The 72,089-nt window shown below is 34.8% G+C and overlaps 1 non-coding gene across 1 annotated transcript in view; it reads right to left on the bottom strand.

The window, feature by feature from the left end:
- Positions 1 to 86, bottom strand: part of LOC144226889 (U6 spliceosomal RNA) — a 107-nt gene extending 21 nt beyond the window's left edge. Inside the window, exon 1 of the small nuclear RNA XR_013333770.1 lies at positions 1 to 86. This exon is cut by the window's left edge and continues 21 nt beyond it. This is a non-coding gene — a small nuclear RNA (U6 spliceosomal RNA).
- Positions 87 to 72,089: the final 72,003 nt, after the last annotated feature.

Raw genomic sequence — 72,089 nt, forward strand, 5'->3', positions numbered from 1 at the left:
AATTTGCATGTCATCCTTGCATAGGAGCAATGCTAATCTTCTCTGTATCATTCTAAACTTAGTATACGTGCTGCTAAAGTGAACACAGTATTTCTTTTTTTAATATAAATCTTTCTTTTTCTATATACAATTGTATTGTGGAAATATTCAAAAATACTTGTAGAAAATTTTTGATATGTGTTTTAATATTCTTTTTTTAAATTTTTAAAATTTTATTTTATTTATTACTGAGAGAGAGAGCGTGCGCACACAAGTGGGGGAGGGGCAGAGAAAGAGGGAGACTGCATCTGAAGCAGGCTCCAGGCTCCAAGCCGCTTGAACTCATGCACTATGACATACTGACCTGAGCTGAAGTTCAACGCTTAACTGACCGAGCCATCCAGTCACCCCTATATTTTAGTATTCTTAAGTAATTTTTATTTTGATCATGTTAGCAGATAGAAAAAGTTGACCACCAAATGAGTTGAGCTTTATGTATCAGACTAGAAATTCATTCTCAAAGTAAAGTCTTCACGGTAACTCTGATAATTTTTAAAATCTTTTTTAAGTTTTTTTATTTTGAAAGACAGCATGAGCAGGGAAGGAGCAGGCCATGAGGGAGAAGGCAGGACAGACACAGAGAACGAGAGAGAGAAAGAGAGAGAATCCCAAGCAGGCTCCATGCTGTCAGCAAAGAGCCCAACGCAGGGATTGAACTCATGAACCATGATATCATGACCTGATCCAAAATCAAGAGTCAGACACTTAACCAACTGAGCTAACAGGTGCCCCAGTTTGATATACTTTTTAAAGACCAAAGACTGCTGTATAGAAGTATAGGACATAAACCTTTGATATATAATAAGCTAAGGTATGTCAGCAAAAACAGACTACTTATTATTAATAACTAATGTACCTATTAGTTATTAGATGATTTGAGCAGCTAAATCAAGCTACTTATTAAGTAGGTTAAAAAGAATAGTTTTTTTGATTTTCAAAAATATAGGTGTATTGTACAGAAGGTCTACTTAACAGAGCAAATATAAAAATATTCAAGTTATATTACTAAATGTATTACTATAAGCACCTTGATATTAAGTTGTTGTCCAAGGTAAGAAAATAAAAGTTATTATTCAAATTGATAACAGTGCTAAAAATTTAGAAGGATAGGGGCGCCTGGGTAGCTTAGCCGGTTAAGCGTTAGGTCATGATCTCGCGGTTAGTGGGTTCAGGCCCCGCGTCGGGCTCTGTGCTGACTGCCAGCTCAGAGCCTGGAGCCTGTTTCAGAGTCTATGACTCCCTCTCTCTCTGACCCTCCCCTGCTCACGCTGTCTCTCTCTCTCTCCTAGAAATAAAAAAAAAAAAAAAAACACTAAAAAAATTTAGGATATAAAACTTACTAATGCTTCACTGTTCTAATAAGTATATATCTCATGTACTTTGCTCTATAAAGATTTCCTAATGAATACAGAGATACCAAGGCTTTACTCTGTAGGAATCTTTAATAATTCTTAAAATTAGACTTCCAACTCATTTTTGAGCTTGCAAATGACAGGTATGTTTGGTTTAAAAAAAAAGTGTGGGAATTGGGTGAAGCTGATACTGAAAAAGAAGGCTTACTTGGAACATCTGTATTATTTTAAATACTATTTAGTATGAATGAACAGTTCTTATTTCTGAATAGTATACATCTCTTCCACAAGCTAGAAAATAAACTCGGTATCATGCTTGACACAACAAACTTGTTCTTCAAATCCATATACCTCAATCCATTATGAAAACCTCTTAATTATACCAATAAATCCCTGTCCTAAATCGGTTTCTTTCTCCAATTCTACCACCACAAATCTAATTCAAGTGACTTAATTTGTCTCATCTGGACCACCTAATGACTTCATAAATGATGCCCACTAATCTACTTTTTCCTCTTCATCACTATCAATAAATTAAAAACTATTTAAAAAGTCAACATTCTTAGACTAAAAACTACTATTCTTTATATCATCTATAAGGCCTACGTTCTATATCATACTTATGTTTGTGAAAGGATCATCATACATACTATTTTGATGTGGGATTTTGTCTGTTGTTTCACTACCCTTTTCCAGGAGCCTAAGAAGTATCAAGCATATGCCAAAACTCAATAAAAGTTTTCTGAAAGAATAAACATTGGGTTAACTTAGAGCAGAAATCAATGAAATTTAACACAGGAAATCAATAGACCAACAACAAACCCAAAAGAAGGTTCTTAGAAAAAGATCAATAAACTCTGTAAGCCTCTAGCCAGGGTAACCAGGGAGGAAAAAAAAAAAAAAGACACAAATTACTACTACCAGTAATGAAAGTAGAGACATTACTACAGATCTCGTGGACATTAAAAGGATAATAAAGAAATACTGTGAAATACTCTAATGCCCCTAATTTAATAACTTAGATGGAATGGACCACTTCCGTGAAGACACAATTAGCCAAAATTCATACAAGAAGAAACAGGGGCGCCTGGGTGGCTTAGTCGGTTAAGCGTCCGAGTTTCGCTTAGGTCATGATCTCGCGGTTCGTGGGTTCGGGCCCCGCGTCGGGCTCTGTGCTGACTGCCAGCTCAGAGCCTGGAGCCTATTTCAGAATCTGTATCTCCCTCTCTCTCTGACCCTCTCCTGCTCACACTGTCTCTCTCTCTCCTAGAAATAAATAAAAATATTAAAAAAAAAAAAGAAGAAACAGACAATTTGAATAGGTCCGAACAAATCTCTTTTACAACCTCTTTCTAACCTATTAAACAAATTGAACAAATGGTAAGTAAACTTATAAAGCAGAAAGCAGTAGGCCCAGATGAGTTCACTGGTGAATTCTACCAAACATTTAGGGAAGAAATTATATCAATTGTCTACAAATTATTCCAGAACATAGAAGTAAATGAACATTTCCTAACTCATTATGAGACCAGAATTATCATAACAAAATCAGATAATTTAAGAAAATTAGACTAGTATGTCTCATGAACACAGATACAAATTTCTCAACAAAGTATTAGCAAATGTAATCCAACATGTATGAAGAATTATACACCATGACCAAATAGGATTTAAGTGAATCTAGACATAGATCTTATACTCATCACAAAAACTCAAAATAGATCACTCACCTAAATGTAACATGTGAAACTAACATCATATATACTAATATAAACATCATATAAACTAATATAAACATAGCATTATACATCTTATAATTTTAAAAGAAAAATTACGCAATTGAAAAATTAGCTTAAGACCTTTATAGACACATCAAAGAAAATATATAGGTGGCAAATAAGTGCAGGAAGAGATATTCTTTATCATGTCATCTGGGTAATACAAATTAAAACAAAGATACCACCATACACCTATTAATGACAAAAATCCAATACACCACCACCACCAAACATTGGTGAGCATATGGGGCAACAGGAATTCTCTTACATTGCCCGTGGGAATGAAAAACTGGTAAAAAAACAAAAACAAAAATAAAAAAAAAACACCACCTGGAAGGCAATTTGTCTGTTTCTAGTAAACTTACCCTTTTCCTAGGATTTAACAGTTGGATTTCTTGTATTTACCAAAAGAGTTGGCAACTTATGTCCCCACAAAAACTTCACATGTATGTTTACAGCAGTCTTATTCATAGATGCCAAAGTGTGGAACCAACCAAAATGCCCATTAGTAGGTCTATCAATAAATAAACTCTGGTAATCTGGAATGGAATATTATTTAGTCCTGAAAAATGAGTTATCAATCCATTGAAAGACATGGAGAAAGCTTAAAACGTGTATTATTCACCAAATGAAGCTGATCAGAAAAGCCTAAATAATGTATGATTCCAACTATATGACATTCTGGAAAAGACAAAACTATACAGACAGTAAAAAGATCAGTACTTGACAGAGATTAGGACGGAAGAAGGGATGAATTAGTGGAGCAGAGGATTTTTAAAGCATTGAAAATACTCTGTATAATACTATAATTGTGGATAGTTGTTATATGTGTCCAAACCCATTGGATGTACAACACCAAGAGCAAACCCTAATATGAATTACAGTCTGTGTGATAATGTGTCAACACATCAATTATAACAAATGTATCACTCAGATGGGCAATGTTGACAATGGGGGAGACTATGCAAGAGTGGGAGGCAGGGGTCTTATGAGAAATCTCTGTACCTTCCACTTAATTTTGTTTCGAACCTAAAACTGTTCTAAAAAATAGTCTATTAAAAATGAACATTAATATCCTTTCTTATTCTAAGATTAGATAACCGTTGGAGGAATGCAATTGTTCTTTACTTTCTAGATTAAAGAAAACATATGCACAATACTGCACTGCTAGCAGCACCCCACAGTAGTCAGTTTGTAACAAGTGACAGGTAGAGGGAGGAAGACACGGAGTGGGGGAGAAGGGGACAACAGGTTCAGAAATAGAAGACAGAGAAATTAAATTAAAGCAATTTATAAACCTAAATACAAGGTCTGACCAATTCAGAAATAGGCATTATCCTAAATTTCTCCCCAAGAAAAGAAACACTATTGTTGAACTTCAATTGAAAAACTTCTGGTAATGAGTAACTTGCAACTTGCTGCAACACAAGATAGAATTAAAACAATTTTTTTAATGGAACTCATTCTTACAATTAGCTTCCCTCTAACCTCCATTCACCAGGCTTCATTTCACACTTTAAAGCTAAACAAAAATCAATCTAATTCTACTCCTACATAATAGTAGCTTATCCCAATGGTAACCATTATACCTCTACTATGTCTTCTATTTTTCTATTTATTTACAATTAGTTTCTACTAATGTTTCCTTTCCATTTTGTATTTCTACTCTTCCACAGTTTGTCAATTAGCTCAATTCCCATAATTTAGTGACTTCCTTTCTTCATAAATAATGTATTTTTTAAATACCCCTGGTTACCCTTGTTTATGTGGTAGCTTTGCCATGTGACTAAGTTGTTTTATGTATCTATTGTATCTATTTCATATTAATAGAACAATAAAATTGGGAATAAGGTAGGAGAAAGATATAACCTCTCGGAGTCATGATAGGACAATGTTTAACAAGCTGGTCTGAGAACTATTCAATCGTAGAAGACAATTTACCCTGTGCTTTGCTTAGTTATTTATTGTATAATTTTAACCCAAAACCTGTGAAATTACACATTAATTTAGATTTTTGTTAGCTAAGAATAAGGCCAAAGTTTGTAGTATGATTGACTTGTAAACATTAACCTGATCTGTATTTATCAATCTTGTCTCAATATTTTAATGTCTATAATTACTCACTTTTTCACATTCTTCTTGGAACCAGGTTTACCACTATTTCCTCACTGATACAATAAATACAGCTTCAGCATATGTTAACTTGATAATTACATGAGTCCTTTTCCAACTCTTTGAAAATCATATTTTGAAACCTATGGTAGTTCCTTCAGAGTGCCTAAGGGAAACTGATTGTAGGGGCCAATAAACTGTGTTGCCTGAAAAGTGAATTTTACAAAGTATTTAAGTTCANTCCCTCTCTTGTCAATCTTTCTCTCTTTGATGCTTCTGGTTCTTGGTTAAGTTCATTTTAGTTTAGAATTATGTTTGATAAATAAGTTATTCCCCACTGGTGGCAGCAATGATTGTGAATTGTGTTTTATTTAATGATCATTTGTTGGCTTATGCAAACCTATTTTCTGTCAAAAAACAATAAGACAAATGTTAGATTTTGGGGAGGGGGGTTGGTTTATTTTCTATATGATCTCCTTAAAAAGTATTTCTGGACTCAGGAAGATAGCCCTTTGAGACCTGAATTATGAGTTTTTCCTGTTTCTTTTGTCTTGACACACTGCTGAGATTTAAGAATTAAAAGAGCAATTACTGGGGATATGGGTGGCTTAACCGGTTAAGCATCTGACTTTGGCTCAGGTCATGATCTCACAGTTTGAGTTTGAGCTCCACATTGGCTCTCTGCTGTCAGCACATAGCCCACTTCAGGTCCTCTGTCCCCCTCTCTCTCCTCCTCCCTAACTCATGCTTTCTCTCTCTCAAAAATTAACAAACATTTTTTGAAAAATGAAAAGCATTCACCATTTTTTGTGAAATTTTTCCTATCTTTGAAGGATATAAACAAATAAGATTATAAAACCTCTTAAACAGCTCTACTATGATTGGTTTAGAAAGATTAGCACATGTTTATAAGTTCAAAGTAAGTATAATATTCACCCTAATTGTCAGGGATAAATTTTTTAATTCAACTTCTAATAATGTAAATGTGCTAGGCTTTGAAAAACCATTCTTACAGAAACTGCTACTTTAACAACATTTTTATATAAAAAGGCAAATCCAGTCAATCAAGATGAATCCTTAGACCAATCAAATGGTTTGAAATTTTCATTTAGAAATAAACCAATTTAGTAGGTTTTCTCTGATTTTAATCAGTTTTCAATATAATAGAAGTATTTAATGTTTTTGTTTGTTTTTTAACAGGAGAACTAGGTATTCCAAAATTCCTAAACTTCTTACACAGGTTACAATCAAATGAACAAATGTAATTCCTACACCATGCCAAAGATTAAAAAAAAGCATGAAACCCGATTTCTGAAAATACTTGTAATAATTTTGCTTAGTAGTATGTTAACTTCAAAATATTTCAGGGTCCTTAATTTTAAAAAGCATTGGATAATACTGAGTTCATTAGTAAGTAATATTTGTATATCGAGTAGTGCCTAAGATAGACTACTGAAACATAGTTTTAGAATATAGAAAGGTGGGTTTCTTACTTTTATATGTTCATAAGTGCTTATACCTGGTCAAAAAGTGATGTGGGTAGATTAAGGTGGACATGAGGTAGGAACATGAGCTTTGCTACTTTGCTAAAATGCTTGTTGCATACCAGAGAATTTTCAATTACACTGTTTAATGTTTCAACTCCCAATGTTCTCTATGAAATAGTAGCTAATTCAGTTCAGTGATAGTCAATATGGGTGATTGAATACTACTGAAAATAATGGCAAAGAGATACAACTGTGGGCACAAAATAATGAGATATCTTTTTTTTTTTTTTTCCAAGGAAAAAAGTAGTTTTGTTCTAATGAAAAGCTGTTTGGGTAATAATTACTTGTATTCTCTTTACTTTTCATATTTTTCTTCACATAAGTACAAGAAAACTTAAGCCTCCTCTATACTAAGATATAATTGATCAAATTGATTCTATAATAATCAAGAGCACACCTGGAGTGTCATGTTTGGTAACAAGTCAATAACAAGCCTCCCATTAATTGAAGGGATTGTACTTTATATGTGGAACCAACACCTTCAAATCTTTTCAAGGAAACAGGATGGTCAAAGAGTTTCCAGTGACCCAGCTTCCCAGGTGGTAAGCAAGGTGACTCCCTTGCTAGGAATTTTAAAATATCTTGTACTCTCTAGATATTGCTGGAGGAATCTGAAGAAAATTTCTTTCACTTGGCTTTTTGAGCCTCCAGACAGAATAAATTGTAGAGGCTTTTAAGTGATTTGTAAATGAATACTTTTTTAAAAAATATTTTTAGGGGCACCTGGGTGGCTCAGTCGGTTAAGCGTCCGACTTCGGCTCAGGTCATGATCTCGCGGTTCGAGGGTTCGAGCCCCGCGTCGGGTTCTGTGCTTACTGCCAGCTCAGAGCCTGGAGCCTATTTCAGAGTCTGTGTCTCCCTCTTTCTCTGACCCTCCCCTGCTCGCGCTGTCTCTCTCTCTCCTAGAAATAAAAATATTTTTTTTTAAATTATTTTTTTTTTTGAGAGAGAGAGAGAGAGAGAGAGAGACAGACTCTGAAATAGGCTCCAGGCTCTGAGCTGGCAGTAAGCACAGAAGCCGACGCGGGGCTCGAACCCTCGAACCGCGAGATCATGACCTGAGCTGAAGTCGGACGCTTAACCGACTGAGCCACCCAGGAGCCCCAGTAAATGAAAACTTTTTAGAAGAATTTACTTATCTGGCCTCCATAGTTATTTTAACACTATATAGATAAAGAGGCTTATATAATCAATTAGCAACTCTATATATTAGCACAGCTAAATCTATGCTAATAAGCAGAAATATACATAAAAAGAACAACTTTTTTGTCATCAAGAGTGTTTAGTAATTTATTACCAAATTGAGAGTACTGTTAGTAAAAGTGATTTAACTATCTATGGCAAGGAGAAGCTAACTTTTTCTTAGAGTCTTTTAGGCTTTGCAGACCATACAGTCTATATCACAACTACTCAACTCAGCCACAAACTGGCATAAATTAATCGATGTGGCTATGTTCCATTAAAACTTTATGAAAACGGGAAACTGGGCAGCAGGCATAATTTGTTGGCCTTCGATCAAGGGAAATATGCTTGTGTTTCTCTTTGTTCTTTTCTATAAAGCAAAAACGTAGGTTCTGCGAGTTTACATGTTAATTTGCACATTTCTGTTCAGCATCAAGGAAATATCCAAAGGTTATGGTTATATTGCCTTGTAGGATATTAACCATTTGTGTATCTAACCTAGCAATCTCCATCATTTAATGCTTTTGGGGATAAGACTATATCATCCTTATTTCACTAATTTTCTTTTGGGCCAGATTTACCGTTTTGCTGGTTCCTTCAATAATGAGTTGTATCATTTCAACATTTTATTCTGTATCTCTAAAAGAATGATTTAAATTTTCAAAAACGATACATGGATAATAAAAACTATGTTGGTGCTTTTTGAGTCCTAGTTCTACCATATTAAATATTTTAGATTCTAAGTATCAACTTTCTCTCAGATTTTGGTCATCTTTAGTGGCAAGACCTGAGGATTTCCAAACAGTGCAGCCTCTCATCATTGGAGGAAATTAAAAACTGATTAGTTAAGCGTGACAAAACCATAATGTTTGAGACAAAGAGCCAATTATATGGCTTCACAGTACCTTTATCTTCTATTAAATGTAATGCTCAGCATATTTTTTTTTCTTACATTTAGTCCTCTGTCTTCAAGAAGGATTTTCTTTTCAATGATATAAATAATTCTAAATCCTAAATTGCCATGGTTTTTCAGGCCACTTAGGGCAGTAAACAGAGATCAGGCCTATGCTTAGAGAAGTCTAAATAGGCCTTGTAGACAATGGTTACAAAGAGAGAAACTTCCTTAATTACTTTCCCTCATGACAGAGAATTTGAGCTTTTGATCTTTCCAATACCATTTCTCTTAAATCATTAAGGACACCAAGTCAGGATGCACTCACAATTAAATTGCTGCATTTAACTGTGAGCACAGGATTTCTGAATGACAGGCATGCCTCTTGGTCTTCAGTAGACCGAGTTCTTTATGGTTCAGAAACCTAAAGACTGTAAGTATAAAGCTTCATGGACTGATAACCACAATTAGAGATTTAGTCCAGTCGTAATTCTAGAATCTAGAGCATTGACTGGGATCCCTTCCTTTATACAAGAAGCTGTTGTGATCTGCCCTCTCCCTTGCACTAGGTATAATGGCTTCCATCTTGGCCACTGTTGTCCAACAATGGAACTAATACAGTTCTTGCTTCAAAGGCTGTTTTCCAAAGGATTGTACTCTACAGTGGGAGTAATTTTTACACTTGTCAGTCAGAAATTGAAAAACTTAGCTACATGCGGAAGACAGTGTTTTCTTCAGGGTTTTAATATGCTCTTTTGCTTCTTACTCCCTTTGCTACATTTTCTACCATGAACTCTAGCTTGGGGCAGGGTATTAAGATTTACAGTCCTGTCAAACCGAGGAATGTCAGATTCTCGGCCACCCAGTGTCATTAGCCACAGGCACAAAGAGCTTTTCTTCAATAGGTTGTATTTATTTCTTCCATTTTCAGAGAGGCTGTTTAGAAGAAGCTAGTCTCCTTCGTGGAGGAACTTACTGAAAGCCACACACACACACACACAGTTGACACATTCTACAATACTGCCATTTCTCTACAGGATTTCCAAAAGCCCTAGCATCAGAGAACTAAAAATCTGAGAACCAAGTGACTTCGCATGAACATGGCAGTTTAATTTTTCTACTTTACAAGTATCACTAATTTCTCAAGTAACGTTTGGGAGAAGCCTCAGTCTGTATTCTTTAGCAAATAAACAACCCACAGTTTAAAAGTGTTCCAATTGTAATACTCCACTTCCAGGGACCAATGTCAGGATTAAAACTTTTAGCTCCAATGAACTCAGTGACAGAAGCAAAAAGTGTTTTATTTTCCTTAAAATTTCAAATCAGCAAAGATTGTTGCTAGAGCTCTGCCTCTCTGTCTAGAAATTATCTTTTGTTGGTGATATTTGTAAGTTTCCCTCATGATTCAAAATGGCCACTAAAAAACACAAACCCTATTCCTCTAGTTTAGCAGTGCTAGAGGAAGGGGCTTTCCTTTTTGCAAATAGTTCCAGAAACATCCCAGGCTTCCGCTTATTGTCTGGCTGATTCAATCAGCTTGCCTGAGAGATGGAATTTTCTGACTGGAAGTCTAGCCTGGGCATTACCAACACCATGAACCAAGAGTAGAGTAGGAATGGTTCCATCTAAAAAAATAAGGGTTCTTTCACAAGAAATGGAAAAAATATATATAGTAGAAAGAAATACTCATAAGCTGTTGAGCCACGTCGAATATTTTAATAAATTTGATTTCTACTGAAATTTTTGATAGGCTAATGGTGACTTTTAGTAAGCACCAGTTTCTTTTACAAAGGTTTATAAACCATCTACTGAATAATCTCAGAGTTTTATTAGGTTTATCATTAATAGCTTATAGAATGTTATTTTCTTTCTGATGATATACACACACACATATATATACATAGATATATATGATTTTTTATTCTTCATAGTTTTCAACAATAAGCTGCTGTGCAAGCAGATCTTGAAGTTCTTTCAATAATTGGGAAAAGAACTGAACTCTTTAAAATAGCTATGTATTTTATGTCTCTCATTTTGTATCCGGGGTGTCGTTCTTTCTTAAGTCTATTTTTTTTCTTAAACACATTTAGACTAGAGTTTAAGTTTCTGTTTAATGGTGTTTTTCCATTTGTTATTTTGTTAATATTAGATCTTCAAGTGACAGTTCTCTGTATCTCTGTCTTCTTACACTTCACATAGTTAAAACACATACATCTTTTTTAAAAATCATTTTCACAGGCTTTTGGCACAGTCTATCATTTAGTATTCCTGACACTATAAATGTCACTTCGACATCTATATTCTATCTAGGCCATTTGTTCCAAGAGTGATGCAATCTCGTTAAATCTGTGCTCCTTTAAAATCCTCACATGTTAAGTGCTCGCTTCAGCAGCACATATACTAAAATCCTCACGTTTGATTTATTTAGTTGATCTCTTACATTTCACTTCTTTATTTGGTAATAACTAAAGTATTTCCCAGTTTTAAAAATCCTCATTCTCAAAAAAAAATTGTTTTCAAAAGTCTAAAACTATGCCATTTTGAGTGTAGTTCCTTAGCCCTAAATTATGAAGCTTATGCCTGCCTATTTCTAACAGCCTATCCTTTAAGTATTATAAACTTAAGGATTACATGATTCCATTTTCTCATGGTGGTTGTCTGCTCTCAACATTACCCCAGGGAGGTATTATAATGCAAGATAAAGACCACAACATTAATGATTTCTATTCCCCTTAATGGAATGATTAGTAACTTAAATATTACCTTTATTTGAGGCCTTCATGTTATTCTCCATAAAATAATTGTAATATTCTATGCATCTTTGAGGTGTTGTGATGATTAAAGATAATAGCCTGAATAGAGCACTTGGTATGATACAATAGCAGTGCTTAATAAGTGGTTGTCTTTGTATTGTTACTGTTATAGTTTGTTAGCTTTCTTTTCCTTAAAATTACCCATGATAAAGGCGTTAATAGTTACAAATAGGCTAATGTTGGGAAGAAATGTCTCTTGAGTTTAATTTCTTCCAGTAGCTATCTTCCGTGCACAGAGAACTACCAATTCATACTACTTTTGTCTTCCTTCTAAATTCTTTGCATCTTTTCTTATCTGGAAATTGTTTTTTTTTTTTTTTAGAGGATAAAACATGCAACTATTTTTTTTTAAAGATAGGAGTCTCTTCTATATCCTCCCTGTTTGAAAACCAATAGAACCAATGCAAAAATTCTACAACAACGTTTGCTTGTTTTCCTTTTCTTTTTTTCCATTCACCCATTTCTCGATACTGGCTCAAATCTTTGTTTCCTTATATATTTTTCTTTTTGTTTTCACCACTCAAGTCATTTTTCCAAACAAGGAAGGAACACTTCATCCTCTAACATTTCAGAATCAGAAAGACATTTTACGCACATTTAAAAATTTCCATCAATGTCATGGATTGGTACCTGTCATTTTGAGTAATGTCTCTAGCCTGGATCACTATAATTGTCCCCTGTTATGTCCAATTATCTTGACTTTTTCTTATTTTTCACCCACCCAGAAGTGTTATTTTTAAAGGACTAGTACGATTATGAAACTTAAAGTTTTTAAAAATTAGAACTTCCCAATTGCGTACAGATCAAAGGTCAAGCTTAGTGGCCTAATACTCTACTGTCAAATACCAAATGCATGTATACCTGCCATACTGAAATGATTACTAACCTATATAGGTACCCCGTAGACTTGATTAGTGAATGTTTGTTTATAGACTTGACAATAGAATGGGTCATATCCAACTTGAAAAGATGGCCTGACCCAAGCCTATTTCTCTGACAGCTTAAAATTTGTACCTTGAGGAATAAATATAATAATCCATGGAGAACTCCATTAAAAAGTCATGTAAGGTGAGGCTAGAAAGCCATTACCTCTATGTGTATAGAGACAGTAAGAGTGTAGGAAGTCCATCATAAGAAACCAACAGAAAGAGGTGCAGGCTTAGAAGTTTAGTCATTGAGGACACCCAGACAGAGGCAGACAGAGAAATATGGACAGGCTGCCTTGATTCATGACACTTCCTGAATGCTATTTCACTGAGATTTTTGTGCTTTTTTAAAAATAAACTTTCCCTTATTTTTTGAGCTAGCTTTAGTAGGCTTTTGCTCTTTTCCACCAAAAAAGTCTTGACATGAACAGAACAGATGAGCTATTCTTGGTCATCTTGTATTTTTTTTCCCCTCTGGCAAATTTTTCTCCACTTGTAAAATTCCTACTTTTATGTCAAAGCTTAGTCAAACATTGCCAACTCTATGATTTTCTACCTTCTTAGGCCAAATTGATTTCTGTCCCCAGCATGACTGAAGAATACTATTTATTTTCTTATACTATATATACTCTATCACATTTTAATTGCTTAGCACTGAAGTCACCTGGCCATGCTTCAATTTGTACATCTGTAAAAAGTAAACACTAATAGTATCTCTTGCCAGAGATTTGTAGTTGCAATTAAGTTTTTTGGCATATGTAAAACACTTACAAATCAGCTATTATAGTAGTAGTGACTTTCCTATCTAGACAGTATTACTTCTGTTAGCACTGGTTTCTGGTATAACTTTCTTGATCAATAATAAAGTTAAAACTGTTAAATATTTTAAATTGTATCTGTTTCTGTGTAATTTGTACAGCTGAATAGATAGGTATAAAATGATCAATACCTATGGCTCAGTATAAAGTTACAGCTAAAATTGATTTGGGTGGAAAATAAGGACTATCTCTAAGACTTTATCCCAAAGTTTAGGATAAATTTACATTCTAAAATGACTAGCAAGAACTGTGTGGTTAAAACCTGCTTAATACATCACATAGCTTGGTTTCCACAAACCAGAACCAAGGACAATGGAGAGTTGGACATCTATCTTTTAATATGTAAATGTAGAAGCACTTAGAGATATTTAATGTTGAAAAGTACTTCAGTCATTTATTTGAAAATTCAGTTTTTATAAAGTACTGAGCCAGTTTGTCAGAAGCCTAAGTGTAACAATGCCCAGAATGACATTGTATAACAAATAGGGGGGAAAAAGTGCTTGACCCTTGACAACTGAGTGCATTCCCACTGTGCTTTAGCATTTTGCTTGTATTATTAGTGAACTCTGCTAATAATTTGGAAATAAACATGTAATACTTCAATAAAAAATTAAAAGAAATAGATTAAACTGATAAACCTGCTTCTCTGACCTTGATCAGTTGGGTTGGCTGTATTCTATTTGAAATGTCCTTGGAATAGTAAAATTAACACCGTTTCCCAAACCTTATCTAGCTTGTAAAAACTGGCAGGAAACTATTTTATTTAAAGTTCAAACAGCATTCATGTCAAAGAATTGTAGATATCAAAGCCAGAGGAATTCTGCATCTTCTATGCCATAAACCTGTAGCTGTGCTGTGCATTAATTGCTGCGTTCGTTAGGAATAGCTGGACTCTTAGTAGATGAAGCTAGGAACTGATTAAAACATCACTTTGCAAGTGGCTTTAAAATTAGGGCTTTTATTTAAATATTCCTCAGAAAACAAATAGAAATCTGCCAGTAGGCATAAAAAGAAGAAGAAGAAAAAAAAAACAGCCCAGGAAAAAAAATAGACCTCCGTTAAGATTCAGAATAGTTTTTGGAAACCTATGCCAGATAAAGTAATATTTATTCTTCAGTGAAAACTCATTTCTTTAAAACTTTACAGTGACAATTTTGCTGTTTAAATTAAAAGGCCATAATAAAGGACCACCAGGTAAGCCGCTTCAGCAAAAGAAATTTTCATTCTCAGTTTTGGAGGCTGGAAATTCAAAATTAGTGTAAGCAGGGCTGGCTCCTTCTGAAGGCTGTGACAGAGGGGCCTCTTCGAGGTCTCTCCTCTTGGCTTGTAGACAGCCATTTTTCCGTATCTATTTGTGTCCTCTTCCCTCCATGCCTATCTGTGTGCCCAAATCCCCCTTTTATAAGCAGACCAAGCATATTGGATAAGAGGTACAACCCGACTCCAGTAGGTCTTTCTTTTAATTATATCTGCAATGACCCTGTGTCCAAACAAGGTCTTGCCCTAAGCTGTGGGGACAGGGTAGAGTTGGGGTTTGGGTGGCTGAGGTAGGGTTTCAATATCTGAATTCTGCTGGGACACATTTCAACCCATAACACCTTTTGCCACAAACAGTCATTTCTTTGGCAATAGCCTTTCTCCATGTAGCTACATGTGCCCTTTACCCATGAGTGATTCAAACACATTCTTTAAATTTCCGTCTTTAGTAACACAATTTGGTCAGAGTAAAGGTAACAAAACTTGCCTCCCAGTTAACCATCGCTTAATAACCTCTCTAATGACAAGGAGCTAGCCTTCACATTTTTGGCACTACCTTTCTGTGTTTTTCTAATGTATGTTGCAAAGAGAAACCCCAAAACTGACCCTTAAACATTTACTTTAAATGTAGTTTCACTAACAAATGCTATGTAAATCCACATTTTCCTTCCCATTCAATACCAAACCCAACTTCTACATCTTTCAGCTTCACTTTTCAGCCTTTACTCACATCTACATCCTAGTTAATCTCTTTCCAAGTACCTTTCAATTCTGTCCTTTCAGTGAACACCAACTGCCAACTTGCCCACTTGTTATTTGGCAATTCCTTTTTGTTCTGTCTCTATTTTCTTTTGGAAATTTTCCATGAGATCAGTTTTCTTCTGAATTCAATAGTTTTGAAGGTGCTCTTATAGTTTTCAACATTTAAAAGAAGTTTAAATTGTATAGGTAGAGACACAGAAAGTTAATGCCTTTTATGAATTCCACTGGTAATTCAAGTAGCTACTCTTTAGAAAGCACAAAAAAAATGCGTGTGTGTATATATACATATATGGTAGAGACACAGAAAGTTAATGCCTTTTATGAATTCCACTGGTAATTCAAGTAGCTACTCTTTAGAAAGCACAAAAAAAATGCGTGTGTGTATATATACATATATATGTAACTTTTAAAAATCAGCCATTTGGTTATCTTTCAAGGAATGAACATGGACTCTCATTTTCTTCTATGACAGACAGTTCATAGGTATGACATATTCTCACTACTTATCTCCTAACCATTGATCTTTAATTAGAACTTTTTCCTCATTATATTTCAACTGGGTGAACCAAAGACAAAGGAGAGTAATACTCAACTGGCCTTTCAGGTCTAATCCTGGCTCTACACCATTGAATGAGTTATCCTCTATAAAGTTCTAATCTACAAAACCTCCATTCATTCACTCAACAGAAAGTAATAACTGCTATGGAGAATTTTATGAGATGAAGTGTTAGAAGTCACTTTAACAATTACCAAAGGTAAAAAAACAAAAAAAAACAAAAAACAAAAAAAAACAAAGATTGAGAAATTCCTGTATAAGAAAAATGAGAAATCCCAAATGAGAACAAAACACCATAAATGTCAAAATACAAAAAAAAAACAAGCTAGGTGAAAAGTATTTGCAACATATACAAATACATGGTCTCACGTATACAAAGTGAAACTTGGGGTACCTGAGTGGTTCAGTCACTTAAGCGTTCAACTCTTGATCTTGGCTCAAGTTCATGAAATCAAGGCCCCCATGTGGCTCTGTGCTGACAGCACAGAGCCTGCTCAGGGTTCTCTCTCTCCTCTCTCTCTTCCCCTCCCCCATTGGCTCACGCATGCGAGTTCTGTCTCTCTCAAAACAAACTTAAAAAAAACAAAACACAAAGTGAAACTCAAATCAAAACTATAAAGTGTCTTAAAGAAAACTAACAGACTGAAAAATTCTATTAAAAATTGAATTTCCAGGTCACCTGGGTGGCTCAGTGATTTAGCATCTGACTTCAGCTCATGTCTTAATCTCACAGTTCATGACCTAGAATCCCACTTTGGATAAATCCCACATGCCTCAGGTGAGCCCCACTTCTCTCTGTCTCCCTCTCCTCCCACTCTGCTCCTTGTTCACTTGCACCCTCCCATCCCCCCCCACTCATTCTCAAAAAAAATTGAATTTCCAAAAGTTGAAAAGGTCTATAACAAATGTAGTTGACAGGGCTGTGTGGAAAGGTTGGCCACATGGCCTAACACTGATGGAAATATTAAATGGTACATTTCCTTTTTTTCTATCTGGCCATTAAGTTACCACAAATATATTCCACAGCTATATCTCTTACATAAAGTGACCTATATGGAACATCATTTCTTGCAGAACTGTTTGTCTTAGAAATAGATAGGATACTGTTAAGTATTATGTATAAGGAACATATTAATAAGACACATGGTTGTGTCTCTAAGAAGGTAAAAGATGAACTGTGGGTAAATGGTGAAAAATAATCTAAAGCTGCACTTCCATAAAATGCAGAATGAAATTAGTAATAACAATAATGGTAGTAAGTGAAAGTAAATAGGGAATCAGTTGAAGCGTAGAGGATTAGACCCAGTTGGATATGGACAAAGTGGGAGGGAGAATTCTAGGTTTACTTCACAAAGCATTTTTATTTTTGAATATGCAAATGTAAAAACTATTCAAAAATTTTAAGAAAAAAGCATTAGTTACTTAACCTGCAGACCTTTCACAACACACAGAGAAAATATTCCCTGCTCAAAAGGTAATGTCCCTCCTAAACCAATCTCTTACTCTTAAAATGTATTTCTCAAAATCCTGAAGTAAATCCTAGAGAAATACGGAATGCTCCTAAGTATACATATGCCATCAGGGTATGGGACTATTTGAGAAATATACAAAATGTATTAAGTAATTATTACCTTGATTTTCACGTGTTACCTTCAACACTCCATTCATTAATTTTATTTCATTATATAGTAGTATCATGAAAATACTGATTAGTCCCTGTCACTCAGTGTGTCTGAAATCAGCCCTGGTGCATAGGAGTTCCACATTTTCCCTTATTTTCCCCTTTACTTTTTACACATGATTAAACTGCTCTCAACTCCAGTTCCACTACTGAAGAATATCCTTAACCTTTCCCCTTAAGTATAAATGGGCATATTGGGAAATACCAACTTAATAAATAGCTGATACCTCTTGTACAACTTTATTTGGTAGTAAATGGATATATCCCTAAAAATAGCCCATTTCTAGAAGTGTTAGGCAATGTCACAGAAGTACAAGATGGTATTAGGATGAATACCTGAAAAGAATAAAAGCAAAAGTGAATACTAAACTCTCCTTTTTTAAAGTTTTCTAAATTATATTTGCTATTCAATAAAAAAAAGTTTAACATTTTCTGATGTGTACTTTAATATGTATATGTACATGAGGCGCCTGAGTGGCTCAGTCAGTTAAGTGTCTGACTCTTGATTTCTTCTCAGGTCATGATCTCACAGTTCATAGTCTCAGGCCCATATCTGGCCCCATGCTGGTGGTGTGAAGCCTGCTTGGGATTCTCTCTGTCCCTACCCTGCTCTCTCTAAAAATAAATACAAAGAAAATACGCACTAGCCTGTGTTAGAAACTTAGAAGCCTCTTGCCTTCAGAGATGTCTAGGTCACCATTTTCATTTCCAACTCTTCCGCTTATATTTTATCTTTAAATAATTTTTCTAATCATGTGAAACCATTTAGACCAAATAAACTTTTAAAAATCCTATTAAGAATTTTGCTTTAGCTGAAATTTATTTTATTGCCATGTGTCTTTATGTGTCCGTTTATTAAATTGTAAATTAGTTGATAAAGAGCACCACAGCTAAGAGATCTTATAGAATTGTTATCTTACTGTCTCTTATTGAATTCAATTTTCACTCCTTTTACTTAGTTTCATACATGAAACACACACATATAGTTTTACACAGGGGTGAAAAAATTAGAAGGGTCTTGTGAAATACTGACACAGTAGTTTCTGATCAGTCTTGTGTCATCTTTGTTATAAACATCTAGTAAGTTAATAACATAATGTTGATATTTTATACACATAAATTGTGAAAGTAATAAACTTTTAATTACTTTTAGCATACAAATTTATTTAGTTTTAGATCTTAAGGCTAAGCATGAGACAAAGAGAGCTGTGTAAGCCTCCCTGTGATATATCTACATGCAATAAGAGGCAAACCTCTGTCGAAAGGAAGTTGCCTATTAAGCTAAAAAAATTCCTCATTCAGTCTTATTCTTGTGTGTGCTGGTGGTAACACAGGGCAGAATTCACACACACACAAACACACATTAAATCTGCCAATTAAATATCAGATATCTAAGATAATGCTAAGATTTCTCTCATCAACTATCATTTAGCTATCTGAAATGAATCTTCTACAACAATTTGATCAGAGTGATCCTTGGAAAAATAAAGCTATCATCCAAGAATGTATCTCTATAGAGAGAAGGATTTATTATAGTGTTAGGAATGAGATTTCCTGAGATAATATCAGTTGACAGATACAAATATGACAACAATGACACACACTAGAGAAAATTAAATTGAGTAGACATTTAAGAGGTGTATGCTCCTTGACAAAACAAATAGAAGTGCTAAAATATAATTTTAATATTATAGAGGACCTACAAAGAAATGGTCTGTAATTTGTCAGGCAAGTCATAATACACTCATTCAGATAATAGTAACTAGCTATAGTTTGTAGAAATAGGATAAATCCCTATTTCTAGTAGAACGTTGTTGGTCTCAGTAACAAAGATACTAAACATTTTTTAATGTTACTTTTGGGAAAAATAGGATTTGGGACAACAAGAAGTTCAGGATCTTTGCATTTAGACCCATTTCCCAACACACCTCATTAGGAGATCACCCGTCTTAAAAGATAATCCCATAATGTCCATGGTGTGAGGGAAAAGGAAATCATTAGATTTGGAGAAATGAAGTTTTATAGCTGAAGTTTCAATAACACTACCAGAGTTGAATAGGCCCCAAGCGTCACATTTAAGAGTCACTACAAATGACTAATTCTGGGTGGTGAAAAAGCTGATGGGCTTCTTATACTAAGCTATCTAAAGAAAGGGGGGGGATAGTCAGCTCTAGAGGATTGGTTCCTTTACACTAATTGGGAAGTGTAGCATCTGAAAGGGTGATCGTGCAGAAACATTTTGCAAGGAATAATACTGTGAGAGAAATTCAGCACTATTAACCATTAATATCAGTGTCCATGGGCAGATTCCATGAATGAAGCAAGGTTTGCAATTAGGTCCTTAGGGTACAATGGGTAATATAAATAATGTCAGATGTGGTAGATTAATTTTAAAAGTAGTGCCATACCCATTTTAAGCCCTACAATGACTCAAGTCTGCTTATTAAAGCCTCCTACCATCCCCTTGAAAATAAGAAACAGGGAAACCTCATGATGAGCTAAGCAAAAGAAACAGATTTTTACTCTTGCTGACTGTAGATCATCCCTGGTTGACTCATGCTGTTTCTATTTTTATAGATAGTCATGATCAAACAGATATAGCAACTTCTCATTTAGAAATAAAACTATCACCACCACCAACATGGGAACAAAATTTCGAGGGGAGGGGATTGCTTTCCATAATTTTCATTAGAGAAGGATACAGAGTCCTAGTGCACAGAAGAGAACAAACCTCAAGTTGTACCTTGATCGAAGACAAATGTTTAATATTTATTCTGGGACAGGTAAAAAAGGGTTTCCAAAGTCCTGTCTCCTGATTCTCCACTTTGCTTCCTTTGAAGAAAGCCTTAGTGGCAGGTGAGGAAATGATTAACCGCTGCGCTAAGCCTGAGGGAGCACATTCAGGAGTCTTTCTCTGGCAAGCTCTTCTAACCTGTCTTTCTCCTATTATACTTGCACATATTGGCCAATGTCCATTAATCACATAAATTGGAAACAACAGATTTTGGATAATTTTCCCCCTTTCTCATAAAGGGAATAAATCGTTCCAGACAACATGCACAAGCAATTCAGCTGAATTGTAACCCAGGGTGGACTTACTGCTGTCAAGGGGGAAGTTTGGGTTGATGGTTCTTATGAGCTGCCCAGCTCAGTGTTTTTTCTGTTCACACTGTCAGCTTTTTTCTTGCAGGCTGTATTGCAATACAGACCTAAGCTCTAGAAGGAATATGGGGAACTAGTTCTGTTGGGAAGAAATGTTCAACCTCCCTTCCTTTCAGCATTAACTTTTCACATAATTCTTGCCTTCTGCTAGAATTTCTAGTTTTCTATTTGTAAAACTGAAATCAAAAGAGGCAGTAGGATATTAGCAATCAGTTGAAACATTCAAAGAAAAGCATATGAACCATCTGTTTGAAACCTACTGGCTGATTTTAGAGACAAAGTCTAACAGTCAACTACCACAGAGGAGCAATCAGGGCCTTGGAGTTCAGCCATTTGCAAATGACAGTAAGGCAGTATTTGTGGTCAACTAAACATGGATATAAAGCCAGGGGCAGACAGCCCTAGGCTTCCAGGAAGCATAATCCTGTAGTCACTCAATAGAAGTACAGGAAGAACATGGTCTGATCAGATTTCTCCATAACAACTTCAAACGTCCAAAACTTAGAGCTTCAGGAAGCATTCTCAATAGCATACCCTTCTCTGTACCCACAGACATTTCAGCAACGATCTGAAAACCAACTCTTTAAAGTTAAGAACTAAATTAACTACTGCTAGGAATTAGTGCCCCCAATTTTTTTAAATACATGTTTTTACCAAATGAGCATTTTAGTTGTTTTTATGTCAAAGAGATATTCTAGGTTAAACAATTAAAGCAATACTTCAAAATGCTTTAGTATTTTTCCATAGTTCAAATTGGAATTGAAGTACAATATTAATACAACAAAAATAAAATGTCCCATTTTTTATATGGCAGCAATAACTTGTCCCTAGCAGGGAATACAATAGTATCTTGAAATAGGGAAAGAGCAGATGCCTGCATCAGAGTCATTTTTAAAGGTATTTTCTTGCTATGAAATTGACAGGTAGTTTATGGTCACAATATTAATAACAGGAAAAAATACACTAACAGAGAATATATACTTCCCACTACTCTTGCTATTAATGCTAGTGATATAAACTATATTTAAACCTCTGACAAGAGGAAAAATCTCCAAAGAAGATCATAATTACCCATACATTTTTCTTTTAAAATTATGTGAATGTGTCTTTTGTTTAAAATTTTATGCTTTATTATTTCTAAAGTATAAATTGAAACAGAGTATTAAAGAACTATTCATGTAGTAAGATAAAGCTCAACATAAATACAGAAATGATATACTGAATTTTCTAGTTATATTTTCAGATTGTGGTCTGATCCAGATATTTTCCCATAATATGCCAATTTTGATTATTGAAGAATATTTCAGAGGCACCTGGGTGGCTCAGTTGGTGAAGCATCTGACTTCAGCTCAGGTCATGATCTTGTAGTTCATGACTTTGAGCCTCTTGTTGGGCCCTGTGTTGACAGCTCCGAGCCTGGAGCCTGCTTCAGATTCTGTGTCTCCCTCTCTCTCTGCCCCTCTGCTGTTCATTTTCTCTTACTCTGTCTCTCACAAAAATATATGAAATATTAAAAATTATTTAAAAATAACAATATTTCAATTAGGTAAACAAAACAGAAAAGTCTAAAGAAAATTTAAGAGTTTCCTCAGTTTTTAGAACTAGGACAGAAAATCAGTCTCTTCAGTGGTTAAGCTTGTACATACAAATTTAGAGGTGTTTTTTTTTCTCCCTAGAAATATAGAGAAAATACTTGAGCAGGAAAAAAGAAAATATAGAATACAAAAGCAAGTGAAGATTTCAGGTTAGAAAAAAGTAAATTTTGAAGAATAAAAAGATACCACAAATGTTTTATACTAGAACAATTTTTATGAAAACATAAATTTGATAAAGAATTCAAATAGGAGATAACAAGGAACTGAATTAAAGAAAAACAGGGAACTAAAGAAATACATTAAGGAATAAAATCACAGAATTAAAGAATATAAAGCAGGTATAGCAAGGAATGAAATACAGATCATGGACAATTGAAAAGCAAATGATTAACAATGAGCCTTGTATTAATCAGAGCAAACACAAATGATATGAAGAGATTAAGTCAGAAGAAACAGTGGACAAGTAAAGCAAGATATCCTTAAAATGAAAGAAATAAATCTATAAATTGACAAACCACACAGAGTTCCAGGCAAATTAAATACAAAATATTCAAAACCAAGACTTATCCTGAGATATTTATAGAATTATAGAAAAAAGAAATTTCCATATATTCAAGCAGACAAAGCCTATCACTTATAATATCAATGCATCTATACCACTCAAATTCTTCTGGGAGAAAAATAAACTACATTTAACACAAATATCAAATATAATGCTTCAAAATAATTATGTGAATTAATAGAATTTAACACATTCTATTAGAACACTGACCTCATAAAAACTTAATCAGGAAATGTAGCAATGGAAGAAAATGTCAGAGTGCAAATTACTCTTACTTTCAATCTGTGAGTTACTGAATGATCTCTAAATGTTGTTTAAGTTTGAAAAATATATAACGCTATGAGCTCTTAATTTATTGCATAATCTTACTTCAAAATTAGAGAGCTTTATCATCAGTTCTTGTGAAGACATGTAAGAAGATAAGAAATTAGGTGTACCTGGTTGGCTGAGTCGGTTAAGCACCCCACTCTTGATTTTGGCCCAGGTCATAATCTTGTGGTTCAGGAGTTTGAGCCCCATGTCAGGCTCTCACTGACAGTACAGAGCCTGCTTGGAATTCTCTCCCTCTCTCTGTGCCCCTCACTTCCTCAAAATAAATAAACTTTAAAGAATAATGTAAGAAATTAAAATCTCATGCCTGTATTTGTTTGGTTTAAAGAATAGCATAAGACCATATTTAAATAGCACATATGACAACGCATTTTTAGCTAGAATTACAGATCTCTATTGTCTCTGAAATAATAGTTATCTCATATTAATGAAAATTATTTCTGTGCAATAGAATCTCAAGCGGTTTTCATCAAGTTTACCTAGTTTCTTGTTAATAGCTTGAATCCATCAGAAACACAGATTACCTAGATAATGGCAAAAATAAGAATTTTTAAAATTATCTTGTTTCTGGCAACATAAAGAACCAAAATTAGTTGGACTTATTGACTAACCCAATTTCAACAAAATCAAAAGTTTTATGTATGTGGATAGTTCCCTAATTAAGCATTTCCACGTCTTTTTTCACCCTACCATTTCAAGTTTGTGGTTACTCAATTGCCATTTTCAAGGCACAGAGTATTGAAAGTAAATATCAATTCTAAAATGTTTCATTTGGGAAAGCTGCAAAATAAACAGGCAGTGTTTTGAATGGCATGACATAAAAGATGACGAGTTTAGTTTTAGACCATATTTCTTGTTTGTTCTTCTAGGTTTCTTAAAAATTAGTGTCTTTGAACTTTGTGCTTTACAAAATTTGTTAATGTTACGTGTTTCTTCACACAAAAACTATAGGCACTGTTAAATGAAAATAGTACCGCCACTATCTTCCTATCTTCATTATCTCTAATAGGCCAACATTTATGACTTAAATATAATTAAAAATAATTCAGAATATGGGATGCCTAGGTTGCTCAGTTGGTTAAGCATGACTTTAGCTCAGGTCATGATCCTAGGAGTTTGTGCAAATTACTTAATATTACTAAATTTTAGTTTATACTTATTAAACAGAAATAATAATATTTCACTGCATGAATGCTGTAAAGATATATGGAGGCATCTGATGGCTCAGTTGGTTGATTGTTAGACCTCAGTTCAGGTCATGATCCTGCGGTTTGTGAGTTCAAGTCTGGCATTGGGCTCTGTGCTGACAGCTCAGAGCCTAGAACCTGATTCAGATTCCCTTTCTCTCTTTGCACCTACCCTGTTGACATTCTCTCTCTCTCTCTCTCTCCCTCTCAAAAAAAAACCAAAAAACTTTTTAAAGATTAAGTGATACAAGCATGTGTTTTTCACATCTAAGACACCGTTATTGTAAATGTCCCATTTCACTATAACACAATAAATGTGGCTAATTAAGCTATGACACAGTGCTTTTGAATCACTTTATTTTTTATACTCTGAGAACTCTTGAATAATTTAGTCAAAATATTTACTGTATGTAATTATATGTATTTGCTATATATATGTCCAGTCATAAACTAAGCAAATTAAGTTATTGTAAAGTCGTTTTTATATTCAGCGTCCAACTCTTCTGAATTATTTTTTAGTTGGCATTGTGAATGTACATTTTCCCCAATGCATTTTCTGTGAGAAGGCACATTGGAAAAGCAACATTGCAGATTGCTAAGACTTTCTTCAAAGAGGTGACCCCATTCCATAATACACTTTAAAGAAACTTTAGATTTAGAAAACAGTTATAGAGCTAGTACTGAGCATTTCCATGTAACTTCACCCAGCTCTTCACAATGTATCATGGTTGGAACCTCCCTGTAATTCTCAAAATTTAGAAATTAATATTGGTAGAATACTCTAAACCAAACTTCAGACTTTACTGAATCTCACAAGTTTTACCATGATTGTCTCTCTTCTGTTTCAGATAAAATCCAGGACTCCTATCGAATTGAGTGTCATTGTCAATGTATTCCCATCTATGTGTTACTGTTCCTTTTATTTCATACCCTTGACAACTTTGAAGAATACAGGTTGAGTATTCTGCATTTGATCTGTTCTCATGGTAGAGAGAAGTTACTAATTATTAGGAAGGACACCATATTCATTTTCTATTCCTACTGTAAAATGACTACAAACCTAATGGCCTACAAAACAAAAATTTATCATCTCACTGTTCTAGAAGTCAGAAAGTGAGGTTGGCTTGACTGATTTTCTGTGCTCCAGTTTCACACACTGAAATCAAGATGTTGGCAAAGCTGCCTTCCTTACTCAGAGTTTTGGAAAAGAGTCTACTTTTACCCTCATTTAGTACTTTTTCTGAGATCAGGTTCCACTTGCTGGCTATCAGCTGGGGTTGATTTCAGCTTCTAAAGGCTACAATTCCAGGGGCACCTGAGTGGCTCAGTCGGTTAAGCATTTGACTTTAGCTCAGGTCATAATCTCGTGTTTCAGGAGTTTGAGCCCCACATCGGGTTCTGTGCTGACAGCTCCAGATTCTGTATCTCCCTCTTTCTGCCCTTCCCCTGCTCACACTCTGTCTCTCAAAAAATAAATAAATGTTAAAAAAAATTTAAAGACTACATTCCTTTTGTTGTCCTCCTCCCTCCATCAAATTCTTCTAATTTTAGGGGCGCCTGGGTGGCTTAGTCGGTTAAGCGTCCGACTTTCGCTTAGATCATGATCTCGCAGTTCGTGGGTTCGAGCCCCGCGTCGGGCTCTGTGCTGACTGCCAGCTCAGAGCCTGGAGCCTGTTTCAGTCTGTGACTCCCTCTCTCTCTCTGACCCTCCCCTGCTCACGCTCTCTCTCTCTCTCTCCTAGAAATAAAATAAATAAATAAAATTTTAAAAAATTAAAAAATTCTTCTAATTTTTCAAGTCTGTCTAAAGATATACTAACTAGCTGACCTAAGTTTTAAATATGGTTTTTAACTATGAGGCTAAATAAAATGTACTGTAGAGGAACGCTGTACTTTAGTTGGTAAAACAGTTTTTCAGAGGAGTGTGGGTTACCAATTCTGAAACTATTTTATATTACCCCAGGGTTGAACCAACAAGTAAATAAATGTATTGCAGATAATGAGGGTCAGGTGCCTTGTGGTTGTATAAAAACAAGGACACTATTAACAATAGGCCATACCTAGATCATATCTCAGTTTCTAAATACCATTTAAGTCTACACATTTTAATGATTATTTATTTTACCATAATTTATCAGTGGAAGGTTTTCAGGGAACAACTATAGTCCTTTCTGAAATGATCTTTAAATTCTTTGACATTTAAATGTCAAATTCAACATTTAGAGAAATACAGTGCATATATTCAATTGATGTGGAAATAACCCTCTATGACCAAGTCCCTGCACATACAAGAAGAGAAACTACATTGCATCTGCTTTCCGGTCGACAACTGTAAAACACTATCAATTATATGATACATCCTGCTTTCAGACATCAAGACATCAACAATGTAAATTAAAAATATGTAACTTAGAATGAATGAAATAGTATAAATAAAAAATGCCTGACATATACTAGTCAAGTAAGTCAATTAATTCTGAGTAGAACACAACCTGATCCTTGGTTCCCTCTACTTGCTCAAAGATTGAAAAATCTTAATTACATTGAAAATTACCCCTGGAATGCAACTCCTTTACCTCACTATACATTGGTGNAGCATGTATGTATCCAAAGAAATCCTCCTTTCCCCCCAACAGTGGAGACAGTGATTTTTTTTTAAAATATGAAGAAATGCGTTTCAGGATAAACTAAAATAGAATTGTATGAATTGGTAATTCACGATGATAAGGTTATACACACATGCTCACATATGTACACATACATATACGCCTATCATTTGTATACATGACAGTTAAATCAGCTTTTCAGAAAATGGCAATCACAAATGATACTCAGAGAATGAAGCCTTAAAGAAATTTAACCTAGATTTTAGTCGTGTACATTAATTTCAAATTAATGTTTAATTAAAATTAAATGTTTCTACTTAAAATTATCACGATCATTAAATTTCATCTCTTATAAAATTGTTTTAGAATCCAAATACATATTTTTATTTTTATTCATGTGTCATGAAACTTTCAACATGGGCTTTTTGGGGGTCCAATTCATTGATTTTAGTACATAATGTTCTCATATTGGATGAGGATTTAATAGCAATTTGTGCCATATTTCCTTTGCAAATAAATTCTGAGAATGATTCAAAATGGCAATTCATAACCTTATACAAAAGCACACAATAATTTCAACTAGAATTAAACCTCGCACATATGGTTCCTTTCCATTATCAACAAATGAATACTGGATGAACAGATGATTACTTGGCAGTAATTTTGATTCTAGGAAAAAAGAACTACTTGAAAATATTTTAATAACTAAACAATTCATGTAAAAAATGAGTTCTTCTGGTTATTCACACATTCTGATTTTTCACAATTTAATTACTGGTCTGCTTATATCAGTGTTGATCTTCTGCATCTTAGGTACTTGCTTAAAAATCATTTGGAATGCTATTATTCTAGAAGAAGGTATTTCAAAAGTCAAATAGTTCATATTTAAGTAGCAAATAAGCTTCAGAAGTGTTTGCAACAGATAAAATACTGCTAGCATCTTTATAGGTATATATATAGTTTATAACCAGGGTAGAAAAACCAGACAAGTTTTATCCAGACAATGACAATAGAACACAAAAGCACATGTACTTTGGCATCAAAAGCCCCTGGTTATATTTTTGTATTTGACTTTCTAGCCTATGATCTTCAGCATGTTCTCTGACTTGTCCCTTAGTTTCCTGATTTATAAAATAGGAAAAATAGTGATGTATACCATTGTTGGGATCATCATGATCCTGCATATAAAGTTCCTGATACCACAGTGCCCAATGAGTGATATTACATGCATTCAAATGCTTTATAATCCATACATTTAAGAGGTTTTCTTTTCACCTTTGCATATTATGATTTTCAAAGATTAAAAAATATTGACTTATTTATAAATTACTTATATACATCCTAAGCTTTTGCCATTGGATTCTATTATATTCTAGTATTTAACTTTTCAGACATAATCGGCAGCCTCAGTAAACATCAGAACTCCTCAGCGAAAGGGACAGTCTCCTATACTTGAATACTCTTGCCCACTCTGGCACCACAGTCCCTGTAACACTCCTAAAGAGCTTAAAAAATAAATTTTAACAAAAACCATAGACTACAGAACAAAAAACACCTGGAAGTGTTGCAACCACATCCAGTAAGCAGCATTCCATGGAGATCGTTGTCTCTTTGACTGCATAATGAACTACACAAATACGTGACATTGCTTATAGTAAATGGTTAGATTTTATCCAATTTAATATGCACCTAAACCTAACCAGGCACACAAAAATCATTCCCTTTTTCTTTCATTCTACACTATCCATTTTCTGTTCATATTTTCTGGCCATGTGCATAGATTATTCCTATTTTCTGAAAGGACAGCAGAGAATCATCAGGTCAGCAGAATTACAGATTCATTTTTCTACACACTTGTCTCTAAATTCTATTAAGTAATATTTTAAAAATAATATACTGACACTTAAAAACATTTTCAAATGAGAACAAATATTTTAAAGTTATTTATATTAGTGTATAAATAGATAATATTAGTTAACTGTACATTATCAACTATAATGTGATAGGTTTCAAAACAAATGAATAATTTAATCCTTCTCATCCAAAATGTTTTGAATTGTTGAATAGACAAGTCTCATTCAAAAAACAGATCAAGCAAAAATCGGGTTCTGTCAGCAGAAAGTCAGTTGGGCGAACGGTCGGTAAATCCTTAACAGTTTTGGGGTGGGGGGAAACTAGTTCAGTTAAATGAAAGAGGGTAAGCAGCTAAACTTCGGAGCCAGAGGCAAAGGCGACAAAGCCCCCATTTCAAAAAACAAAACAAAACCCCACCTATTTTGCTACAAGAAGATATCAAAATCTGTCTGCTACAGAAACACTTCCGAAAACTGAGGAGATACGCAGCCAACAAAGCCTCATGTTTTAGTCTGTGATTTTGACACATTAAATCATGAAATGTCAGAGCAAGAAGACCTTAGAGAGCCTGTCATCTAACCACCTCATTTTACAGTAAAAAGTGCAATGGATTTGGAATCCAAATACCTGAGTGAATTTCTTTATCAGTATTTAGTGTAGTTTCCCTAACATGCCATTTAAACTCAGCCTCCTCTCCACATCCACAAAGAAGAATAAGCATATCTACATGACAGTTTTGTTATAGTAATTATATTAGTTTCCTGTTACTGACAAAAAACAACACAACAACAACAACAAAAACCCCCACATATTTGGTGAATTACAAGAATACAAATACATCACCCTTACAATTCTGGAGGCCAGAAATCTGAAAAGGTCACACTGGGCTAAAAAGTTATTGGCAGTCCTGGATTCCTTTTGGAGGCTCTAGGGTAAAATGTTACCTTACCTTTTCCTGCTTCTAGACGGTGCCTGAAGTTCTTAGCTCCTGGTGCACTTCTTCCCACTCTTACATTGCCTCTCCGGTCTCTCCCTCTCTCTGTCTCTCATAAAGACCCTATGATACCATTGGGAACACGTGCGTAAACCAGGGTCCCTACCTTAACTCAGGACCAGCAGATTAACAACCTTAATGCTAAGAGTAACTTTAATTCCCTTTTAACAACATATCCACAGCTTCTAGGGATTTGGGAGTAGAGAGTGCATTATTTTGCCTACCATTACAACAATTTAAAAAATCCATCATAAAGTGTTTTATGGATATAAACAATTTCTGTTAGAAATAAGGAAACAATGATCAGAGTCTAATTGTTAATCAGGAGCAGAGTTCACCTTGGCCCCAAGTCTCCTAAATACCTGATCAGAATGTTACACACCACCACATGAGAAATCTGTCAGGAAGCACATATAGGCAAGACCAAAAACTTGGCTAAGATTCAGTAACAGAGATTCTGAAAACATAGCTATGGTTTCAAGATGATCTTCTGACATCAAACTGCCTATATTGACTGTAGTTCCACAATTCTTTAATTCTGAGAACTTCAGCAAGTTTCTTAACCAACCTGAGCCTCATTTTCCCTGTATGTAAAAAAGGGACTGTAGTACTTCAGAGATTTTATTGAAAAAGTAAATAAGAAAATTCAGGTAAAGTGCTTAGCAAACTATCTGACACATGGCAAGTGCTCAATAGATGTTAATTATCTTTAATGCCATAGATCATTATATCCACCTGTCAGTCATGGATTAGTTACTCTAGGCACCAAGGATAAATATTCAATTTAGACTCATGCTATGGCCTTAAGAAGTTTATAGTCCAATAGTGAAATAAGTTAAATATATTTGTTTAGCTAATTAAGGAATTTTCATATGTAAAGTGACCTTCTTCACACTAACCTGTACAAAGTGGTAAAAACTGCCAAGTCACAGGGAAACCAATAAAAGCTCATTGTTGAGGATGACCAAATCCAAATGCTCCTGAATGACATACAATGAAAATTAAATTACCAGATCAAGAGAAATTTCAAGTGCTAAAAATTAGATGTATGGAAATTATAGAAGATATTTTAAAATGTATTTATATATAGATGAGTGTATCTATATGTATACACACAGTCATATATACAAACATATACACATATAAAACCAAGGTTAATTTACATAGATTGAAGAGGTGTAATACTTTTATGAAATTGATTTGTGAAAGTATTTCATGCTCAATGAGGACTCATTCAAGGTAAACTTGTAGACACTTTGAAGGGCATAAATTATATGTGTTTATAGTAAAATTCTTTAAGAAAAATCTTGTACAGAGGCATCTGGGCGGCTCATTCGGTTAGGCCTCCAACTTTGACTCAGGTCATGATCCTGCAGTTCATGGTTTCTGTGATGATAGCTCAAATTCTGGAGCCTACTTCAGATTCTGTATCTCCCTTTCTCTCTGACCCTCCCCCACTAATGAATGCTCTGTCTCTGCCTCTCAACAACAAATTAACATTAAAAAAAATCTTGTAGAAGATTCTGAAGAGCAAGGGCACAACAGGATCTTAAATTGAGTCAATGACCTAGTACTTATAGTGGGTGAGCTAAAATGTATGACTTTTATACAGTTATAAGGCCTTGATTCCCAAAAGTAAGCCAGGAGAACTTAAATAATAATGCCACTATCTCTCCACTGAATGAGTTATTCAAGTCTGTAACTAGTTATCCAGTTCTCATCATGATGGATACCATGATTATCCAGTTCTCATCAAGATAACTAACATGTTTTTGAATGAAAAAGCTCAATGTTTTAGTAGCTAGCATTCCACAAATTCAATTTAATTCCAAACAAAGTCACAACGAGTTTTTAAGGACCTTAAAAAAATCATTCTCAAGTTAAACTAGAAGAAAATTTACCTGAACATATGAAATTACTTTCTAAAAAATGTAACTAGGAGATTTGATCTATAACATATATTAACTAAAAACAATGTGGAGACTGCCAGTTTTTATTCCCACATGTAAGAAGACTTAAAGTCACCACTCTGACCTAATAACAAATGAAAAACTGAACAGACTGAAAAATCAACAACTCTTCTTGGATCCCTAGAAGAAGGAGGAAACATGGTATACGTCTGCCCAAGTTTGGAGAGACAGAGAGTTGAATGTTGGGAGTCATGGCTTCCTGGAGCAGTTCTCATTAGCAGAAACTGCCAGTGGAACCAGTGCTGGAGTAGGAAAACCTGAACTATAATTGACAAATTGCTGGAGGCTGAGTGCCGACAACTCTGAGAGTTAAAAATTCCCAGGGGCCTCCACGATACTGTGGGATTTACCTGGAGATCTTGACTAGATTCCCACAATAAATATCAGAGGGAAAATATTCCCTCTTGCTTCCTAAAGTGAAATACCCAACTCCAGCTGACTCTGGCATTCCACCGGGAAGAAGGGAAATACTGAAATCCAACCCACCTAAGGGGAGAGAAAACAGTGAGAAATACTTATGAAGTTAACATCCAGAGGCATGGGTTCCTTGAAAGGTAGAGGCCTAATCATACAACTACAAACACCTCCCCTGTCCCACACCTCGCTATTACATGATTAAGGACTATTTACAGCAATTCATTTCACTTAGTTTATCATGCCCACCCATCAAGAACAAATAACAAGGCATACCAAAAGGCAAAAACACAGTTTGAAGACAGAGAGCAAGCATCAAAACAGACATGGTAGAGGTACTAAAATTATCAGACCAGGAATTTAAAACAACCATGATTAATATGCTTAAGAATCTCATGGATAAAGAAGACAATGTGAAAGAACAAATAGATAATAAAAGCAGAGACATGGAAATCCTAAGAAAGAACCAAAACAAATACCTGACAAAAAAGACTATAAAAGAAAAGAATACACTTGATTGGCTTATTAAGTAAAATGAACAAGACTGAAGAAATAAATAATCTCTAAGCTAGATGATATATCAATAAAGTCCTTAAAAGCTGGGAAGCAAAAAGGACAAAGATTGAAAAAAAAAAGGCAGAATATTTAAGGACTATGGGACAACTACAAAAGGGGGGACATATGCATTATGGGAATACCAGAATGAGATAAAAAGAGAAAAAAATAAATATTCAATACAATATTGATCGAGAATTTCCCCCCAAATTAATGACAGACACTAAACCATAGATCCAGGAAGTGCAGAGGACACCAAGCAGGATATATGAAAAAACAACAAAAATAACAAAACTAGCTAGGCATATCATTTGCAAACTAGAGAAAATCAAACATTAAAAAATTCTGAAATAATTTAGAAGAAAAAAAAACCTTACTTATAAAAGGACAAAGATAATAATTATATGTAACTTCCTCTCAGAAACCATGGTATAAGGAATAAAGTGTAATGAAATACTCAAAATGCTGCAATAAAAACCCTACTAACCTAGAGTTCTGTACCCTGTGCAATTTTCCCTCGAAAGTGAAGAAATTAACACTTTCTCAGATAAAACAAAACTTGAGGAAACATTGCTGATAAACCTGCTTCAAAAATGTGATAAAAGAAGTTCTTAAGAGACAAAATAAAACAGGTCAGAAACTCTACATAAAGAAACACCACAAAGAGAATAAATAAAGGTTAATGAAAAACTTCTTTTTTTCATATTCTTAATTGATCCAATAGATAATAGCTTGTTCAAAATGATCATAGCAACACAATTATATATAAATGAAATGAATGGTAGCAATGATACAAGGAATAGAAAAAGGAATTAGAATTATTTGTTATTAAAAGGTACTTATACTACCTATGAAATGGTAGAATATAATTTAAAAGTGGACTTGGATTAGTTATAAATGAATATTGAAAACTCTAGGGCAATTACTTTAAAAAAGAGGGGAAAATATGATATGCTAAGTGCTACAAATTTGTTAAATTAACACGTGTTAAGTGGTACACAGGGCTCCAGATGGTGAGCTGTGGTTCAGCAACACCACACACACACACACACACACACACAAACACACACACACAAATGAAATACCTAACTTAATTACTCATGGAATTTGGAGGAAGTGTTTAACAAAATTTAAGGGGACATGTGGAGAGATCAAGGCAGAATACAGCAGAAGCAGAGATGGGTCCTAGAAAAATAGCTTTTTTAAGAAATGTAGACAGAGTGCTTTGGGGTTCCCAGGCTAAGGTCAGATTGGTCAATTCAAACCAAAAGAGTAGGATTTTTATAAGTCCCCCGGGGTTCTTAGCTTCTTAGTTCTTAGCATATACAAGGAAGATTCTGGGAGGCAAAGGAGATTGTTAATCACAAAAGCTGTTGGGGGAAGTTATATCAGGAAGTTAGCCTTTACTTGTGACTGTGTAGGTTTCTATTTAGGGCATGTACTTACATGAGGGGCTAGAGTTAATTTAAGGTCATCATAAGCCACTTGACCAAACTAAGTGGATGCTGAGGCAGCAACACTACCATAGAGCAGCTCAGTTAACTCTCAACATTAAGGAAGGAGAAAAAATGGGATCACACACACAAAATGTTCAATTAAAATCACAGAAAGCAGAAAAAGAATGGAAGATGAAAATATGATCAAAGAACAAGGGCAACAAACAGAACATAGTAATGAATATGGTAGATACTGATCCAACGATATCAATAATCACATTGCATGTCAATGGTCTAAACACACCAATTAAAGGAGAATCTCAGAGTGGACCAAGAAATATGAACAAACTATATGCTGTTTATTAAAAAATTATAAACATAATATAATGTGTAATTATAAAGACACATATAGATTAAAATTAAGTAAGAGATAAATATACCATAATAACACTAATCAAAAAAAAAAGGAGTAGCTATTTTCATTTCAGACAAAGAATTTAAAGTAAGGAAAGTTATTAAGGATAAGGGAAGGTATTACATACAATTAAGGAGTCAGTTCTCCAGAAAGACATAGCAATTCTTTTTTTTTTTTAATGATTTAATTATTTCTAGGAGAGAGAGAGAGAGAGAGAGACAGCGTGAGCAGGGGAGGGTCAGAGAGAGAGGGAGTGACAGACTCTGAAACAGGCTCCAGGCTCTGAGCTGGCAGTCAGCACAGAGCCCGACACGGGGCTCGAACCCACGAACCGTGAGATCATGACCTAAGCGAAAGTCGGACGCTTAACCGACTAAGCCACCCAGGTGCCCAAGACATAGCAATTCTTAACGTTCATGCATCTAACAACAGAGTATTAGACACATGAGGCAAAAATTTATAGGCCTCCAAAAAATTAGATAAATTTACTATCATAGTTTGAGAGTTCAACATCCCTCTCTCAGAAATGAATAGGTCTAGAAGACTGAAAATTAGTAAGAGCATAATTGAACTCAACACCATCATCAATCAACTGGATATGACTGACATCTATAGATTACTTCATCCAACAATGGTAGAATACACATTTGTCTCAAGCTCACATGGAACAGTCACCAAGAGAGACCATATTCTAGGTCAGTAGAAATTCCATCATAAATTTAAAAGAATAGAAATTATACAGTACCTTCTCTCAGAAAGTACAAATCATCAAACCTACATGGGTTGCTTGGAAGAAATTATGCTAATTCTCCTCAATCTCTTCCAGAGAATAGAAATAGAGGGAATACTATCCAGCTCATTCTGAGGCCAACATTACCTTAATACCAAAACCAGATAAAGACATTTCAAGAAAACTGTAGACCAATACTCTTCTGAACATAGATGCAAAAATCCTTAACAAAACGTTAACAAATTGAATCCAACAATGCATGAAAAGAATCATACACCACAACCAAGTGGTATATATCCCAGATACACAAGACTGGTTCAACATTCAGATATCAATCAATGCAACCCATCACCTCAACAGAGTATAAAAAAGAAGAATCACATGATTATATCATTAGATACAGAGAAGGAATTTAACAAACTCAACATTCATTCATGATACTTTCAGTAAACTTGGAATAGAGAGGAACTTTTACAACTTGCTAAAGATTGTCTACAGAAAAAGTAACATAATATTTAATAGTGAGAAGTCTAACATCATACTTCATAGTAAGAAATTCAAACTAGTATTGTATATGAGGCAAGGATGCCTCCCCATCACTCCTTTTCAACATCATATTGGAAGTCCTTGCTAATGTGAGAAGACAAAAAAGGGTGGGGGGTGGAAATAGAGGTATGAACATTGAAAAGAAGACATAAAACTGTTTTTCTTCACAGATGATATCATTATTTATGTAGAAAATCTGAGGGAATAAAAAAAGAACTCTTGGAAGTCATAAGTGATTATAGCAAGGTTACAGAAGACAGAAGACAGGCATATCTTATTTTATTTTCCTTCACTTCATTGCACTTCACAGATACTGCTTAGTTTTCCCCAAAATGAGGTTTAAGACTTCAGTGTAGGAAGTAACAGCAGGCCTGGTGGAAATAGTAAGAGAACAAGAAGTGGATCCTGAAGATGTGATTGTGTTGCTGCAATCACATGATCAAACTTGAACCAATAAGAATTTTCTTATCAATGGTCAGAGAAAGTTTTTTTGTTTTTTGTTTTTTGTTTTTTTTTGCGATGGAATCCACCCTGAAGACACTGTGAAGATTGTGGAAATGACCACAGAGGATTTAGAATCCTTTGACTTAAACTTAGTTGATGAAGCAGTAGCAGGATTTGAGAGGATTGACTCCGATTTTGGAAAAAGTTCTACCATGGGTAAAATGCTATAAAACTGCAGCACTTGCTACAGAAAAGTCACTCATAAAAGGAAAAGTCGATTGATGCAGCAAATTTCATTATTGTCTTATTTTAAGAAATTGCCACAGTCATCCCAAACTTCAACAGTCATCGTTTTGGTCAGTTGGCAACCATCAATGTCCAGGCAAGACCCTCCACCAGCAAAAAGACTCACCGAAAGCTCAGTGATGATTGGCACTATTTTTGCAATAAATTAGCATTTTAAAATTAAGGCATATAATTTTTAGACATAATGATATTGCACACTTAATAATTTACAGTATAGTATAAACATAACTTTTATATGCATTAGGAAACCAAAACACTTAAACAATTGTCTAGAACCAAACCCACAATTTCTCTAAGGTATGTTTGCATGCCATTAACCTTAGTTAATGTACAAAAGCCAATTGCTTTCCTATATACAAGCAAGAAACAAGTAGAATTTGAAATTAAAAAAAACCACAATACCATTTATATTACTCCCCAAATAATGAAATACTTAGGTAAAAATCTAACAAAACAAGTGTAAGTTATCTATCTATCAAAAACCATAAAACCTTTAATAGATTGGAAGATTTAATATTGTCAAGTTGTCTGTTCTTCCCAACATGACCTATAGGTTACAATGTAAACCCCATCAAAATCTCAGCAAGGTATTTTGTGGATATTTATAAACTGAACCTAAAGTTTATATGAAGAAGCAAAGACTCAGAAAAGCCAACACAATATATAGAGAGAAAAAGCAAAGCTGTAGAACTGACACTACTTGACTTCCATAAAGCTACAGTAATGAAGACAGTGAAGTCCTAGTAAAAGAACAAATTGATCCATAGAACAAAATTAAGTGCTCAGAAATAGACCCTCATAAATATAATCAACTTATCTTTGACAAAAGAACAAATACAATACAGTGGAGAAAATATAGTCTTCAAATAGTTCTGGAACAGCTGGACATCCACAGACAAGAAAGAAAAGAAAAAAGAAACTAAACATAAGCCTTAACATTGTCACAAAAATTCATTCAAAATAGATCATAGACCTAAATGTAAAATGCAAGACTATAACATAAGAGAAAATCTAGATGACCTTGGGCATGGTGATGACTTTTTAGATACAACCCAAAGATAAAATCCATGAAGGAAATAATTGATAAGCTAGAATTTATTAAAAATAAAGACACATGCCCTGAGAGAGACAATGTCAAGAAATAAGAAGACTGGCCACAAAATGAGAGAGAATATTTGCAAAAGACAACATCTGATAAAGGACTGTTGTCCAAAATATATAAGGAACTCTTAAAATTCAGTAATAACAAACCAGTTTAATTGGTCCAGATACTTTAATAAACACCTTACCAAAGAAGATATACAGATTGCAAAGAAGCACACATCATATGTCATCAGAAAAACACAAATTAAAATAACCATGAGATACCATTACACTCCTATTAGAATGTCCAAAATCCAGAATACTGACAACACTAAATTCTGACAAGGATGTGAAGCAACATGGACTCACTCATTGCTGGTGGTTAGAGGGAGAAAGATTGATCTCCACTGAAACAAAAAGGCGGAGTGTTTAAAGCACTGAGGTGAACTAGTGGAAAAGTCCAAGAGGACATTAGAAGGAAGATTGGTTATTGTCATTAGACCATGTCTGTTTGCTAATTGGTTATAAAAATCAGGTTCCTAGCCTCTCCTAGGGACTGGGAAACAGAGGCCCTATCCTTTATGGTGACTACACTTCAGAGGGACAGCTTCCAGATTCCTGAGAAAGACATTTCTGTGATCTAAAGATTGCAAGAGAAGGAGAAAACTACATTAAAGAAGCAGAAAAATGATTTACAGTTCCAAGTTTTCTAAAGTATGTGCTTCAAGAAAAGGGAGGTCAGGAAGATACCTGTCTAAAGTTTAGTCAAGCTGAGGAGAACATTAAGGATATTTTAGCCAATACCAAAATTTTACTCAAAACTTTCCAATTTATTATTAAAAGAAAAAAATAAGGTGTGAGGTTTAGGACATTGTTACTTAACATGTACATTGCAGGATTGTTTATAAACACTAAGAACTTTTAAATTTAATTTACTAATATTTTCAATGCCCAGTATTTAAAATTTTCCTTCTTTGTTATGTGTCAATTCAGTCTATACACTGTAGTGTGCTTTGAATATATGTGACATATTAATTAGCTGAAGCAAGTGATACTAGATTACTAGGTAATAACATTGAGCTTACTAGCGTCTAGGGGACTTTTACAACCACAAGCAGATAGAAGTGTTTTCAATGCACAGTGAATGAAATTGACAGATAAAATGTTTACCTATTCCCTCTTGTTCTTACTTCTTTACTGTTGCATTTTCTTCCCCATGTATTTGCTTCAGAAAATCCTACATACTCATTGTTACTAAATCCCTTTACATTTTTAAAATTAGGAATAACAGCTGAATTAAATTTATTTTGCTCTAATGAGTAGACAATATTGTGCATGCTCTAGGTTGTTTTTCTTTTTCTTTTTTTAATAACTTTAACATTGGTGCTGGTCCTGAGAAACACAGCTAGGGACCAAATGTTTTATATATAATAGTATAGACTATTTTATATTGCATATAAAAAGCACAATTATATATATATAACATTATATTGTGTTTCCAAAACTGTTAAATAAATATGTGAATTATATGCTTTCTTTTATCTCTTTTGTATTAGTTCCAGAAATATCCTAGTTTATTTCTCCAGAAAGTAATACTTCAGTTCACATCCAATGATCAGCTTTTTTTAAACTTTATTCATTTTTGAGAGAGAGACAGAGTGTGAGTGGGGGAGGGCCAGAGAGAGAGGGAGACACAGAATCCAAAGCAGGCTCCAGGCTCTGAGCTGTCAACAAGAGCCCAACGCAGGGCTCAAACCCACAAGCAGTGAGATCATAATCTGAGCCGAAGTCGGACCCTTAACCAACTGAGCCACCCAGGTGCCCCTGATAATTTTAACTGTACTTCTATTCTCATAACTTTCAGTAAACAATTTATTCATTTATTCAATAACTATTTATTGAACACCAAGTACATACCAGGCATTGTGATAGTTACTGAAAATAACCACAGGAATTAAGTAGTATCTTCCCTTAGTAAGTACTTGTTGCAATTTTCAAATAATTATAACACAATATGACATTTGTTCTAAGAGATATTTTTAAAAATTTTATATAATCACAGAAGGCAAAGTGGCTAGGCCTGAAGGAGATGAGAAAGTTTTCAGAGAAAGTGATACTTGATTTAATTATTTCAGAAGGAGTGAGAATGTCCTTGTTTTGTAGCATCCATTGAAAAATGAAGAAAAAAAGACGTATAAATGCATCGTAGTAAAGAGTAAGGCTTTTGCAGATTGTGAGAGATATGTACCCAGGAGAATATATAAATGAGGGGCTAGGGAAAATAAACTGTGCAAATGCTCTGCCAAATGTGTTACTTAATGTCTTAATGTGGAAAAATTATTTTTGATGATTATACAATAAATTAATATCTAAAACATATGGATTATTTGATAAAACACGCATTCAAACTACATATAATTCTTGAAAATACTCACTTCAGGTATTTTTGTTTTAAAAAATGTTGGCAGGTTTTAATGACACTAAAGGATAATAAAATCCAAGTTACTTTTAAAATATTTGGTTAAATAAATATTAAGCAACTGGGTGCCTGAGTGGCTCAATTGATTAAGTGTCCAACTCTTGGTTTAGGCTCATGTTATGATCTCAGTATTTGTGGGTTCAAGCCCTGCATCGTTCTCCATGCTGGCAGTGCAGAGCCTGTTCGGGATTCTGTCTCTCTCCCCTTCTCCCTCTGCTCCTCCCCTGCTTGTGCTCTCTCTCTCTCTCTCAAAACAAACTTAAAAAAAAAAAGCGTATAGAGCATCTTCTTTGGAATAAAAAATTAAGAACTAGAAATATTGCCAGGTTTAATATGCTTACATACATCCAGTTACAATTTAAGAATTATTTAAAATTAATAAAGTTTGCTCATTGCTAAAAACACAAAACAAAGCACTAATTTGGGAAGATATGGCTTTTAAAATTTTGAGTACAGTTGACACACAAAATATTATTTACATCACCCAAACCCAAGTCCTCTGAGTTCTTCTCCATCCCAATCAATTCTTCTGCTGATCTCATCTCTTTCGTTTAATGACTCTCATGCAATCACAATCTTCATTCCAGGTCATATATCTTATCTACAGCCTGCCTACAACCTCTCCAAACTGGATAAATCTATCCAAACTTAATATGTCAATAGAAATCTTGATTTTACAGCCTCTATTCGCCACTTTCTCTTACTCCAGGGGATATGATGTTATCATTCTCCCTTTGCTCAGACCCCAGGCCTGTGGCCTTTTTGATTCCTCTTTCTTCCACACAACATATCAGCAAACCCTTTGTATATGAGAAGGGCTTCCTAGCATCTCCTCTCCTGCTTCTGCCCTAGCCCAAGCTATCGTCCTCTTCGATCTTGACTACTGCACTTCTGGACTGTCAGCCCCACATTCTCTCTTGCACACTCTACATTGATTATCCATACAGTAGCCAGAGTGCTCCCTTAAAATATAAATTTAACCAAGTCACTGCTTACCAAATATTCTTTAATGGTCTCTTATTTCATCTAGATCAAGACCCAAAGATTTTTGCTAAAAGTCTACAAGGCCCTCTAACTTCTCCCATATCACTTTTGGCCACTTTTGTCTTTTCCCTCTTTGCCTCCTTGCTCTTTTTCAAATACACCATTAAGCCTTAGTTTTAGAGACTAAAGGATTTTGCTGTTCCTGCTGCCTATGGACACTTATCTACAACATATCCATGCAGGTCTCTTCTTCACTTAATTGTACCCTCCTCACATGTTATCTCTTTTGAGAAGCCTTCCTTACCTATAGTTCATAATTTATACCTGTTATCCCTTTTATTCATTCATTTATCCTTCATTTATTTTAAAACCTCAAATACAAATTGAATATATATGATGAGTCAATCCCATTTTTAGGTATTGAGAATATAATATAAAAAATCAGATATAACTTTGGAAAGACATGTGCCAGCTGTTATTTCTGGAATTCAATAGCAACAACAGGACAATTCCTTTGATATGTTTATATCTAAAGGAAAAGCAAAATAGAGAACAATATAAAAATGTGTAAAGAAGATGCCTCCACTGTGGCTTCAACAACATTATGCCTGCAATACTTTACCAGTCAGTGATTTTCAGGAAATCCATCCTTACTCCCATGTCTCCTAAAACATGTGTGATTAGGTGGCCATTTTTATTGTTTTAATTCCAAATCTGACAAGTAAGATCCCACTTCACTTTTCACGACTGTGAAATTGCTCTCCCCAGATATATTCTGCAACTATTAAATTAAGCAGGCTTCCATTAGCAAAACTGATTCTCAGCCATAATTACTCAAGAGGGAAGAGAGGAGGAAAGAAGAAGAGACTTAACATTACTTTCATTTCCTGAGACAGGTGATCAGAAATCAATATGACTGAGCTATTTTTCTACAAATACTCATGAAATTAAAAAGTGGCAAAACAACTTAAGTCCTCAAGTAGACATTTCTCCTTTTTGTCTTTTAGAAATATTTCCTGCATCTGCAAAAGAAAATATCTCACAATTATAGAATATGATTTAACTGTTATATGTTTATTTTGTAGAGTAAATATACATGATCTACCAAACAAATATACGTAATCTACCCAATATACATGATCTGGGACTCTCAAGTAGTCTCAGAAATAAATACTGAAAACTGGGAGAAGTGTTTTATTATACACAAAGTAAATCAATACAAATGTCATCTACCACTGAAAAAACATAAGAGGATTAATAATCATTCTTATAATCAGTCTTGTATTCATATTTATTCATACATCTAATCTTTATAGAACCTGTACAATAAAAGTAGTCAATAACATATAGATATAATTATTAAAAGATTTTAAATTTGGTTCTTATCATTTCAAGTTTTATTTCTCAAATTTTGCATTCATTTTCAGTATTTCTTAAAAAATAAATAAAACCATTTACTCTGAATACTTATTAACATAGTCAGAGAAACCATAATAACAAAAAAAAAATGAGTCAGGTATATGAAGAATTTAACAGACAAAACATCTTGACATCAGATAATTAGAACAAAATAGGTTGTTTTTAATTTTATGTCACTTATTTAGATTTGGTCAATTTCTTTAACTCTCACTTTTTTCTTTAATAAAATATTGCCATAGACAAAAATTAGAGGGTATCCCATCATTTCATTATTTTGATAAATGAAGACAAATTTAAACATTCATGTGTCTTTGATGCAGGTCCTCTACTCTTACCATACAAATCAGAGTCCCAAATCTCTACTTCACTCTGTTTTAAAATCTGTTCTTCAATGATCATTCTTCCTTCCAGACCTGTGCAAGTAGTCTGCTAGACAAAAACAATACTCTACAGAGATGTCATCAAGAACTAGATCTAGCATGTCTACATGAATAAAACACCAAACGCCCCAAGGTATTTCTGTCAGTCTTCTTAGGAAGAGTAGGCAAGAAGATAAAACTATACAATATAGACAATAAAAATTGCACTCAGGCCTTCTACAGTTCATGATTTGTGGGAAGAAATAATTCAGCAGTGTTTACCCTCTTCCTCCAGCCAGCTACTGCTACAAGTCCACTCAGAGATAAAGATATGGGTGTCACAATGATAGAGTACAGACTGGAGCAAAAACCAAAGATGTTAATTGCCTAATAGATTTTGATTATTCTTTCAGTTCGAGTGAGAACACTTCATTTCATTACACTTCAGGCTAAGTGCAATGATTTAAAAGCTTTAGCTTTTCATTAAGTGACAGATATTAAAAAAGAGAGTGTGCATTTAATAGTATCATTATATTCTCCCTGTTGTATATCTAAGATGTAATCATGAAAAATCTGAAACTAATAATGTACTCAAAGTCTTAAAATAACTTGTAATGACAGATAATACTTTCTACTCCTGAATGAGTATAAATGAGGAATACATGAATACACAACGTGCTTTATAATCTCATGCTGTTTCCCTAATCTATCATTAACTCCAATAGCCTTAAGTAAAAGTAAGTCATGACGCTTTTTATGTTGGCATAAAAAGCTTCTCACCCAAATGAAGGATCCCTCCCTGAGATTTAACTATCAGACTAGGGCCCTATAACTTCTAAATGATTAAAACTGTTAGTGTTTACAACAGTTAAGTAGCAAAATCAATAGATGCATATTAAATTGCGAGAAGTGGCTAGGGTAAATTACAATTGTTGCCATATGTTGTAGAACTTGCCTCATGGTTAACAGTAAGCAGTTAATTGAATCAATAACAAAAGCCAAAGATTACAGTTAAATCCAATAGATAATTACTTATTACATCACTGTAATACAACATAGCTAAATAAATAAGCGCTATTTTAAATATTTAGTGAGCAAATAAAAAATTTTAGACAAGTATCTCTTTTATAAATTGTTGAAAAGAGTCTTTAAATGTCTGTGGCAGAATCAGTAATTAGCATCCTCTACTCTTAACCAGGCAATGAGTTCTAGTCTACATATAAAAGCTTAATGTAAAGGTAAGTAGAAAGGCATCAATGTAAAATTCCAGGATCCCTTAGCAAGGCAACTTAAAAATCATTTAGTAGTAAAAGGGGTAGTGTTCTATAGTAGATTATTTCATTTCCTTTATTAAAATTAGACCTTAGTTTACATAAAACCATTTGAACAAAATGTTAGAATATTTAACTTCTCAGGCTATAATCATTCTGTATCAATATTACCATTTTTGATAACTTATGGTTATATAAATGAAAGAATTAAATAGAAAAGAGGGGAAAAATCCCTAGTAATAACACTCAGTGCTCATCCCCATAAGTGTCCTCCTCTATGCCCATCCCCCCTCCCCCCCACATCCATCAGTCCTCAGTTTTTGTCAGCATTCAAGAGTCTCTCATGGTTTGCCTCTCTCCCTTTCCCCCACCATTTCAAGAACCAGAGATATTTTCTAGCACTCAGCACTCACTACAATGAGACTTAACAACATAGTAATAATTATTTATAACTGAGTTCCAACATTTATTGACCACATATGTGCTAGCATTATGCTAAACACTATTATCTTATTTTTTCATATTAATGCTTTGAATTAGATACTACTATTATTCCCATTTAAAAAATGGTGAAGATTAGAGCAGTAAAGTAATTCACCCAAGGTAAAACAGCTAATAAAATAGTATTACAGGACCTAAGCGCATCTGATTCAAAGGCATGCCCTTAACCACTAAGCAAGCATGATCATACCACATAGGGCCTCCAGTGTACCACTTTGGAAACTTGAGATCAGATATTTCCCAAATCAACTTTATTTAAGGCATCTCATGTAATTCCCATAGTCACTCACATGTATTTTTTATGTATCTTCCTCTAGAAGACTGAAAGCCCTTTCGGGCTGGGAAATACATGTTATTTATAATTTTACTGACCTCCTTATTTTACTCTGCCTTGTGTTTAGTATATAAGACATAATATGCTCAATAAAGATTTTCAAATGCATTTCCAAACTTTTAATGACGTATCGAAAAGCAAAAGTATGTGATTCTATGGACAGTGACTAACAAATTAATAAAAAGATCTAGTTTTACTAGAAGAGACCATGCACACACATTATAATTCTGGCCTTGTTTGATAGTCTTAGAAACATTCTTTATATTAGGATGGCATAAATTAATTATTATATATTATATATTCCCTGATAACAGAAAGAAAGGCCAGGAAGAAGGCACTTATTAAATTATATAAATGTATGAGTTAATTTTCTACTATTAAAAACAAAAAGTATCATCAAAATTGGGATTGTCTAGAATATACATTGATTGAGTCTTCTATCTCCAACTATAGTCATGGTATTCAAGAGTGGAAAGAAATCTTTGTAATGATCTACCAAATTGCATCTTTTGAATTGGGGAAAACTATGGCACAAAGAGGTATCTTTCATAATGCTACATAGTGCAAAGTTAGGCTAAAATTGGAGTCAGGGCTTCAAATCAGTGCAGACTTTTCAAGAAAACTATGCCCTCACTTTGAGTAGAAGTAGCTGAAAATACATGGTAATTTGAGATAGGCTTACACTGATGGTTAACCTCCAACAAATCCTGGAAATATTTTACTATTTTTGAAGTAGAAATTTTCTTGGTTTCTTTGTTGACATTTGGTCAATAGTAAAGAACTATGTGCAGAAGATATATGTTATTTTTCATGTACTAAATCTCACATTCCTAGATGCACATTTGAGAAGATTAGAGAGAGGGAGAGAGATAATAGAGAGATGATAGAGAAGAGATAGATAAAGCTTTTATCTGGCCATGTGAAAGCCTCTTATTTAACTTTGTTATTCTCATCTAAGCTGTTTCTATTCCTTTCTCAAATTCCAAAGGCCTAGTGCTACAATACACTCCCTTATAGTCTTTTGAAATTCTGATCAGGTAAAGATATCTGTAAAACAAACAAACAACTGTACTCCTTTATAAAATAATCCTGAAACTAATAAGAGATTATGGCAAGGTCACAGGATACATTGTTAATACACAAAAGTCAGTTGCTTTTCTATATACAAGAAATGAACATAAAGAATTTGAAATTTTTAAAAAATGTTTTATTTATTTCTAGGAGAGAGAGAGAGAGAGAGACAGCGTGAGCAGGAGAGGGTCAGAGAGAGAGGGAGTCACAGACTGAAACAGGCTCCAGGCTCTGAGCTGGCAGTCAGCACAGAGCCCGAGGCGGGGCCTGAACCCATGAACCACGAGATCATGACCTAAGCAAAAGTCGGACGCTTAACCGACTAAGCCACCCAGGCGCCCAAGAATTTGAAATTTTAAAAAATACCTTTTACATTAGCTCCCCAAACAATAAAATGCTTAGGTATAAATCTAATAAATATATACAAGATCTATATGAGGAAAAACTATGAAACTCTAAGGAAGGAAATCAAATAACTAAATAAATGGAGAGACATTCCATGTTTGTGGAAAGATAGATTCAATACTGTCAAGATGTCAGATTGTCCCAACTTGATCTGTAGATTCAGTGCAATCCCCATAAAAATCCCAGAAAGTTATTTTGTGGATACTGACAAACTGAATCTAAAGTTTGGAGGTAGAGTCAAAAAATTCAGAATAGACAACAAAATATTAAAGAACAAATTTGGAGAAGAGATGCTACCAACTTGAATACCTTCTATAAGTTTACAGTAATGAAGATAACGGTGTATTGGCGAAAGAATAAACAAGTAGATCAATGGAAAAGAATACAGAACTCAGAAATAGACCTCCATAAATATAATCAATTTCTCTTTGACAAAGAAACCAAGGTAATACAATGGCGCAGAGACAGTCTCATAAACAAATGTTCTGGAATAACTGGACATCTACATGCGAAAAATGAATCTAGACACAGACCTTATACACTTCATAGAAATTAGTTCAAAATAACTAATAGGCCTAAAAGTAAAATGCAAAATTAAAAACTTCTAGAAGGTAACGATAAAATCTAGATGACCATGGATATGGTGATGACTTAAATATGACACCAAAGTCATGATCCATGAAAGAGGTAATTAATAGGCTGGACTTTATTAAAATTAAAAACCTCTGCTGGGCAAAAGACTCTGTCAGGAGAATGAGCAGACAAACTAAAGATTGGTAGTAAATATTTTCAATAGACATAACTGATAGAGGATTATTATTTAAACATACAAAAATCTCTTAAAACTTAACAAAAGCAAACAAATAACCCTATTAAAAACTTAGTCAAAGACCTGAACAGATGATTCACCAAAGAAGACTTACAGATGGCAAATAATCCTAAGAAAAAATCTTCCATATCATATGCCATCAGGGAATTGAAAATTAAAATGAGATACCACTACACAACTGTTAGAAGGGCCAAAGTTCAGAACACTGACTACATCAAATGCTGACTAGGATGGGAGGCAACGGGAACTTTTACTCACTGCTGGTGAGAATATAAAATGGTATAGCCACTTTATAAAATCGTTTGGCATTGTCTCACAAAACTAAGCATAAGATTCTTACCATACAATTCAGCAATCATATTTTTTAAAGTTTATTTATTTATTTTGAAAGAGAGAGAGAGGAAAAGAGAGAATCCCAAGCAGGCTCCACACTGGCAGCCCAGACCCCAACACCGGGGTCCATCCCACAAAACATGAGATCATGACCTGAGCTAAAATCAAGAGTCAGACACTTAACCAGCTGAGCCACGTAGGTCCCTGCAGCAATCACATTTCTTGATATTTTCCCAAAAGAGCTGAAAAAGTATGTCCACACAGAAACCTGCTCACATTGATGTTTATAGTAACTTTTTTCAGAATTGCCAAAACTTGGAAGCAACAAATATGGCCTTCAATAAATCAACGAATGAATAAACTGTAAAACATTCAGACAATGAAATATCATTCAATGCTAAGAAGAAATGAGCTATCAAATCATGAAAGACATGGAAGAATCTTAAATGCATATTAATAAATGAAAAGTCAATCTGAAAAGGCTACATATTATATGATTCCAATTATATGAAAGTCTGGAAAAGGCAAAATTATACACAAAGCAAAAGAATGACTGGTTGCCATGGGTTAACTGAGAGGGAGGCAAGAGTCAGTGGAACACTGAAAATTTTTAGGTCAGTGAAATTATTCTGTATGATACCATAATGGTGGACACAGTCATTACACATTTGTCCAAACCCATAGATTGTACAACACCAGAAGTGAACTCTACTGTAAACTTTAGACTGTGGGTGGTAATGGTATAACCTTAAAGGTTCATTAGCTGTGACAAATGTACCACTCGTGCGGGATGTTAATAGTGGAAGAGACTGTCCATATGTAGCGGCAGGAGTTATTGGAAGTCTCTGTGCTTTCTACTCAATTTTGCTGTGAACCTAAAACTGTTCAAAACACTACAGTCAATTAAAAAAATACTACTTTTTATCTTTCTTTTTTTTCTACCCGTTCTCTCAGTAGGCGTCTTTCTTTTTAACTTCTTTTTTCCCCCCATTCGCCATTCATGCCTTTGCTCTAAGACTTCTTATTCTCTGTTATCATTTCACTGCTCTGAACCCCTGATTAATGATAATTTTTAAGTTCAAAACTCTTTCTTGGTCAATATTTTTAAAATATATAGTTACTTTGTGAATTAGTGACAATGATAAGTTTATAACACCTAAAAATATAAAAGTAGCTGGGTTATAAAACTGCATGCCAAGCTTAAACACTTAACTTGTATACATAATTGGAAAGATGAAGGAGGTACCGACTTAATAGAGATGTCATTAGTGAGAAGAAAGTGCACTTCCTACCCCCATTTTCTCACCAACTCATATTTTAGTGCCATTAACCCTCTCAAAAATATTTGAGAAGTTCTTGCCCTTTCTCCTGTGCCTACTGCCAGACAGAACAGGTGGGTTCCGCTGGCTGGTGAGGCAGAGATTAACTGCCATCTGTTGGTCTGCTTTCCTACTAAATAGAACCAGAGGTACTCAGAATGGCAGCTCACACAGAGCCTCCCTTGTGCTCTCTGATCCTTCCCAGTGGCATGTGAGGGAAGTCAAGGCTCTACATGCCCCTCATCAAGTCTGGGTCCCAAGGTTCATGGGGAGGAAAAAGAGAACTCTAGTCCAGGCTGCATTATCGAAATTAGATTTAGCAGTCATTAAAACCCATATTTTTATTTGTTTCCTGTGGCCAGTTCTCAGTTGGTTCATAGCTAAGAGTAGAGAAGGATATGCTTAGTTTTCATGCCATCAAGCCTGTCCACCATCACAGAAATATTCTATTGCATTTTTTAACACCAATACAGCCCTACAGAGTATAGAAACATATCTCTACATGTGCCACTCACATTGAAAGTTTGCAGGTCATCTCCACATGAAAAAAAGAAGGAAAACTCTAATTTTCAAATTTATAAAACTCTCACTGTTTTCTTCAATCTTTTTTCCCCGTTTCCATAGCTGATTCCTACCTCCAGAGCCATTACTTACTTCCTTAAGCCTTATTATGGGGGCACCTGGGTGGCTCAGTTGGCTAAGTTTCTGACTTTGGCTCAGGCCATGATCTCCCAGTTCATGGGTTCGAGCCCCATGTCAGGCTCTATGTTGACAGTTCAGAGCCTGGAGGCTGCTTCAGATTCTGTGTCTCCCTCTGTCTCTGACCCTCCCCTGTTCCTACTCTGTCTCTCTCAAATATAAACATTAAGATGTTTTTTAACCTTATCACATATTTATTGGAAGAAAGATCAAGTAGATCTCATTGATGAAAGCTTGGCTGGAAGCATTTAAGCTCTGCTGAGGGGAATGTTGAAGAGGAAGCCCGAAAACAAATGATTAAAATAATACAAAGAAGAAGATCCTAAAGAAGCCATTTGCTGCATATACAATAACTTCTCTTTCTCTTACCCTCTTCCTAAAACTATTGAACAGTATAAAATACTAAAATGCTATAAAGGTAACTTATCCTTGTTGTCTTTAAATACATGAGAGAAAAACTTAACGTAATACAAAATGATTGAATCTATATCAAACTAGAAAGTAATACATGAATATATATATATATACATATTCAAACAGAGTTTCTCATATCTTCTCACATAAACATGAGATTTATGAATGAAAATATCATAAGTACTCTGGAATGAGATGTGCTCATGACAAGTGACAATTTAACTTGAAGGAGAAAGTGTTGTTAGTATCTGGTCTTCCTGGATACTTAATCGAACCAAAATAATTTGTGGAGGGTGGCTTATCATTATAGTAAATGAGATGGAGAGGAACAAGTGAGACAGAGTTCAAGACAGCAGGATATAAAAGGCATAGAAAACTACTGAGCCAGAAAGGAGAATTGAATCAGACCTGCTGTAGCACTAATCATTAGTGAGTGAAGTAATGAACTAGGAAAGAGATGGGGTTTTAGTTATAGGCTACCAAATGGAAATGAGAAATTTCCAGATGTTCCATATGGTCTGTAATTCAAATGTTTTGTGCCTTCAGGTCAGAATTTTCACAGTTAACAGATGTAAAACGACTCAAAATTTCATGCACACACCATGATGGTTATCCTTCAAAATCTCAGAGCTTGCGTGTAAACTCCTCACATAAGAAGTGGGGCTTAAAATAAAGCCTGTCAAACCTCAGGCAGAATTCCAGTTGAGAAATAAAGTTCCAGGTTAATAACAGCTTTCTTTTTACATATCAATTCAAATGGTACAAAACAGCATTAGGGGTTTTAACACGACAGCACCAATTCAAGAGCTATGGGGTTCAAAAGACCATTTCTTGCCAAATGGCCTTTTTGCGGAAGAAAATAACTTATAGACCTTGATAATGGAGAGTTTAATTCAGTATACAACTGATCATAATATTCAATAATCAAAATATCAATTTTATCCTAAAGAAAAAGTAACTAAAGTGAAATTAAAGTCACTGAATAAACATTGGTGAGGTAGTAAGTAGTATACCACCATTTTCATGTGAACCCCTCCCCATTGAGCTTAAAATAAGTAAAGGAGGTAATATTTGCACCCTGAATCAATGATTGAAATTCTTAAAGACCCACATCTATATTAAGTGGATGCTGAGGGTAGAATAATATTTACCTGATGCAAGGTGTAAAGGAAGCATCTTAGAAAGGGAACATTTTAACTGGGCTGTAGAAGGATATGTGATGAACAGCCATGTAGGGTTTCAGAGCACAAGTTTGAGTTGCAGATCTTTCGACACTCACCTTGTGTCATGGGACACGCTGCTCAATCTCTCTAAGCCTCAAGTCCTGAATATGAAGAAGCAGGATGCAAATTCCCTATATCATAGCTTTCTTTCAGGGATAAAAAAAGAGATAGTACATAAAAAATGCTTTCCTAGCACATGGTACACAATGTAGGAGAAACTCTTCATTCCCTGTCCACATGTTACTGCTCTGAACACAATATAGCTACATGTAGTGCTATTTCTGTGCCCTCAGAGAAGGATTAGGAGAAAGGTTTTTACTCTTTTCTCCACTTCTCAATCACTCCTCTCTGACATTAGAATCAATAAATAATCTTGAAATAAAGATGATTGATCCTGCGTGGCCCAGATTTCTCACTTTCTCCTTCTTTTCTTCTCTCTTGCTTTCAGTTAGTGGCCAGAAAGCAAAGCAAATTCTCCTTCCCGCTCATGCTTCTGGTAAATCCAGATCCTCAGCTGCCCAGTCTATTACTTCATGGTCCGTGAGGCAAAGTATGCTCCTTTCCATTGGTTTCCTGGCCAAGTGTCAACTTTGCAGATCCAGGTCCCCAGATTTAGGGGTGGGAGGAGCATTGGGAAGTCTCCTTTTACTTTGAGCTGAAATGTTATTCTCCAAACCAGCTGTACCATGTATTTACCATATGGCTTTAGTTTTCTACTAGTCTAGAAACCAATGAACAGGAGGGTTATTATTAATCATCCTCAATAATCTGAATTATCAGGTGATACTTTGGGGAAAGAGTGAATAACTACATGGGTATGAGCTCACAAAATACAGATTCTAAAGTGGAAAGAACAACACATGGACATCTGTTTAAAAGAATGGGTCATAATAGTGGAATAAGGGAGAAATCCTAGGCTTGGTTGCTTGGATCCCTTCTCCTTGGAAGGACAAAATATGATGATTCTCCTCCTACTTTAGTTTCTTTAAAACATGTAAGTTTAAAATATCCAAGTTCCTTTTCTATAGAGTTAGCTAAATTTTCTGAGATATCTATTTGTTTATGTATATAGTATGAGAATGATTATTTTTGTACTGAGAACATTGAATAATGTAAAATCACCAAGGAAAGGAAACCTCAACTCTTGCTATAGACAAAGAGGTTCCTACACTTGCAAGGAGCTAATTTAAGCATTGAAAAATATTCATATTCTGGAAACCACCTCCATCACCTATGCAATGAGCATGAAAATACATTCCTACCCTGTGCCCCCTAAACTCACTTATAGCATGTTCTGCTCCTCCACAAAAGTACTGATTACCTATATCTGAGGCAAAAAAAGGTCTGTGTCTCTACTTCTACATTTCATACTCCTTTGTCTTCATTTGTCCACAGCTGACAGTGACTTCCTCCTTCAATTTTGCCCTTGGTACCTTGATTTTCTCACCCTAGTCCTGACCCTTTTTGGTCAACTTGTCAAAAAACTTGTTAGGCAATTTTATCTCCAACGTATTCCATGAAGTGCATGAAACTCTAAATTCTGCCAAGACTTACCCTTCAGGCTATGAGAAACACCACTCATACAGGATGTATGATGCAACAAAATGTATGCATTTGGACCAGTTCCCTATGTCAACCCTGCTTTAGGGGTAGGGAATTAATTAGCCAACAAAACTATTTTCCACTATAGTCTTTCCTCTAAGTTATTTTGCTATTTTGGGAAAATCACTGTGGTTGGATTTTATAAGAATAGATTCAAACTGGAAAACTCAAAAAACAGAGCTGATTTTAAGACCAACATGAGGATACTACATTTTTTTAACAAAAAGCAAAGTAATAATACCACTGCAATTTTATTTTATCAGTGTTTTTTGTTAAATCTTCTGTGAAGGAAGGTGATTTATTACATAGTACAGTTTCTCCCTCCCTCCCTCTCTCGCTCTCTCTCCCCTTCCCTTCCTTCCTCCCCCCTCTTTCAAACACATACACACAGACACACAGAATATTCTCTGACTATAGTAAGAAAAATAAATGTGAGCTTGTCAACTGTTCATATGATGCTTCACTAGATGTGACTACATATACAGATTTATGTGCAAGATATTACATTAATATTAACATTAAGGATCAGAAAGTAAAAGAGCCTATATTTCCTGACAAGTCACCATAGCCCTTGGGTATTTTAAATTTTTCAATGACAAAGTCAAAAACTGTGTGGATTTCATGAGAAATCCTCTAAGAATATGAGTGTCCTTCACACTGTGCGGATGGTATTATCTGGCCGTAAAATACTGAGAAATTCCTGGTGTGACTGCCAGGAGAGGGCTGCTGTGGATACCTCCCAAACAGACCATATACATAGTAAAAGAGAAGGGAAGCAGTCCTTGTTTCAGTCTATCACATCTCTAAAACTGCTTTTTATGCTTTTTTTCCTTTTCTTCTCCTTTTAAAAAAAGTTTTATTTGTTTTGAGAGAGAACATACACATGAGTGGGGGAGGGGCAGGGAGAGAGGCAGAGAGAGAATTCCACACAGAGTCCACACTGTCAGCACAGAGCCCCATATGGAGCTTGATCCAATGAACTCTGAGATCATGACCGGAGCCAAAATCAAGAGTCATGCGTTTAACCAATTTAGCCACCCAGGTGCCCCTGTTCTTTATGGATTAGAGCCAGTGCCTAACTCCAGAGCAACTTGTCTACATCATCGCTATTCCTTCCACTTCAATTCCCATAATTGAGATTACCTTTGGTAATATATACTCGGAAGTTCGGGATTTTGTTTTTTTTAAGTGAATATATTGTCTATGTTATTTTTACTGAACCAGGTCATTTCCATCACAGAGGCTAACAAAATATAACTTAATTTAGCCAATAACATACAATATAAGATATTTTACTAAAAACTGAAGCAGAGAATAGCTTAAGGATAAGATACGCAAAAAGTTAAGACTAAAAAAGTGGGATCTGCTAAAGCACCTGCATAAAATGCAAAGATCATGGAAATTCAATGGAAGAAATGATCAAATTGGCTTGATGAGTTAAAGATTCTTTGGTGAAGAGTTCAAGTCTATAAGGTTATAGGAAGAGCTAGGAAAATGTTTTTTAGATTGTTACTGGCATAAGTAAAAATTCACATTGGAAAGTTTGGGGCTGTTATGGCAGAGAGTTAATGTTAGACAAAATGTATTGGAGAACATTGGCAACTCTGGCATAAGCTTTGAATTGTTATTCAGGATAGCTCTATCTTGGACCCTATATGTCATCGTACAAAGTCTCCACTGTTTTCAGACAGCATTAGCAAGCAGGGAATATTCACTAAAAGGATACCATGAGCTGAGTGATACCATCCTAGCAGTGTGATAGGAAAATGATTCAGGCAACTGTTTATCCAGCAGGACCTAGGGGGAACAAGAATTAATGCAAAGAAAGTTCAGTTAACAGGCCATTTAAAGTTCTTTAAACCTCTGAAATTCAGATTCCTCTTCTGTGAAAAATAACAGCCTTAGAGCATTGTTGTAAAGATTAAATAATACATGGAAGGTAAAAGTGGGCACAGAATAAATGCTAGCTCTTGCTTTTATTATCAATTACATAAGCTTAGGAAAGTTTTATAAAACTGGAAGACATAGTTTCTTTAATGATTCTGGAATAATAACATTACCTGAGGGTTTTTAAAGACAATGAAATAACTTTTGTTAAAGAGCTTTGTAAGGAATGGAGTTCTACACAAGTATAGCATGATGTTATAATTATTTGATTTATAATCTTTAATAATGGATGAGAGGAAGAAAAGGTTGCTATGGGAAAAATGTTTCATTGGGTGGTAGCAGCAAAGAAAGGGAGAGATTTGGAGTAGGAAAGCAGAGCTTGAGATGGTGTTGATTTATTACTGTTTAAATATCTAGCAGACAGGTATAAAAAGATTCAGGACCCAAGAGAGAGCAGGATGCTAGAGACTTATCCACATGTGCGTCTTTTGAAGTTTTGGAAATGGATAGGTGTGACTGTGAATGGAGTACATCAAGAGAGCAATAAAAGCCAAAACTTTGAAGATTTTCTATATTTGCAGATGGAATTATATGAGGAGCCAGAGAAGTTCTCAATGAGATGGAAGGATTGTTAGAGTTCAGTAATCCCTTCACACTCCTGTTCTACTACTATTCTGCACATATAAGCACAATCTCTGTACACTATGCACACTAAACCTCAAGGAACAAAGACTTTACTAAGGAGTGCAGGAGACAAACATGCAAATTACCCATCTCTGATTTATGCATCAAAAGAGAGGGGAGTCAAAGGAAAGGGAAGTATGTAATCTTCCACAGAAGCCCTGGGAAGACTCCAGAGGAAACAAGTAACAAATGCCTAGATCTGCACTGTTTACCCAGGAGGCCACTGGAGAAGGCATTTTGGGGTGGAGGAGCCCATACTGCTGGAGGGTGTCATATGAGCTCAGGCAAAAAAAGAGACAGTATGGCATTAGGAGCAGAATGTAGCTTGAAAAGTTTGTGTGATATCAGAAAAGACAAGGAAAAGGTTTTCAAAAAGGAGTAAGTAATAGTAGTATTGGTTGAAAATGTCCACCAGACATTGTTAAACACCAATAATACAAATCTCTGTTGAGGAAATGGTTAGTCAGTGTCAGATATATCACTGCCATAGAATTATTACATTTAATTCTTACAACAACTCTGTGATACACTAACATCCCCATTTTTAAATAGTTTATTATCAAGTTGGTTTCCATATAACACCCAGTGCTCATCCCCACAAGTGCCCTCCTCCATGCCCATCACCCCCTTCCCATCCCTCCCCACCCCAACAGCCCTCAGTTTGTTCTTGGCATTCAAGAGTCTCTCATGGTTTGCCTCCCTCCCTCTCCCCCAATATTTTCCCCCTTCTTCTCCCCCACGGTTCTTCGTTAAGTTCCTCCTAACCCTCCTATACGTGCAAACATATGGTATCTGTCCTCTGCCTGACTTATTTCACTCAGCATAACACCCTCAGTTTCCATCCAACTAACATCCCCATTTAAAAGATGAAAACACTGGGGCACCTGGGTGGCTCAGTCAGTTGAGCACTGGACTTCAGTTCAGGTTATGATCTCTTGGTTCATGAGTTCTAGCCCCACATCCAGCTACCTACTGTCAGCACAGAGCCTGCACAGATCCTCTGTCCTCCTCTCTCTCTGCCCCTCTCCTACTTGTTTGTGCACTCTCTCTGTCTCTCTCTGTCAAAAATAAACATTAAAATATAATAAAAGATACAACCATTGAGTTACCAAGCATTTAAATAAGTAGCCCAACATTAAGTAGTATGGCCCACAATTAAGAGTGGCAGGTCAAGTCAACATCAGTTCTATTTACCTCTGGAGTAGTTGGGCGTTCCCACTACTACCGAAGAAAGAACAATGTCAAAACAGAAACAAGCAAGGAAAGTGTATTTAAAGAACGAAGAGGTGATCGGGAAGAGAAGAAACACTGCCTTTCAAATTGAAACATACCAACTGAATAAATGAAGTAAAGACAGAGACTGCAAATCTGAGTTGTCACAAAAATTTACAAAAACCCAGAAGTGAGAATAAAAATTAAATGCATTCATCCCCTAATATGTAAAATACTCAGAGGGCTCAGTAATATCCAATTTCCATGACCAAGGGTCCTACCAAAGAACTCTGATAATCTTTAGAAAGGTGTAAGCTATCCCAAGACCCCACAACATTTCCTAGCTGCTGATCAACTCCGTGGTGGAAATTTCAAAGAAAACATTTCCAAGAAGGATAAATTATTACATTTGTTTTCTGAAAATGCCAGTGTCCAGGGGAATAGTTAGGATTCCCTGTAGCATTGTCTCCATGGGCTACTGTGACACTAGCAATGTTTCTCTTTCTGGGCTCTGAGAGGTATGTGACTCCTTTGTGTTTTCCATTATTAGTGCTTAGTTTATTTTTTAAAATTTTTTAATGTTTATTCATTTTTTGAGAGAGAGAGAGAGACAGACCATGAGTGGGGGAGGGGCAGAGAGACAGGGAGATACAGGATCTGAAGCAGGCTCCAGGCTCTGAGCTGTCAGCACAGAGCCGGAAGAGAGCCTGGTGCATGACGAACCCACAAACCGAGAGATCATGACCTGAGACAAAGTCGGCTTAACCGACTGAGCCACCTAGGCTGCCCAGCACTTGACTTATTTAACTCAGACACAAGTGTCCTATTATTTCCACAACATATACAACATATTGATAAGCAGCAGAGTATCATTCTCAACCCCATTTTTAAAACTCTTACAGGAAATATTTATTCAAATTACTATCCTACATGAAGCAGCCTTACAAATATAAATGTATAAGACATATTACATATGTCTCTTTTCTTTTTTTAATGTTTTTAAATTCATTTCAGAGAGAGAGAGAGAGACAGCATGAGCAGAGGGGAGTCAGAGAGAGAGGAAGACACAAAACCTGAAGCAGCCTCCAGGCTTTGAGCTAGCTGTCAGCACAGAGCCCGACGCGGGGCTCAAACCCACAAACCGTGAGATCATGACCTGAGCCAAAGTCAGACGCTTCACTGACTAAGCCACCCAGGTGCTGCTGTCTCTTTTTAAAAGAGCTAATATCTCTCACGTTCATGCTTTTTTCCATCAATACATTGCTAAACAATGACAACCACAGGGACCACAAACATGCCACCTGCCCTGATTTCTGTGTAATAAAAAAGATTCTGCCACCAATAGCATTAACTCTTCAGGGAGACTTTACAGAAGCCAACAAAGTATGTCGACACTGAAAACAACAGAAGGTAACATATGAATCACTTTGGGGTATATACCTGAAACATTTATCCACACCTCCCCCAAAAAGGCACAGAAATGTTTTCAAACTAGGATTTAACCTGCCACTGAAGTTGGTGTTGAATTGAAGCCCCCTGAACACCCCTTTCCCTTAGACCCCAAAAGGAACTTATCTATGAAGAATGCTCATTTTCTGCTGGCTAAGACACTGTGCAAGGGGAGAATTTCACAGTTCACCAGAAGAGTGATATCACTTCCTTTCTTTGGAAGAAGTCCAGACTTCATCATGAAGGTGCATCACATCGTTATACTGCAGAAAGCAGCATATGGCATGATGTCTCTAGGGAGCTAAAAATGGACTTTCTACTAAAAACCTCAGTCGTGAAATTAACAGTGTATGTTTAATATGTGCAAAATCTATCAGTTCAGTGTATAAAAAACTACAGATTGTGAACAAATGAAGCAATATATAAGAATACATTTCTTAAAAACATACTATAGTAGATATGCATGTGGAACTTATAATGTGATAGATGCTATCACATTATTTAATTGGTAAAGGATATATAGAGTTAGGTGGTATATAAGTATATAAGGCAGTCAATAAGCCTGTCAAAATTTAGGAAATGAGTAATCAGACACTAGTTTTGAAGCTGTTAGTTGCAACCATAAGCCAAGGTCCACTTTTTAAAAATTAAATACCGGACCCACCACGCAAACTTACACTAATGAAGACAACAAATGTATCATTAATTGAAACAGTTATTCATACAATATTATTTTCATGAGCTGTGTTAACTTCTCTGTACAGTCAAATATTACTAAGATCTGATAATCAGTTAAAGATAGCAAACCATTCACTCCTAAGATTCACCAATTCAATTATAAAGGGCACATTTCTGTTCTCGTCTTTTTCTCAAGTCTCTGCTGCTGCACATGTTGTCTAGTTTTCCACAGGGTACAAGAGCCGCAGTGTGATTTGATGGCCAGTAGCCGAGGCTGCTCTCTATCAGAGGAAGAAGGAGTATGCTTAACAGCAGCAGGAAACGGGTACAGTAGTTGCCCACATAACCATCAATCTTCTGCTTTACTCTTTAAAGATACAAACATGGTATAGTCTCAATTTAGTGGCATTTCCAAATGTTAATCTAGAAATGTATGTATACATCCCTTTCTTTTCATTCTGGAAAATATGCAGCAACATAGTTCTTTAAATCAGGTGGTGTTTCCACTTTAAGGCTGTAGTGAAACATGCTGATTTCCCAAGAAACCTGAACAAAGTAATGTCATGTATTGGTACCTTCACTTTATTGGATATGATTTCCTATAGTATAATATGAATTGCTTGGGTATGAATGCTGCCTATTCCTTACACTTTCTTTCTCTGGTTGAAGTTAAATATTTGAGTATTTATTTCCTATAGATGTGACTGATGGCATAATCCCTAAATCTGAATGAAAATACTTAGTAGAATAATATATATGCACTTGGATTTCTTCGAACTTTGCATATCATGGGTTATCACATCATATACATTGCAAAACTTAAGGCCAAACAGATATCTAAATAACTGACTGCAAATAAATGATGATAGAATGCAAATATAAGCAGTACATTCTTGCTTTGTGGGAAATTCCTCGATATCTGACTTATTCCCATTTAGTAAGTTAGTAGCATTTTGTTTTAGATTCCTTCAGAAATTTCTTCACTTCCCATATACAGAGACACATGGTAGACACCTTGTGAAATCTAAAAACCTATCTCAGATTGCTCTCTGGAAGTTCCCTGTTCACTGGTCAGAAAAGAGATATGTAAGAAAATTAGAAACACATTCCAGATGTTTTCTCACACTAGATACAAAAAGTACTCACAGAAATATACACATACATACACACATATTTTCTGTGTGTGTCCAGAACACTAACTCTTCTATCCAAGCAATTAATCTTGAGTTTCAACAGCTTTGCTTTTCTCCTATATAATACAGCAAAACTTCTAGATAATACAATATTCTGGCATAGATATTCAAATTCTACTTGAAATCTACATTTCCTCCATGATGGCATTTTAATGAGCCAGAAAAAAATTAAACCAAAGAAAATTTGTTCTTGTCTGTTGACAGACTGATAGCTTTTCCATGTATTATTTTCAAGTCATGCAAGGGCCTGCTGTCTTGTGATATTTCTAATATAGGGTAGCATGATACACACACACACACACACACACACACAAACACATGGACACACAGTTTATTAGCTAATTGTGGCCTCCAGTTTAATTTATAGGTATGCAATTGGCCAAAGATTTAGTACTTCTAGTGGCTTTTCTTCACCCTTTGTTATGGTGCTATTTGGTTGTATTTATGAATGTGACCATTTATCTTACAGTAACAAGAGAAAGTAAGATAAATTTGACTCTAAAACACATACACAATAGCAGACAGTACTGTTTAAAGATTAATATGTGATCTCACTATAGCACTTCAACAGCCTATAACCTAAAAATATCTTTCCTGTGGTACTTTGCAGGCATTCCCTGAGGGACCAATAAACCCAGAGCACTAGACAGATCTGAACTTATCTATCACAGCTCTGATTGTGCTCTGTTCACTATATGTTTCTTCTTAAAAGCATCTAATTCACTGCCTGTTCCCAGCATTCATTACTTGAAGCAAAGGACACTAGAAGTAAATACAACTTTTAAAAGGTATACTATAAAGTGAATTCATTCCATTTTCTTTTTTTAACTATCAAAAACCCAAACCCATGTACTGCTTTAGAGATTTGATTTTCAAACCTCTTAATGTTTTGCCAGGTATAAAAACCACACATTTTTAACTATGCTTCAACTCCTGGTGCTCTGTCAGTCTGCACCACACCAAGATGCTCTGCTGTCTCATCTCAAGGGTTCCAAACCATCAGGTACCTGAGGGGCTTCAGTGTAGTTCCTGGGGCACATATCCCCTCTGCAACAGGAATCTTAGAAATGAAGAAGCCAGGGGTGCCTGGGTGGCTTAGTCCGTTAAGCGTCCGACTTTCGCTTAGGTCATGATCTCGCGGTTCGTGGGTTCGAGCCCCGCGTCGGGCTCTGTGCTGACTGCCAGCTCAGAGCCTGGAGCCTGTTTCAGTCTGTGTCTCCCTCTCTCTCTGACCCTCCCCTGCTCACGCTGTCTCTCTCTCTCTCCTAGTAATAAATAAAATATTAAAAAAAAGAAAAAAGAAAAAAGAAATGAAGAAGCCAGTGTAAAGAATTTAGAATTCTGTCTACTTCCCTGTCTATACTAGAGACTTCATAATGAGAAACACTCCCACAGTGTTTGACCCTCCTATCCAACCTCTGATCTCATGATTCCTTCTTGAATAGCATCGGTGAGGCTTCGTAGGAGAGAAAATGGCCGCAGAATCCATCCTGTTATTACTTAACATTGTCATGAATAATTCACACTATGCAACGGAGTATTCACAACTGCTTAACTGGCTAAAATTTATAATAGCACCGACTTGAATATACTTTCTCTTGCAAAACTAAATATCAGACATAATAATAAACACTACAAACATGAGAAAGTCTCTAGGTACTTAATTTTTTATTTATGCAGAGATGTTGAAAAACATAGTCAGTATTCATTACCTTTAGCCTGAAGAAAAGGCATGTGAAAAGACTTGATCAAAAGAGACAGCTAAAAATTAGAGATGAACCACATAACTCAAAACCAAACAATTTCTTTCGGAGGCTAAATGTTCTAATTTGTCTCTACTGAGGCCATCTATAGAAGTACAGACAAGAAAATGGCAACGTTCTCTTATAAAAACTTGACTGAACTGATTTTCTAACTAATGTAGTTATTTTGAATTGTTTACATTTTCTTCCACAATAAAAGTAGTGAGTTAATTCATTATCTAATATTGTAAAATAATTATGTTTGGCTGTAGTGAATAACTTATCTTTTTTGTTCTATTTTATACAAAGCTATTTTTGAGACTTCCAGCATTCTTTAGATCAAACAGGATTTTCTATCAAATAATTTGCATTTACTGCTTCCAAGATAACAGAGTATCAGACAGAGTATAACAAATAGCTTCCTAATAGCTATTGTTATAAAGATTATAATTTACCTCTAGAATTGCCTATTTGCAGCAATTACGAGAGACACATGGTGAAGATGTTGTTAAGTGATGGCATTACCTATCAATCAAAATCAGCCATGTTATGAATAGACATACCTTAATGAATAGACTTGATGCAGAAACGGCAAAGTTAGCTTAACAAATACTTTGACAATTATTTTTGTCACTTTTGAGCTCTAGAGAAGAAAAAGTCATTCAGTTTTCAGTATAATTTTTTGACCCATGGTAGGGATAAAAATAAAATGAGAAAAAAATTTGAATTTGATAGCCCTGGAATGAACTTTGGGAATTAGCACTTTCATCCCTATAAAAGCGCAGAGGCTTCTGAAGTACAATCTGCACGCAGTGCTGCACTAATGAAGATATATAAGCCGTGCCAAGCAGCAGGAATCCTATTACAACTCCGATGAGAAGGCAGATATCTCAGTAGCCGAACTCCCTATTGAGTCTTTCAAAGATGACCAAGCCTATTTCTTGACATGGCTTATCCTGGGGAATGACAACATCCTTATAGCTTGTGCTATGAGACATATCAGACAGCCTGACAAGATTCATTAAATGTGGATCGACTGTCCATGTTTTCTAATTTCATAATTCACATGAAAGTGAATGATACATTCCAATTTTTTCTCTGAATATATCAGAAGTTTGTGAAAGTTTTAGACACAAACACATTAGCAATAATAATACTTTGCTGAAAGAATTTTTTTGAAAGATATTTGGTCATTAAAACACTGAGAACAAAATATGAATTACCACATAATATATCCTTTCAAAATGTAATGTTCTGGAGGAACTTTATGTAAGTGACCATATTATCCATTTTCACTTTGATTACTCAGAAGTACAGAACCCAAATTGAAGATGAACCACAGAAACCATCATGGAACATAGATTTTCTGTTTATGTCTTTCACATTGTTGTACTGATCTAATAAACACTTATTTTTCCTGGTTATGATTCCCTCTTTTTATTTATATTTCATCATATGTAATCAAACACATTATTTTCACAAGCCAATTTTAGGGTTTAATTTGGAGAATAGATATAGAGGCATTATATATATAGCAGTCTAAAACATCCAAATGATTGTCAAGTAAAAGAAGTAACTAATGGATACTGTGCTGTACAACAGGGGCCAAGAGACTGAATTTAAAAAGAGCATCTGTTAGATATATATGAGCAAGAATTTTCTAATCATTCTCCTAGTCCCAAACGTAATAGGTTTCCCTTAAAAGCTGTGGAATCTTCAATGTTGCACATGTTTAAATAGTGACTAAATAACCATCCATCTGGCATGTTGACAAAAGTTCTCAGATTGGGAGAAAGGTTAAACTAGAAGTCCTCAAAAATCTCTTCCACTCTATGATTCCATAATTAAATATGCTATACTTAATGAGCCATTTGTTATCTCCACAGGGTGAGTAACTTATGGCATGTGTCTCCATGCTACCTCCCCGCCAGGTCTAGAAACTAAATTAATCTATCACCACCTGAAATTAGAAGGAGGAAGATATGTTATAATGACTTAAAGAGTCTGGAATCTGAATATTCACTTAACCTCAGCTTATTGTGGGCAAAACGTCACAGTCTATCTATATCATATCATTATCTTAAATATAAAGAATAACAAAAGAAACACTGATGGTTTTCAAATAAAAATCTGAAAGGAGTTAGATAATAGGCATTTTAATATTCTGAATGATCAAAAGCAGGTTATATAATTAGCCACATCACAGACATATTTTTAAAGTACTCCCTCTAAAGTAAAACATTTTTGAGATGGCTACTGTGAGAAAGGTATAAATATTTGTTTTGGAGGGCTGAAAGTCCACTGCAAGCCAGTAAACTAAATTAAAATAGCATATGTAATCCTACTCATATCTCTCATTATATTTATGCAGTATAAGAAAGGTAAACAAATCCTGAAGTCACTAAATTATTCACTGAGGTGAATCATCTTAAGTGAATGAACTGCCACATTGCATCTAAATATCTTAAGTGGACAAACAGCTTTATAAGTAGATAGAATTTTTTTGCTTCCTTTCACATTTGATAGTCTCAGAAAGGTGTTATTGCTTTGACATTTTTGTTAGGGATAATTTGAAAAAGTAAATATTTCTTACAGGACCATAATAATAAATTAGTATATCCAGAGTATGTGTGTATATACGTGATTACAATGTATTCAAACCACTAAAAATTCTAGGATTATAGAAGTATGAAAGTTTTAAATCCTGATGAATACTTGATTTTAGTCAAACCTGAAGCACAAATGAATCAAGAACAACTGGGGAAAACTGACCGAAAAGAAGTCAGTATAAAAGATCAAACTGAAACATGCAAATTGAAACACGTGACTATGCCATTATAGGATAGGAATGTCTGATAATTATTTTTAAATTTCACAACTGATGGTGTCTGTATCTTGGGGAAGTATCTGTTACTTGGATTGTACCCAAACCTCAGAGAAGTCTAAAGGACACTGGCTGCTATGGAAGTTTTTAAGTGGCATGAATTCCAAAATCCCTGATCTTTTAAGATCAATAGCCTTTTGCCTTAATCACTAAATCAAGAAAAAAAATAAAGGCAATGTAAAAATGCAAACAGTGTATCCCTGGTGCTGCCTAGCAGTGGTCATGTTACCTAAAATCATGGCAAACACTGTATGTCAGTACTTGCAATTATGGACGACTTTTTCAAATTTGGTGACTAAGCACAAGAGAGACTAGCTCTGAGTATAAATTGGGGGTCTGAGACCATGGCTAAAGTGTCCTACAGTTCAGAGAAGTAGATTGGGACCAAATAGTAATGGTGTTTGTAAGATGGCAAGACAATAGAGGCTTATAAGCAGATAAAACTCCATTATTGTTGGAAATTTCACATTTTAATTACAAAATATTTTAGAGAAAATGGTTTAAAAATGTAGCACTCATATCAGATTTAGCAACTGTTAACATCTTTCCATGTTTGTTTCAAACCTCCATGTTTTTCAGAGTAAAATTTTAACGTCTATACAAAAGTCACCACCCATCCCATTTCTACTGCTATTTTGCCACGAGACAAGCTCTACTTCAAGTTATTGTTTCATTCAAATCACTACAGACATGCATGTATCTATAGTCAATATATAGTATATTTATTTTAATCATAGCTCTGTTGTAATATACAATTCCTATCATTCTATAATTTGCTTTTCTATTGAGCATTATTTTAAGGTTTCCGTGAAACTTGTACATCTAGTTTACTTTAACTCCTTGATAGTATTCAATTATATGACTAAATTACAGCTTATCTCTCCATTGTCACTTGGATAAAGTGCTGCAATATTCTAAGTCTTCTTGGGAACATAAACCAGAATTTGTATGTGAATATGTGTATACATAGGGAAATCTAAAGAGACAGAAAAACAGGAGTAGAATATATACGGAGAGAAAGATTCCTGAAATGTAATCAACCTACAACCTAATCAAACCTACTATATGTAGGTTTTTGTAAATCAAAATTGCCTTCCAAAATAGTTATTCTAATTTATATTCCTACCAGCTCTATGAGTGTCCTATTTCCTCTTCTTAACAACACTTAGCTTTAGCAAATTAAAAAACTCACCAATTTAATAGGTATAAATGCTATATTATTGCTATTTTAATTTGTAAATGATCAGTAATAAAATTAGCTATCTTTTCATAAGATATCACGAGACTTCTGGGTTTTTTCTTCTGTGGTCTGTGAGTTTGTGGTCTTTCCGTCTCATGAGATTTCCATAAGGTTTTCCTCTGTGATTTAATCATTGTATTTTGTCCAAGTCTGTGGTTTGTCTTTAACTTTGTTTTTTGAACTTAGCTGTATAGAGAATTTTAATGTTAACGAACTCAATTACTCATTGAAATATTTCCTATTCACTTTGTGCTTTTATGCCTTGTTAAAGAATTCTCCTTTCTTTGCCTTGACAGAAAACAGATATAGTGTAACTATTCTTTGATAATTTTTGCTAATAATTTTAAAGTTTAGGTTTTAAAATTTAGGGTTTTAAATATGTAGTATATAGTAGGGATCTAATTTTATTTTTGCCATTCCTTCTCCACTTCTCCATTCCTTATTAATTCCCAAATATTTGTATTTTTGTCATTCCAAGTTCCATATATTATGTTCATTATTGTTTCTTAATTTTTTAAAAAAACTTAATATTTATTTATTTTTGAGAGAAAGAGAGAGGGATAGAGTGTGAGCAAGGGAGAGGAAGAGAGAGGGGGAGACACAGAATCCAAAGCAAGCTCCAGTCTCCGAGCTGTCAGCACAGAGCCTGACACAGGACGCGAACTCAGGAACGATGAGATCATGACCTGAGCCGAAGTCAGTTGCCCAACTGACTGAGTCACTCAAGCGCCCCTAGTTTATTTGATTTCTAAACTTCAGACACAGTTCTGAAGTTGGGACATACCTCTCCCAACATGATTTCATGTTTGTAAATTTCTCCTTCTAATTCAAACCATAGGTATACACAATACTTATGTTTGTCACATGTACACACACACACCTATATTTTCATGTCTTCAGAATTAGGCTTTTCATGTAGTTCTGGCCTCTTTTATAATTGCATAATGACCTTTATCTTTAATAATTGCCTTTCTCTTTAATATCTACTTCTCCTGAAAGTAGTATAGATATTATAGTTTTGTCCTTTTGATTAATATATTTGGAATGTGTTAGCTCTTTATTTCATAATTTCTAAATCATTATGTTTTAGGTGAGCCTGTTTGTAGTCTACATAATTGAACCTTTTTAACACATATGGTTATTTCTGTCTTTTAACAATCAAATTTAATTAATTTATATTTCTTGTGATATCTGATATCTTGTTCAGTATTTTCTATTTCCTTTGATTTCTCTTTTATTTTTTCCTTTGATCATTTAATAAATTTTTAATAAAGTTTATTTGTTTATTATGGAGAGAGTGTGAGTGAGCACAAGGAGAGAGGCAAAGAGAGAGGAGAAAGAGAATCCCAAGCGGGCTCCACACTGAGTGGAGTGTTGGGTCAAGTCTGACACAGGACTTGATCTCACAACCATGAGATTATGACCTGAGCTAAAATTAAGAATTAGACGCTCAACCAACTGAGCCACCCAGGTGCCCCTATTTTTAACAAAGGTGTCAAGATAATATGCTGAAAAAGAAAAGGAAAAAATGGGGTTTTCAATAAAGGGTGCTGGGACAATTGGATACACACAAGCAAAAGGTGAGACTCCCCATCACAAACCATATACAAAACTTAACTCAGAAATATAACAATGACCTAAATGTAAGGGCTAAAACTATAAAAATGTTAGGAGAAAATAGAGGTGTAAATATTTGTACATTGGATTAAGCAACGGTTTCTTGGATATGACATGAAAAGTACATGCAACCACAACAAAAAAGAAAAATTGACTTTTTCAAAATTTAAAAAAAAATGTGCTTCAAAGGCATCATCAAGAAAGTGAAAAGACAATCCACAAAATGCGAAAGAAATTTACAAAGTAAACATCATATAGGAGATTTGTATCTAGGATATATAAAGAATTCTTACAAAACAATAATATAAAACAAATAACCCAATTTAAAAATGGTCAAAGGATCTGACACTTCTCCAACGAAAACATAAATTGTCGTTAGTACATAAAAAGACTCTCAATTTCAAAAGTGATAAGGGAAATATAAATCAAACCCACAGTGAGATACCACTTTATACCCACTAGGAAGGATAAATAACAAAGACAGATAATAACAAGTGTTGGTGAGAAAGTGTAGAAATTAGAAACTTTATGCAATGCTGATAGAAATTTAAAATGGTTCATCCACTTTAGAAAACAGATTAATAGCTCCTCAAAAGATTGAAAATAAAATTACCATATAACTCAGTAATCTACTTCTAGGTAGATACCCAAGAGAAATACCAAGAAAAATATGTATCTACAAAAAAGTTGTACATAAATATTCATAATAGCCAAAAATGGAAATAACCCACATGTTCACTAATGAAGGGATAAATACAGCATTGTACAGTCATAAATTGGAATGTTAAGAATCAAAAGGAATTAAGTACTGATACATGCTATAAATGGATGAATTTTGAAAATATTACACTAAACAAAAGGAGCAGTTATAAAAGTGTGAGGGAAGAATGGAAGGAGCTAAAAGTTAAAGGTTATAGAGTTTCTTTTTGGTGTGATAAAAATATTCTAAAATATACTGTGGTGATAATCACATAACTCTGGTTTGTATGTTTAAATTATATGGTATATAAATTACATTTTAATAAAGCTCTACCCTTTCAAAAACAAAGAAAGCAAAGAATGGAAGCATAGATAAGTGGAAAAGGATACAATGGAAAAAACTAATAGTCACAAATGTAAGAACAAAAATCAAGGGACTGTATGTTATTAAGAGAGCTGACTTAAAAAAAAATAGTTTCCAGGGGGGAAAAAAGACATCATTCAACATTTCCTTTATGGATTTTTGAATAAGTAACATTCAAAAAAAGACATCATTCAACATTTCCTTTATGGATTTTTGAATAAGTAACATTCAGAAAGAAAATAGGTCACTGATTTTGATTAATTGTATAATCAGCTTAAAATCAGTAGAAGATATATTTACACTAAGACACCAATACTTCACTCCTCTCCAAGGGAATATTTGCAAAAGATTAATTTAGCAGAGGCTTTGAACCCTCTTAAAACAAATTCTCTCTTTCTATAATGATTGGTCATTTTGTTCACCCAACAAAAGTCAGAAAGAGAGGTCTGGCATACTTTACTGTTGCAGACATCTCATTTTTGTGGTTTTACTAGGATCTGGTTGCAACATACCAACCTAGTGATCATCCAGTTAGGTTTGGTTTATCTGACTGGCTCTACAGGGTCACCTTATTCTCTCCATTCCAAGTTAACTCTTTCCAGCAGAGTACAAAGTTTCAAGCGCAAACACTAAAGAGAGATACAGACTGTGGCAGTTGGGACTTTAAGGGATATTTAGAACTAAACAACCATCTTAAAGTTAAGTATAATTTTAGCTATTGTTTTGTCGGACTAGGCACTACTGAGAATCACTAGAAATCAAGATGAGATTGGGATATGTTCAATAGTTATTTATTGAACACTTGTCATTTGCCAGTCAGTGTTCCAGGCACAACACTGGACAAAACTAACAAATTACCTCTCTCGTGGAGTCTACATTTTAGTGAAGTATGACAGGCAAAAAGTGAATGAATGAATGAATGAATGAATGACATTACATTACAGGAAGTAAAAAAGTACTATTCATGAGATTTTAGCAATGTAAGGAGATAAGAGTAATAGTAAGCAAATGCTGTTTTATAGAAAAGAGGATGAAAATTTCTTCCTGATGGTGAGCCATTTGAACAAAGACCTATAGAAGTCAGGAACTGAACCATGCAGATTTTTCCCTTCCTTTCTGAGAAAGAAGAGATTGAATGCATCAAAATTACAGGGGACAAGAATGTAGGTACAGAAAAATGGAAGTTGAAAAATTACTATTGCAGTAATTGGGATGAGAAAGGATGGTGAGTTAGGATTTAGATATACTTTAAGGATAAAACCAATAGTTCATGATGGTGCATGAAAAAGAGTGGTTATGTCTTGCTCTAGAGCTTTGGCCTGAGCAAATGAAAGAATGCAGCTGCTATTTTTAGATTGAAGACGACTAAGGATGATTTCCTACTGAAATCAATAATTGTTTTAGATATATTAAGTTTGAGATGGTTAGAAGGATGCAAGTGGAATTTATGTGTTAGAAGTTTAAAGAAGAGTTAGCACTGAGGACATAAATTTGGGAGTCATCAACATACAGATAAGATGTACATGCACATCATTGATTGATATCAATTAGAAAATTCTTACTGTTAAAAAATCATGTTCAAGGATTGAGGTTTGTGGCATCCTAATGTTTAAAGGTAAGGACAATGAAGAGACATGAAAAAGGATACTTTAGTATCTCTTTTAAAAGAGCCTTCAATGATATGGAAAAAGAAACAAGAGATACTCAAGGAAGAGTTATGACAGTCATTTTGGTCAAAGGCCCTGAATAGGTCCAGTTACGTGAGGTTTTAGAATTTATCAGTAAATTTAACAACATGAAAGCTATTGATAGTCTTGAAGCCAGCAGTTTTTGTTCATGGATAGACATGAAAACCTAGACAGATTAAGAAAATCATGATACCAGCTATAAACATTTTGAGGAATTTTACCATACAGTTGAGAAAAGAAATGAGGAGGTAGCTGAAGGGATATAATAAACGTTTGTTAAAAGGCTATAACATGCTAGGTTTGGCTGGGTGGCTCCATTGGTTAAATGCCTGGCTCTTGACTTTAGCTAAAGTCATTATCTCATGGTTTGTGAGACTGAAACCTCTGTCAGTTTCCATTCTCAATGTGAAGTCTACTTAAGATTCTCTCTCTCTTCCCCTCTGCCCCTCTCCCTATCTGTCTCTGCCTTTCTCTCTCTCTCTCTCTCTCTCTCTCTCTCATTCTCTCTCTCTTTATGTATGAAAAAAATATTATAGCATAGTTATACAATAATGGGAATTTTCCAGGAGGAGGAGAATAACTGATGTTGGAGAAGGAAGAAAGGACAAGAATAGCGACAAATAGAATTGAAAGTGCAGGGTGTGAGTTATTACCTGAACTAAATGCTGGCTATGATTTTACTCTTTAAAAAAAAAGGTCTTAGTAATTCCTGCAAACTCCTGAAAGAAAAAATAATAATATGGAAACCTAATAAGAGAATGGTTTACACTCTCAAAATATCTTACCTTCCTTCTATTTATGGAAATATTGCCAGACTCTTTTTCAATGTACTGTATACTCTTGTCCTCTGGTTTGTCTAATCTAAACATGCTTCTGTTAAAGGCTATCATAACTCCCAACAGAGAATTGAATGAGATATTTCAAGCCTCAGTACCAGATTAACATGCCAGAAAGTATGCTGATACCTACAAAATGTTACTTTATTTTTTTCCCTGAGCTGTGCACCCAGACAATTTAGCTTCAGGCAATCAACGCATATTCCTCTACAAGGTTGATTTTTCTGAAAGCAGCTGTTTATAGTATAAAGCTGCATTTGTATGTGAGCCATTAGCACAATTTACAAGTTTGCTCTTTTTTTCCTATATGGCTATTGTATAACTACATCATGGTTTATATCTTATTTCTGAACATTCGCCTATGTTAATTCATCTTCAGGTATGGGAATACTGGAGCATGAATTCAATCATCTACCAGTCAGATCTTTTTGGTGTTTAATATTAAATGCCTAAAAATATATCACATATTCCTTTACTATAACCCAAATGTACTTAATGATGTAATATCTAGGGCTACTTCTTTTTTGACCCAACTGGAAATTAGCTGGTGAATTTAAACAATGATTGATGAATGTAGGCACCGAAAAGAACTAGGATCAACTCCAGAGAGTAATATTTTTTTCTGTACCACATCACTCATGCCACTACTGTAAGCAAGCAACATTAATCTTAATAGTCCGTTGTTCACCCTTTTGATACCTACCCTCAAAATGTTCCACTTAAAATATCCAGAATTGAGTTTTTATCAGATAACCTTGAAGGGAAAAAAG

This window comes from Crocuta crocuta, unplaced genomic scaffold (assembly GCF_008692635.1).
Source record: "Crocuta crocuta isolate KB4526 unplaced genomic scaffold, BGI_CrCroc_1.0 scaffold1240, whole genome shotgun sequence".
Lineage (NCBI taxonomy): Eukaryota > Metazoa > Chordata > Mammalia > Carnivora > Hyaenidae > Crocuta > Crocuta crocuta.